This window comes from Rhinoderma darwinii, chromosome 1 (genome assembly GCF_050947455.1).
Source record: "Rhinoderma darwinii isolate aRhiDar2 chromosome 1, aRhiDar2.hap1, whole genome shotgun sequence".
Taxonomy (NCBI): domain Eukaryota; kingdom Metazoa; phylum Chordata; class Amphibia; order Anura; family Rhinodermatidae; genus Rhinoderma; species Rhinoderma darwinii.
Genome location: NC_134687.1, coordinates 636048300 through 636120388, shown reverse-complemented (window position 1 = coordinate 636120388; position 72089 = coordinate 636048300). Strand labels below are relative to the sequence as shown.

The 72089-nt window shown below is 41.0% G+C and overlaps 1 protein-coding gene across 1 annotated transcript; it reads left to right on the top strand.

Annotated features, from left to right (window-relative positions):
- Window positions 1–30858: 30858 nt before the first annotated feature.
- Window positions 30859–67690, top strand: LOC142657697 (uncharacterized). Its single transcript, XM_075833033.1, has 10 exons — window positions 30859–31018; window positions 38174–38359; window positions 38435–38558; window positions 60722–60819; window positions 60907–60985; window positions 61110–61207; window positions 61302–61380; window positions 61491–61588; window positions 64103–64217; window positions 65460–67690. The coding sequence occupies exons 1-10, from the start codon at window positions 30941–30943 to the stop codon at window positions 66944–66946; spliced, it is 2442 nt and encodes an 813-aa protein (XP_075689148.1). The 5' UTR covers window positions 30859–30940; the 3' UTR covers window positions 66947–67690.
- Window positions 67691–72089: the final 4399 nt, after the last annotated feature.

The following is a 72089-nucleotide window of genomic DNA, read 5'->3' as shown; positions in this document are numbered from 1 at the left end:
ATAAATATCCAGTAACTAGAACAGCTCAACATACAAAAATAAAATAAAACACTAATTCTTAGCCAAGTACATGTCTATACAGAGTACAGCATTGTGGTATCATAAAGTGGAGATACAGACTCACTTCACATGCAGAATCAATTTCCTAAGAAGGACTGTACTCGCCACATAATATGTCCAAACATGTACATTAGGCATTTCAATGTGACTGAACTGGGGTGTATGTCCCAAAATAAAGGGAGGTGACACTTATTGATCCTTTTGTCCATCAACAGAAAGTAACAAGAACGTCCAGTGAAGCCAGTTTGCTGTTCTGTAATAATAATAAACCTGCTCACACAATATACATGTGTAATAAAACTCACATATTTCTAATTTGCACCCCAGTTAGCAGGTGCAGCAAAGCCTCAGGAGATAACATGGCACTCTGTAAACAGGCATGCAGAACAAACCACTCCAGGCCCCTCCCATGGCTCTGACGTCGGGGAGTATGGGGGAGACCTGTACACTAGTTTCTAGTGCATCCGTCAGGCCAATCAACCCCATCCACGTCACACTGGGGCAGGGGTCTCCTGACCGCTGTGATTGGTCCCAGACGGACGAGCCCCTAGATAGGGGGAGTGAGTTTGATGGGAGTGCCATGTCTCTTGATAGGCTGGCACATTACTATGGGGGTGGACTCTGCACTTTAAATTGTGCAGCGTCCTTCCGCCAAATGCGGCTAGCAAACACAAGCGACGTCAGACATCACTGAATGTCTCCTTATGCCATTGTATGCTAATTATCAAACAAACAAATAATACTTACCTACTGCAGGCCCCTGAAGAATTGCGGCAGACATCAGTAATAGCAAGGAAACGCGTAGGGCAAACTCAGTGATAGATTGGAAGGAGGAAGTAGCCCTTATAAGGGCTTAGAAGCTGACAGCTGCACTAGCTGAAAAACATTGACTAACAGCTTTAGACAGTGCAGCTACCGAGTCTCAGCACGAGAGTGAGTCCAGTGACAGACTGGAACGAGGAAGCAGCCCCTAAGGGGACTCAGAAGCTAGCAGCTGCACCAGCTGATATACACTGGCTTACAGCCTCAGACAGTGCAGCTACCGAGTCTCAGCACGAGAGTGAGTTCAGTGACAGGAACGAGAAAGCAGCCCTTATAAGGGCTCTGTAGCTGATAAACACTGACTCACATCCCTAGATAGTGCAGCTATCCAGACTCAGCACAACAGCAGCAGCCCCTGTAAGGACTTAGCAGCTGATAGCTGCATCAGCCAACACAGGCTGATATCCATACAAAGTGCAGCTATCCAGTCTCAATATAATAATATAGATGCAACAGACGGAGGACACACTCCAACAGCATCTATCAGGCTGAATATTTATACCAACGGGGAGATATCCCTGGGGGTATTTAAGCTCATATTCGGACTAACTTTGCACAACTTGGAATAAAAAACATAAAATAACAAAAACGAAATATATATACAAAATATAACAAACAAAAATAAAAATAAAAATAAAACCAAGTATAATAAAGCAACGTTATGTTCGGCTGACACAAACTGTGAGCTTATGGGTATCCACCCGAATTTTTCCAATAAATCACTGAAACCATAGTGGCAAAGAAAGCGCATCAACAGTTGAACCTGATAGTTGATATATTTTTTGCAATCTGTGCTGTGCATCTGACACAGGCAGATTGCAATTTGGAAATATTGCAATGATACTGGCACTTTAAAAATATATATATCCCTAAAGATATAAACCAGTGAATTTCAGAATTGTACTAGGGAGAACTACATGACATTTATATACTCAGTGAATTATAGTTAATCTCATAATAAGTGTGCATTGGAAAATTATGGCAGGTTTCCTATCTAAGGATATCAATACACAGCAGTGGCTTACTGACGCAAAAGAGGTTTTCTCGGACAAACTAAACTTAACCACCACCAACACACCAACCTTGAAATCAGCATTCAATACATTGGCAAGCACCTATAAAGAGAACATCAAGTCATGGTGGGAGGTCAAAAGCCTAGAAAACTATATACAGCAGAACATAGTCCCGAAAGGGTTAAGGATTAATATCATTCCAGCCAGAAGAGTTAGGACACCAGAACTTATAGAAAGATGGATCATGGAGGCTACAGCTAGTTCAGTACGATTCATGCGCATATTATTAGAACAGGAAAATAAAAACCTGGAAAAGACATCAGTAGCCCTGAAAGAGCAGATTGACAAAATAAAAACATATAAAAATGATGGCACTTTTGAGCAACAAGAGGCACAATTGCAGCAGACGATTGAAAAGCTTCAAACAGCCATAAAGGAGAGGAAACACTTGCAGTTCACGCGAGACCTACAGGCCTTCAAAGAACATCGAGCATATAGTTTCGAGGGCAATACTCCAGGAATAGATACTCACTCAGAGAGATCCTCATCGGATTTTGACCAGTCTGACACAGAGGGTGTGAACAAGCAAAGTACGGGCACTAGCTATAGTCATTCCAGAAAGGGTCCGGGTTTTGGGACAGTACAGAGAGGAAGAGGCAGACGCTCCAGGAGGGCTCATCAAGGTAATAGGGATTTTTTAGGGGCCGACTACCCAGCCACCAACTACACACTACGAACAAGACCCATACAACAAGAGAGGGATTAGAAGGTGCAAGAGATGATAACCCACAGCACACTAACCCAGAGTTATATGAGGGTAAGACTGACACAATGCAAATCATTAATATCTCAAAAAAAATCTTATCAGTCCAGGACATCAATCTTTTAAAAAAAGGACTATCCTATGTACCTACTACCCGTTTTGACACCTTTGAATGGGTAAAAGATCTGAATCTCTTTGCCCGCAAACTGAAATGGATCAAATTCTTTAAACAGCATGACCAACAGAAATGTAGGGAACTAGATATCGAAGAAAGTGATTATCCCGATTTCTTAAACCTTATGGGTCTAGTTCAAGAAAATGAAAGACCGGAAGGACAGGGACCCTTTACCAATCTTAAAAACAGAAGCACTAAAGCAGCACCAATGAATGAAACAAATAATATTGATATGTTTGTGAACCTGGTGACCAGAGAAATAGAACAATTGGGCACGAACAGGGAACTACAACAACACCGTAGCAACCTGACAGCAGAAGAGATCACTGCACTACGTAACCTTGAGGGGGACAAAACAATAATAATCAAACCTGCAGACAAAGGGGGAAATCTTGTAGTGATGGAGGTGCAGGTATACAAAGATATGTGCCAACGCATACTATCTGTACAAAGTAATTACTGCACTTTAGCTAATAACCCAATAGACAATCATAGTGGGGAACTCCTCAACATGCTGCAAAAGGCCTGGAGAGACAAACTGATCAGCAAAGAGGAATTCGACTTTATGAGCCCCAACCACCCACAGATTCCGACCTTTTATAGTGTACCGAAGATACACAAAGGTATGAACCCCCTCAAAGGCCGACCAATAGTATCCGGTATAAATAGCCTTTTACAGAATGTCAGTACGTACGTAGACAATGTACTACGGGACTTCGTCTATGCCCTACCATCATATCTGAGAGACACTACAGACATCCTTAAGAGACTAGAGGGCTTGGAGATTCCCCCAGGAGCCATGTTGGCAAGTTTAGATGTAGAAGCACTGTACAGCTCCATCCCTCATGCCCAGGGATGTGAGGCTGTACGATGCTTTCTTGAAACTCGGGGCAACCAATTCAAGGCCCATAACGAGCTTATTCTCCACATGCTCGATTTCATCTTGACAAAAAATATATTCTTGTTTGGAGGCAAAATGTTTCATCAATTGAGAGGGACGGCTATGGGCAGCCCTTGTGCCCCTAGTTATGCCAACCTATATTTGGGTTGGTGGGAGGACCAGGTTGTGTTTGCTGAAAATCTTGCTTCAGCCACCTCGCCCATTTTATTATGGGCGAGATTCATAGATGATATATTCATCATCTGGAATGACACAGTTGAAAATTTCAATAAACTGGTTAACACTCTTAATATCAATGGTTTAGGGTTATTCTTCACGTCTGAGATACATGAGGCATCGATCAATTTCCTTGACATTACCATCTTTAAAAGCGAATCAGGTCAAATAACCACCACACTCTATCGCAAAAGTACAGCCACCAACAGCCTTCTAGCATGGGATAGCCATCATCCCATCCCCCTAAAACAAGGGATCCCTAAGGGGCAATATCTGAGGTTAAGGAGAAACTGCTCCGATCTTGGTGACTTCATGAGCAAATCCAAACAGCTCCGGAAAAGATTCCAAACAAGAGGATACCCGGAGAAAACCTTGAGACAGGCTTACCAACATGCGCTGTCGAATAACAGAACAAACCTATTGATCCCACAGGCTATCACCAAGGTAGAAAAGAATGAGAATAAAGTCAGGATGGTGGGCACTTACGATGTCAGACATGAGGAAATCAGAGGCATTTTCAGGAAATACTGGGAAATCTTGAGAGCGGATGGTGACCTCAGTAAAGCAGTGGCACCTTATCCACTAATTACATTCCGAAGAGGAAGAAACCTCCAAGACCGCCTCGTGCATAGCCACTTCACCGAGGAATTTCCTCGAAAGGACTGGCTACCTGACCGACCAGTAGGAACCTTCCGGTGTGGATCATGCAGGGCTTGCCAGCACGTAACAATAAGCAAAAACTTCTGTAGTATATCCACTGGGCAAGTGTTTTCCAATAGAGCATTTGGAAACTGCAAGACCAAAGGAGTAGTGTATATGGCCACATGCTCTTGTCCACTCAACTATGTGGGAAAAACCATCAGAGAGTTCAGAAGAAGAGTCCTGGACCACATAGGAAATATGAGACGGAAAGAGGACACATGTTTGGCGAGACATATGAGAGAAGCACATGACAACAGGCAGGCGGAGATCTCTTTTCAAATAATAGAGGTCATCAGACCATCTAGTCGTGGAGGAAATTTGGACAGACTTCTTCTCCAAAAAGAATGCCGTTGGATATATAGGCTGCAGACCTTGAGTCCTCAGGGCATAAACGACTATATGTCATTCACCAGCTTTATATAAGATACGAAGTCAGTATTGTGGACTCATAAGGTGGAGATCTAGACTAACAGCAAATACAGTACGAAAGGACTGATAGTCTAATTACTGTAATCGGCACACAAGAACGTCCGAGCATTTACACTAGATAGAATTACGTGACTATACTGGGATGCACGCCCCAAAGATAAGAGAGGCGAAACCCATTAATCTGCCTGGCTATAAATATCCAGTAACTAGAACAGCTCAACATACAAAAATAAAATAAAACACTAATTCTTAGCCAAGTACATGTCTATACAGAGTACAGCATTGTGGTATCATAAAGTGGAGATACAGACTCACTTCACATGCAGAATCAATTTCCTAAGAAGGACTGTACTCGCCACATAATATGTCCAAACATGTACATTAGGCATTTCAATGTGACTGAACTGGGGTGTATGTCCCAAAATAAAGGGAGGTGACACTTATTGATCCTTTTGTCCATCAACAGAAAGTAACAAGAACGTCCAGTGAAGCCAGTTTGCTGTTCTGTAATAATAATAAACCTGCTCACACAATATACATGTGTAATAAAACTCACATATTTCTAATTTGCACCCCAGTTAGCAGGTGCAGCAAAGCCTCAGGAGATAACATGGCACTCTGTAAACAGGCATGCAGAACAAACCACTCCAGGCCCCTCCCATGGCTCTGACGTCGGGGAGTATGGGGGAGACCTGTACACTAGTTTCTAGTGCATCCGTCAGGCCAATCAACCCCATCCACGTCACACTGGGGCAGGGGTCTCCTGACCGCTGTGATTGGTCCCAGACGGACGAGCCCCTAGATAGGGGGAGTGAGTTTGATGGGAGTGCCATGTCTCTTGATAGGCTGGCACATTACTATGGGGGTGGACTCTGCACTTTAAATTGTGCAGCGTCCTTCCGCCAAATGCGGCTAGCAAACACAAGCGACGTCAGACATCACTGAATGTCTCCTTATGCCATTGTATGCTAATTATCAAACAAACAAATAATACTTACCTACTGCAGGCCCCTGAAGAATTGCGGCAGACATCAGTAATAGCAAGGAAACGCGTAGGGCAAACTCAGTGATAGATTGGAAGGAGGAAGTAGCCCTTATAAGGGCTTAGAAGCTGACAGCTGCACTAGCTGAAAAACATTGACTAACAGCTTTAGACAGTGCAGCTACCGAGTCTCAGCACGAGAGTGAGTCCAGTGACAGACTGGAACGAGGAAGCAGCCCCTAAGGGGACTCAGAAGCTAGCAGCTGCACCAGCTGATATACACTGGCTTACAGCCTCAGACAGTGCAGCTACCGAGTCTCAGCACGAGAGTGAGTTCAGTGACAGGAACGAGAAAGCAGCCCTTATAAGGGCTCTGTAGCTGATAAACACTGACTCACATCCCTAGATAGTGCAGCTATCCAGACTCAGCACAACAGCAGCAGCCCCTGTAAGGACTTAGCAGCTGATAGCTGCATCAGCCAACACAGGCTGATATCCATACAAAGTGCAGCTATCCAGTCTCAATATAATAATATAGATGCAACAGACGGAGGACACACTCCAACAGCATCTATCAGGCTGAATATTTATACCAACGGGGAGATATCCCTGGGGGTATTTAAGCTCATATTCGGACTAACTTTGCACAACTTGGAATAAAAAACATAAAATAACAAAAACGAAATATATATACAAAATATAACAAACAAAAATAAAAATAAAAATAAAACCAAGTATAATAAAGCAACGTTATGTTCGGCTGACACAAACTGTGAGCTTATGGGTATCCACCCGAATTTTTCCAATAAATCACTGAAACCATAGTGGCAAAGAAAGCGCATCAACAGTTGAACCTGATAGTTGATATATTTTTTGCAATCTGTGCTGTGCATCTGACACAGGCAGATTGCAATTTGGAAATATTGCAATGATACTGGCACTTTAAAAATATATATATCCCTAAAGATATAAACCAGTGAATTTCAGAATTGTACTAGGGAGAACTACATGACATTTATATACTCAGTGAATCATAGTTAATCTCATAATAAGTGTGCATTGGAAAATTATGGCAGGTTTCCTATCTAAGGATATCAATACACAGCAGTGGCTTACTGACGCAAAAGAGGTTTTCTCGGACAAACTAAACTTAACCACCACCAACACACCAACCTTGAAATCAGCATTCAATACATTGGCAAGCACCTATAAAGAGAACATCAAGTCATGGTGGGAGGTCAAAAGCCTAGAAAACTATATACAGCAGAACATAGTCCCGAAAGGGTTAAGGATTAATATCATTCCAGCCAGAAGAGTTAGGACACCAGAACTTATAGAAAGATGGATCATGGAGGCTACAGCTAGTTCAGTACGATTCATGCGCATATTATTAGAACAGGAAAATAAAAACCTGGAAAAGACATCAGTAGCCCTGAAAGAGCAGATTGACAAAATAAAAACATATAAAAATGATGGCACTTTTGAGCAACAAGAGGCACAATTGCAGCAGACGATTGAAAAGCTTCAAACAGCCATAAAGGAGAGGAAACACTTGCAGTTCACGCGAGACCTACAGGCCTTCAAAGAACATCGAGCATATAGTTTCGAGGGCAATACTCCAGGAATAGATACTCACTCAGAGAGATCCTCATCGGATTTTGACCAGTCTGACACAGAGGGTGTGAACAAGCAAAGTACGGGCACTAGCTATAGTCATTCCAGAAAGGGTCCGGGTTTTGGGACAGTACAGAGAGGAAGAGGCAGACGCTCCAGGAGGGCTCATCAAGGTAATAGGGATTTTTTAGGGGCCGACTACCCAGCCACCAACTACACACTACGAACAAGACCCATACAACAAGAGAGGGATTAGAAGGTGCAAGAGATGATAACCCACAGCACACTAACCCAGAGTTATATGAGGGTAAGACTGACACAATGCAAATCATTAATATCTCAAAAAAAATCTTATCAGTCCAGGACATCAATCTTTTAAAAAAAGGACTATCCTATGTACCTACTACCCGTTTTGACACCTTTGAATGGGTAAAAGATCTGAATCTCTTTGCCCGCAAACTGAAATGGATCAAATTCTTTAAACAGCATGACCAACAGAAATGTAGGGAACTAGATATCGAAGAAAGTGATTATCCCGATTTCTTAAACCTTATGGGTCTAGTTCAAGAAAATGAAAGACCGGAAGGACAGGGACCCTTTACCAATCTTAAAAACAGAAGCACTAAAGCAGCACCAATGAATGAAACAAATAATATTGATATGTTTGTGAACCTGGTGACCAGAGAAATAGAACAATTGGGCACGAACAGGGAACTACAACAACACCGTAGCAACCTGACAGCAGAAGAGATCACTGCACTACGTAACCTTGAGGGGGACAAAACAATAATAATCAAACCTGCAGACAAAGGGGGAAATCTTGTAGTGATGGAGGTGCAGGTATACAAAGATATGTGCCAACGCATACTATCTGTACAAAGTAATTACTGCACTTTAGCTAATAACCCAATAGACAATCATAGTGGGGAACTCCTCAACATGCTGCAAAAGGCCTGGAGAGACAAACTGATCAGCAAAGAGGAATTCGACTTTATGAGCCCCAACCACCCACAGATTCCGACCTTTTATAGTGTACCGAAGATACACAAAGGTATGAACCCCCTCAAAGGCCGACCAATAGTATCCGGTATAAATAGCCTTTTACAGAATGTCAGTACGTACGTAGACAATGTACTACGGGACTTCGTCTATGCCCTACCATCATATCTGAGAGACACTACAGACATCCTTAAGAGACTAGAGGGCTTGGAGATTCCCCCAGGAGCCATGTTGGCAAGTTTAGATGTAGAAGCACTGTACAGCTCCATCCCTCATGCCCAGGGATGTGAGGCTGTACGATGCTTTCTTGAAACTCGGGGCAACCAATTCAAGGCCCATAACGAGCTTATTCTCCACATGCTCGATTTCATCTTGACAAAAAATATATTCTTGTTTGGAGGCAAAATGTTTCATCAATTGAGAGGGACGGCTATGGGCAGCCCTTGTGCCCCTAGTTATGCCAACCTATATTTGGGTTGGTGGGAGGACCAGGTTGTGTTTGCTGAAAATCTTGCTTCAGCCACCTCGCCCATTTTATTATGGGCGAGATTCATAGATGATATATTCATCATCTGGAATGACACAGTTGAAAATTTCAATAAACTGGTTAACACTCTTAATATCAATGGTTTAGGGTTATTCTTCACGTCTGAGATACATGAGGCATCGATCAATTTCCTTGACATTACCATCTTTAAAAGCGAATCAGGTCAAATAACCACCACACTCTATCGCAAAAGTACAGCCACCAACAGCCTTCTAGCATGGGATAGCCATCATCCCATCCCCCTAAAACAAGGGATCCCTAAGGGGCAATATCTGAGGTTAAGGAGAAACTGCTCCGATCTTGGTGACTTCATGAGCAAATCCAAACAGCTCCGGAAAAGATTCCAAACAAGAGGATACCCGGAGAAAACCTTGAGACAGGCTTACCAACATGCGCTGTCGAATAACAGAACAAACCTATTGATCCCACAGGCTATCACCAAGGTAGAAAAGAATGAGAATAAAGTCAGGATGGTGGGCACTTACGATGTCAGACATGAGGAAATCAGAGGCATTTTCAGGAAATACTGGGAAATCTTGAGAGCGGATGGTGACCTCAGTAAAGCAGTGGCACCTTATCCACTAATTACATTCCGAAGAGGAAGAAACCTCCAAGACCGCCTCGTGCATAGCCACTTCACCGAGGAATTTCCTCGAAAGGACTGGCTACCTGACCGACCAGTAGGAACCTTCCGGTGTGGATCATGCAGGGCTTGCCAGCACGTAACAATAAGCAAAAACTTCTGTAGTATATCCACTGGGCAAGTGTTTTCCAATAGAGCATTTGGAAACTGCAAGACCAAAGGAGTAGTGTATATGGCCACATGCTCTTGTCCACTCAACTATGTGGGAAAAACCATCAGAGAGTTCAGAAGAAGAGTCCTGGACCACATAGGAAATATGAGACGGAAAGAGGACACATGTTTGGCGAGACATATGAGAGAAGCACATGACAACAGGCAGGCGGAGATCTCTTTTCAAATAATAGAGGTCATCAGACCATCTAGTCGTGGAGGAAATTTGGACAGACTTCTTCTCCAAAAAGAATGCCGTTGGATATATAGGCTGCAGACCTTGAGTCCTCAGGGCATAAACGACTATATGTCATTCACCAGCTTTATATAAGATACGAAGTCAGTATTGTGGACTCATAAGGTGGAGATCTAGACTAACAGCAAATACAGTACGAAAGGACTGATAGTCTAATTACTGTAATCGGCACACAAGAACGTCCGAGCATTTACACTAGATAGAATTACGTGACTATACTGGGATGCACGCCCCAAAGATAAGAGAGGCGAAACCCATTAATCTGCCTGGCTATAAATATCCAGTAACTAGAACAGCTCAACATACAAAAATAAAATAAAACACTAATTCTTAGCCAAGTACATGTCTATACAGAGTACAGCATTGTGGTATCATAAAGTGGAGATACAGACTCACTTCACATGCAGAATCAATTTCCTAAGAAGGACTGTACTCGCCACATAATATGTCCAAACATGTACATTAGGCATTTCAATGTGACTGAACTGGGGTGTATGTCCCAAAATAAAGGGAGGTGACACTTATTGATCCTTTTGTCCATCAACAGAAAGTAACAAGAACGTCCAGTGAAGCCAGTTTGCTGTTCTGTAATAATAATAAACCTGCTCACACAATATACATGTGTAATAAAACTCACATATTTCTAATTTGCACCCCAGTTAGCAGGTGCAGCAAAGCCTCAGGAGATAACATGGCACTCTGTAAACAGGCATGCAGAACAAACCACTCCAGGCCCCTCCCATGGCTCTGACGTCGGGGAGTATGGGGGAGACCTGTACACTAGTTTCTAGTGCATCCGTCAGGCCAATCAACCCCATCCACGTCACACTGGGGCAGGGGTCTCCTGACCGCTGTGATTGGTCCCAGACGGACGAGCCCCTAGATAGGGGGAGTGAGTTTGATGGGAGTGCCATGTCTCTTGATAGGCTGGCACATTACTATGGGGGTGGACTCTGCACTTTAAATTGTGCAGCGTCCTTCCGCCAAATGCGGCTAGCAAACACAAGCGACGTCAGACATCACTGAATGTCTCCTTATGCCATTGTATGCTAATTATCAAACAAACAAATAATACTTACCTACTGCAGGCCCCTGAAGAATTGCGGCAGACATCAGTAATAGCAAGGAAACGCGTAGGGCAAACTCAGTGATAGATTGGAAGGAGGAAGTAGCCCTTATAAGGGCTTAGAAGCTGACAGCTGCACTAGCTGAAAAACATTGACTAACAGCTTTAGACAGTGCAGCTACCGAGTCTCAGCACGAGAGTGAGTCCAGTGACAGACTGGAACGAGGAAGCAGCCCCTAAGGGGACTCAGAAGCTAGCAGCTGCACCAGCTGATATACACTGGCTTACAGCCTCAGACAGTGCAGCTACCGAGTCTCAGCACGAGAGTGAGTTCAGTGACAGGAACGAGAAAGCAGCCCTTATAAGGGCTCTGTAGCTGATAAACACTGACTCACATCCCTAGATAGTGCAGCTATCCAGACTCAGCACAACAGCAGCAGCCCCTGTAAGGACTTAGCAGCTGATAGCTGCATCAGCCAACACAGGCTGATATCCATACAAAGTGCAGCTATCCAGTCTCAATATAATAATATAGATGCAACAGACGGAGGACACACTCCAACAGCATCTATCAGGCTGAATATTTATACCAACGGGGAGATATCCCTGGGGGTATTTAAGCTCATATTCGGACTAACTTTGCACAACTTGGAATAAAAAACATAAAATAACAAAAACGAAATATATATACAAAATATAACAAACAAAAATAAAAATAAAAATAAAACCAAGTATAATAAAGCAACGTTATGTTCGGCTGACACAAACTGTGAGCTTATGGGTATCCACCCGAATTTTTCCAATAAATCACTGAAACCATAGTGGCAAAGAAAGCGCATCAACAGTTGAACCTGATAGTTGATATATTTTTTGCAATCTGTGCTGTGCATCTGACACAGGCAGATCGCAATTTGGAAATATTGCAATGATACTGGCACTTTAAAAATATATATATCCCTAAAGATATAAACCAGTGAATTTCAGAATTGTACTAGGGAAAACTACATGACATTTATATACTCAGTGAATTATAATATATGATGTATAGAATATAATATAATAGTTACAGGCGCAGTAGTCACATGATGGCGGTGGTGAGATGACCTGTTACATGTGGAGTTACTGTAATATATGATGTATAGAATATAATATAATAGTTACAGGCGCAGTAGTCACATGATGGCGGTGGTGAGATGACGTGTTACATGTGGAGTTACTGTAATATATGATGTATAGAATATAATATAATAGTTACAGGTGCAGTAGTCACATGATGGCGGTGGTGAGATGACGTGTTACATGTGGAGTTACTGTAATACATGATGTATAGAATATAATATAATAGTTACAGGCGCAGTAGTCACATGATGGTGGTGGTGAGATGATGTTACATGTGGAGTTACTGTAATATATGATGTATAGAATATAATATAATAGTTACAGGTGCAGTAGTCACATGATGGTGGTGGTGAGATGACATGTTACATGTGGAGTTACTGTAATATATGATGTATATAATATAATAGTTACAGGTGCAGTAGTCACATGATGGTGGTGGTGAGATGACGTGTTACATGTGGAGTTACTGTAATATATGATGTATAGAATATAATATAATAGTTACAGGCGCAGTAGTCACATGATGGCAGTGGTGAGATGACGTGTTACATGTGGAGTTACTGTAATATATGATGTATAGAGTATAATATAATAGTTACAGGCGCAGTAGTCACATGATGGTGGTGGTGAGATGATGTGTTACATGTGGAGTTACTGTAATATATGATGTATAGAATATAATATAATAGTTACAGGCGCAGTAGTCACATGATGGCGGTGGTGAGATGATGTGTTACATGTGGAGTTACTGTAATATATGATGTATAGAATATAATATAATAGTTACAGGCGCAGTAGTCACATGATGGTGGTGGTGAGATGACGTGTTACATGTGGAGTTACTGTAATATATGATGTATAGAATATAATATAATAGTTACAGGCGCAGTAGTCACATGATGGCGGTGGTGAGATGATGTGTTACATGTGGAGTTACTGTAATATATGATGTATAGAATATAATAGTTACAGGTGCAGTAGTCACATGATGGTGGTGGTGAGATGACGTGTTACATGTGGAGTTACTGTAATATATGATGTATAGGATATAATAGTTACAGGAGCAGTAGTCACATGATGGTGGTGGTGAGATGACGTGTTACATGTGGAGTTACTGTAATATATGATGTATATAATATAATAGTTACAGGCGCAGTAGTCACATGATGGCGGTGGTGAGATGATGTGTTACATGTGGAGTTACTGTAATATATGATGTATATAATATAATAGTTACAGGTGCAGTAGTCACATGATGGCGGTGGTGAGATGACGTGTTACATGTGGAGTTACTGTAATATATGATGTATAGAATATAATATAATAGTTACAGGCGCAGTAGTCACATGATGGTGGTGGTGAGATGACGTGTTACATGTGGAGTTACTGTAATATATGATGTATAGAATATAATATAATAGTTACAGGCGCAGTAGTCACATGATGGCGGTGGTGAGATGACGTGTTACATGTGGAGTTACTGTAATATATGATGTATATAATATAATAGTTACAGGCGCAGTAGTCACATGATGGCGGTGGTGAGATGATGTGTTACATGTGGAGTTACTGTAATATATGATGTATATAATATAATAGTTACAGGTGCAGTAGTCACATGATGGTGGTGGTGAGATGACATGTTACATGTGGAGTTACTGTAATATATGATGTATATAATATAATAGTTACAGGTGCAGTAGTCACATGATGGTGGTGGTGAGATGATGTGTTACATGTGGAGTTACTGTAATATATGATGTATATAATATAATAGTTACAGGTGCAGTAGTCACATGATGGTGGTGGTGAGATGACGTGTTACATGTGGAGTTACTGTAATATATGATGTATAGGATATAATATAATAGTTACAGGTGCAGTAGTCACATGATGGTGGTGGTGAGATGACATGTTACATGTGGAGTTACTGTAATATATGATGTATAGAATATAATATAATAGTTACAGGTGCAGTAGTCACATGATGGTGGTGGTGAGATGACGTGTTACATGTGGAGTTACTGTAATATATGATGTATAGAATATAATAGTTACAGGTGCAGTAGTCACATGATGGTGGTGGTGAGATGACATGTTACATGTGGAGTTACTGTAATATATGATGTATATAATATATTAGTTACAGGCGCAGTAGTCACATGATGGTGGTGGTGAGATGACGTGTTACATGTGGAGTTACTGTAATATATGATGTATAGAATATAATATAATAGTTACAGGTGCAGTAGTCACATGATGGCGGTGGTGAGATGATGTGTTACATGTGGAGTTACTGTAATATATGATGTATAGAATATAATATAATAGTTACAGGCGCAGTAGTCACATGATGGTGGTGGTGAGATGACGTGTTACATGTGGAGTTACTGTAATATATGATGTATAGAATATAATATAATAGTTACAGGCGCAGTAGTCACATGATGGTGGTGGTGAGATGACGTGTTACATGTGGAGTTACTGTAATATATGATGTATATAATATAATAGTTACAGGCGCAGTAGTCACATGATGGTGGTGGTGAGATGACATGTTACATGTGGAGTTACTGTAATATATGATGTATAGAATATAATATAATAGTTACAGGCGCAGTAGTCACATGATGGCGGTGGTGAGATGACGTGTTACATGTGGAGTTACTGTAATATATGATATATAGAATATAATATAATCGTTACAGGCGCAGTAGTCACATGATGGTGGTGGTGAGATGACGTGTTACATGTGGAGTTACTGTAATATAAGATGTATAGAATATAATATAATCGTTACAGGTGCAGTAGTCACATGATGGTGGTGGTGAGATGACGTGTTACATGTGGAGTTACTGTAATATAAGATGTATAGAATATAATATAATAGTTACAGGTGCAGTAGTCACATGATGGCGGTGGTGAGATGACGTGTTACATGTGGAGTTACTGTAATATATGATGTATAGAATATAATCGTTACAGGCGCAGTAGTCACATGATGGCGGTGGTGAGATGACGTGTTACATGTGGAGTTACTGTAATATATGATGTATATAATATAATAGTTACAGGCGCAGTAGTCACATGATGGCGGTGGTGAGATGACGTGTTACATGTGGAGTTACTGTAATATATGATGTATAGAATATAATATAATAGTTACAGGCGCAGTAGTCACATGATGGCGGTGGTGAGATGACGTGTTACATGTGGAGTTACTGTAATATATGATGTATAGAATATAATATAATCGTTACAGGTGCAGTAGTCACATGATGGTGGTGGTGAGATGATGTGTTACATGTGGAGTTACTGTAATATATGATGTATATAATATAATAGTTACAGGCGCAGTAGTCACATGATGGAGGTGGTGAGATGACATGTTACATGTGGAGTTACTGTAATATATGATGTATATAATATAATAGTTACAGGCGCAGTAGTCACATGATGGCGGTGGTGAGATGACGTGTTACATGTGGAGTTACTGTAATATATGATGTATAGAATATAATAGTTACAGGTGCAGTAGTCACATGATGGTGGTGGTGAGATGACGTGTTACATGTGGAGTTACTGTAATATATGATGTATATAATATAATAGTTACAGGCGCAGTAGTCACATGATGGCGGTGGTGAGATGACGTGTTACATGTGGAGTTACTGTAATATATGATGTATAGAATATAATAGTTACAGGTGCAGTAGTCACATGATGGTGGTGGTGAGATGACGTGTTACATGTGGAGTTACTGTAATATATGATGTATAGAATATAATATAATAGTTACAGGTGCAGTAGTCACATGATGGCGGTGGTGAGATGACGTGTTACATGTGGAGTTACTGTAATATATGATGTATAGAATATAATATAATCGTTACAGGTGCAGTAGTCACATGATGGTGGTGGTGAGATGACGTGTTACATGTGGAGTTACTGTAATATATGATGTATAGAATATAATATAATAGTTACAGCCGCAGTAGTCACATGATGGTGGTGGTGAGATGACGTGTTACATGTGGAGTTACTGTAATATATGATGTATAGAATATAATCGTTACAGGCGCAGTAGTCACATGATGGCGGTGCTGAGATGACGTGTTAGATGTGGAGTTACTGTAATATATGATGTATAGAATATAATATAATAGTTACAGGCGCAGTAGTCACATGATGGTGGTGGTGAGATGACGTGTTACATGTGGAGTTACTGTAATATATGATGTATATAATATAATAGTTACAGGTGCAGTAGTCACATGATGGTGGTGGTGAGATGACGTGTTACATGTGGAGTTACTGTAATATATGAAGTATATAATATAATAGTTACAGGCGCAGTAGTCACATGATGGAGGTGGTGAGATGACGTGTTACATGTGGAGTTACTGTAATATATGATGTATAGAATATAATGTTACAGGCGCAGTAGTCACATGATGGAGGTGGTGAGATGACGTGTTACATGTGGAGTTACTGTAATATATGATGTATAGAATATAATATAATAGTTACAGGCGCAGTAGTCACATGATGGTGGTGGTGAGATGACGTGTTACATGTGGAGTTACTGTAATATATGATGTATAGAATATAATATAATAGTTACAGGTGCAGTAGTCACATGATGGTGGTGGTGAGATGACGTGTTACATGTGGAGTTACTGTAATATATGATGTATATAATATAATCGTTACAGGCGCAGTAGTCACATGATGGTGGTGGTGAGATGACATGTTACATGTGGAGTTACTGTAATATATGATGTATAGAATATAATATAATAGTTACAGGTGCAGTAGTCACATGATGGTGGTGGTGAGATGACGTGTTACATGTGGAGTTACTGTAATATATGATGTATAGAATATAATCGTTACAGGCGCAGTAGTCACATGATGGCGGTGGTGAGATGATGTGTTACATGTGGAGTTACTGTAATATATGATGTATAGAATATAATAGTTACAGGTGCAGTAGTCACATGATGGTGGTGGTGAGATGACGTGTTACATGTGGAGTTACTGTAATATATGATGTATATAATATAATATAATAGTTACAGGCGCAGTAGTCACATGATGGCGGTGGTGAGATGACGTGTTACATGTGGAGTTACTGTAATATATGATGTATAGAATATAATATAATAGTTACAGGTGCAGTAGTCACATGATGGTGGTGGTGAGATGACATGTTACATGTGGAGTTACTGTAATATATGATGTATATAATATAATAGTTACAGGCGCAGTAGTCACATGATGGTGGTGGTGAGATGACGTGTTACATGTGGAGTTACTGTAATATATGATGTATATAATATAATAGTTACAGGCGCAGTAGTCACATGATGGTGGTGGTGAGATGACGTGTTACATGTGGAGTTACTGTAATATATGATGTATAGAATATAATATAATAGTTACAGGCGCAGTAGTCACATGATGGTGGTGGTGAGATGACGTGTTACATGTGGAGTTACTGTAATATAAGATGTATAGAATATAATATAATAGTTACAGGTGCAGTAGTCACATGATGGTGGTGGTGAGATGACGTGTTACATGTGGAGTTACTGTAATATATGATGTATAGAATATAATATAATAGTTACAGGCGCAGTAGTCACATGATGGCGGTGGTGAGATGACGTGTTACATGTGGAGTTACTGTAATATATGATGTATAGAATATAATCGTTACAGGCGCAGTAGTCACATGATGGCGGTGGTGAGATGACGTGTTACATGTGGAGTTACTGTAATATATGATGTATATAATATAATAGTTACAGGTGCAGTAGTCACATGATGGCGGTGGTGAGATGACGTGTTACATGTGGAGTTACTGTAATATATGATGTATAGAATATAATATAATAGTTACAGGTGCAGTAGTCACATGATGGCGGTGGTGAGATGACGTGTTACATGTGGAGTTACTGTAATATATGATGTATATAATATAATAGTTACAGGCGCAGTAGTCACATGATGGCGGTGGTGAGATGACGTGTTACATGTGGAGTTACTGTAATATATGATGTATAGAATATAATATAATAGTTACAGGCGCAGTAGTCACATGATGGCGGTGGTGAGATGACGTGTTACATGTGGAGTTACTGTAATATATGATGTATAGAATATAATATAATAGTTACAGGCGCAGTAGTCACATGATGGCGGTGGTGAGATGGCGTGTTACATGTGGAGTTACTGTAATATATGATGTATAGAATATAATATAATAGTTACAGGCGCAGTAGTCACATGATGGAGGTGGTGAGATGACATGTTACATGTGGAGTTACTGTAATATATGATGTATATAATATAATAGTTACAGGCGCAGTAGTCACATGATGGCGGTGGTGAGATGACGTGTTACATGTGGAGTTACTGTAATATATGATGTATAGAATATAATATAATAGTTACAGGCGCAGTAGTCACATGATGGTGGTGGTGAGATGACGTGTTACATGTGGAGTTACTGTAATATATGATGTATAGAATATAATATAATAGTTACAGGTGCAGTAGTCACATGATGGCGGTGGTGAGATGACGTGTTACATGTGGAGTTACTGTAATATATGATGTATAGAATATAATATAATCGTTACAGGTGCAGTAGTCACATGATGGTGGTGGTGAGATGACGTGTTACATGTGGAGTTACTGTAATATATGATGTATAGAATATAATATAATAGTTACAGACGCAGTAGTCACATGATGGTGGTGGTGAGATGACGTGTTACATGTGGAGTTACTGTAATATATGATGTATAGAATATAATCGTTACAGGCGCAGTAGTCACATGATGGAGGTGGTGAGATGACGTGTTACATGTGGAGTTACTGTAATATATGATGTATAGAATATAATGTTACAGGCGCAGTAGTCACATGATGGAGGTGGTGAGATGACGTGTTACATGTGGAGTTACTGTAATATATGATGTATAGAATATAATATAATAGTTACAGGCGCAGTAGTCACATGATGGTGGTGGTGAGATGACGTGTTACATGTGGAGTTACTGTAATATATGATGTATAGAATATAATATAATCGTTACAGGCGCAGTAGTCACATGATGGTGGTGGTGAGATGACATGTTACATGTGGAGTTACTGTAATATATGATGTATAGAATATAATATAATAGTTACAGGCGCAGTAGTCACATGATGGTGGTGGTGAGATGACGTGTTACATGTGGAGTTACTGTAATATATGATGTATAGAATATAATATAATAGTTACAGGCGCAGTAGTCACATGATGGCGGTGGTGAGATGACGTGTTACATGTGGAGTTACTGTAATATATGATGTATAGAATATAATATAATAGTTACAGGCGCAGTAGTCACATGATGGCGGTGGTGAGATGACGTGTTACATGTGGAGTTACTGTAATATATGATGTATAGAATATAATAGTTACAGGCGCAGTAGTCACATGATGGCGGTGGTGAGATGACGTGTTACATGTGGAGTTACTGTAATATATGATGTATAGAATATAATATAATAGTTACAGGCGCAGTAGTCACATGATGGTGGTGGTGAGATGACGTGTTACATGTGGAGTTACTGTAATATATGATGTATAGAATATAATATAATAGTTACAGACGCAGTAGTCACATGATGGTGGTGGTGAGATGACGTGTTACATGTGGAGTTACTGTAATATATGATGTATAGAATATAATCGTTACAGGCGCAGTAGTCACATGATGGTGGTGGTGAGATGACGTGTTACATGTGGAGTTACTGTAATATATGATGTATATAATATAATATAATAGTTACAGGCACAGTAGTCACATGATGGAGGTGGTGAGATGACGTGTTACATGTGGAGTTACTGTAATATATGATGTATATAATATAATATAATAGTTACAGGCACAGTAGTCACATGATGGAGGTGGTGAGATGACGTGTTACATGTGGAGTTACTGTAATATATGATGTATAGAATATAATCGTTACAGGTGCAGTAGTCACATGATGGTGGTGGTGAGATGACATGTTACATGTGGAGTTACTGTAATATATGATGTATAGAATATAATATAATAGTTACAGGCGCAGTAGTCACATGATGGAGGTGGTGAGATGACGTGTTACATGTGGAGTTACTGTAATATATGATGTATAGAATATAATATAATAGTTACAGGCACAGTAGTCACATGATGGCGGTGCTGAGATGACGTGTTACATGTGGAGTTACTGTAATATATGATGTATAGAATATAATGTTACAGGCGCAGTAGTCACATGATGGAGGTGGTGAGATGACGTGTTACATGTGGAGTTACTGTAATATATGATGTATATAATATAATAGTTACAGGCGCAGTAGTCACATGATGGTGGTGGTGAGATGACGTGTTACATGTGGAGTTACTGTAATATATGATGTATAGAATATAATATAATCGTTACAGGCGCAGTAGTCACATGATGGTGGTGGTGAGATGACATGTTACATGTGGAGTTACTGTAATATATGATGTATAGAATATAATATAATAGTTACAGGCGCAGTAGTCACATGATGGCGGTGGTGAGATGACGTGTTACATGTGGAGTTACTGTAATATATGATGTATAGAATATAATATAATAGTTACAGGCGCAGTAGTCACATGATGGCGGTGGTGAGATGACGTGTTACATGTGGAGTTACTGTAATATATGATGTATAGAATATAATATAATAGTTACAGGCGCAGTAGTCACATGATGGTGGTGGTGAGATGACGTGTTACATGTGGAGTTACTGTAATATATGATGTATAGAATATAATAGTTACAGGCGCAGTAGTCACATGATGGCGGTGGTGAGATGACATGTTACATGTGGAGTTACTGTAATATATGATGTATATAATATAATAGTTACAGGCGCAGTAGTCACATGATGGCGGTGGTGAGATGACGTGTTACATGTGGAGTTACTGTAATATATGATGTATATAATATAATAGTTACAGGCGCAGTAGTCACATGATGGTGGTGGTGAGATGACGTGTTACATGTGGAGTTACTGTAATATATGATGTATATAATATAATATAATAGTTACAGGCGCAGTAGTCACATGATGGCGGTGGTGAGATGACGTGTTACATGTGGAGTTACTGTAATATATGATGTATAGAATATAATAGTTACAGGCACAGTAGTCACATGATGGCGGTGGTGAGATGACGTGTTACATGTGGAGTTACTGTAATATATGATGTATAGAATATAATATAATAGTTACAGGCGCAGTAGTCACATGATGGCGGTGGTGAGATGACGTGTTACATGTGGAGTCACTGTAATATATGATGTATAGAATATAATATAATGGTTACAGGTGCAGTAGTCACATGGTGGTGGTGAGATGACGTGTTACATGTGGAGTTACTGTAATATATGATGTATAGAATATAATCGTTACAGGCGCAGTAGTCACATGATGGTGGTGGTGAGAAGACGTGTTACATGTGGAGTTACTGTAATATATGATGTATATAATATAATATAATAGTTACAGGCGCAGTAGTCACACGATGGCGGTGGTGAGATGACGTGTTACATGTGGAGTTACTGTAATATATGATATATAGAATATAATATAATAGTTACAGGCGCAGTAGTCACATGATGGCGGTGGTGAGATGACGTGTTACATGTGGAGTCACTGTAATATATGATGTATAGAATATAATATAATGGTTACAGGTGCAGTAGTCACATGATGGTGGTGGTGAGATGATGTGTTACATGTGGAGTTACTGTAATATATGATGTATAGAATATAATAGTTACAGGCACAGTAGTCACATGATGGTGGTGGTGAGATGACGTGTTACATGTGGAGTTACTGTAATATATGATGTATAGTATATAATATAATAGTTACAGGTGCAGTAGTCACATGATGGTGGCGGTGAGATGACGTGTTACATGTGGAGTTACTGTAATATATGATGTATAGAATATAATATAATAGTTACAGGCGCAGTAGTCACATGATGGCGGTGGTGAGATGACGTGTTACATGTGGAGTTACTGTAATATATGATGTATAGAATATAATATAATAGTTACTGGCGCAGTAGTCACATGATGGTGGTGGTGAGATGACGTGTTACATGTGGAGTTACTGTAATATATGATGTATATAATATAATAGTTACAGGTGCAGTAGTCACATGATGGTGGTGGTGAGATGACGTGTTACATGTGGAGTTACTGTAATATATGATGTATAGAATATAATAGTTACAGGCGCAGTAGTCACATGATGGCGGTGGTGAGATGACGTGTTACATGTGGAGTTACTGTAATATATGATGTATAGAGTATAATATAATAGTTACAGGTGCAGTAGTCACATGATGGTGGTGGCGAGATGACGTGTTACATGTGGAGTTACTGTAATATATGATGTATAGAATATAATCGTTACAGGCGCAGTAGTCACATGATGGTGGTGGTGAGATGACGTGTTACATGTGGAGTTACTGTAATATATGATGTATAGAATATAATATAATAGTTACAGGCGCAGTAGTCACATGATGGCGGTGGTGAGATGACGTGTTACATGTGGAGTTACTGTAATATATGATGTATAGAATATAATATAATAGTTACAGGTGCAGTAGTCACATGATGGTGGTGGTGAGATGACGTGTTACATGTGGAGTTACTGTAATATATGATGTATAGAATATAATATAATAGTTACAGGTGCAGTAGTCACATGATGGCGGTGGTGAGATGACGTGTTACATGTGGAGTTACTGTAATATATGATGTATAGAATATAATAGTTACAGGCGCAGTAGTCACATGATGGCGGTGGTGAGATGACGTGTTACATGTGGAGTTACTGTAATATATGATGTATAGAATATAATATAATAGTTACAGGCACAGTAGTCACATGATGGCGGTGGTGAGATGACATGTTACATGTGGAGTTACTGTAATATATGATGTATAGAATATAATATAATCGTTACAGGCGCAGTAGTCACATGATGGCGGTGGTGAGATGACGTGTTACATGTGGAGTTACTGTAATATATGATGTATAGAATATAATATAATCGTTACAGGCGCAGTAGTCACATGATGGTGGTGGTGAGATGACGTGTTACATGTGGAGTTACTGTAATATATGATGTATAGAATATAATAGTTACAGGCGCAGTAGTCACATGATGGTGGTGGTGAGATGACATGTTACATGTGGAGTTACTGTAATATATGATGTATAGAATATAATAGTTACAGGTGCAGTAGTCACATGATGGTGGTGGTGAGATGACGTGTTACATGTGGAGTTACTGTAATATATGATGTATATAATATAATAGTTACAGGCGCAGTAGTCACATGATGGTGGTGGTGAGATGACATGTTACATGTGGAGTTACTGCGATATATGATGTATAGAATATAATATAATAGTTACAGGTGCAGTAGTCACATGATGGTGGTGGTGAGATGACGTGTTACATGTGGAGTTACTGTAATATATGATGTATAGAATATAATAGTTACAGGTGCAGTAGTCACATGATGGCGGTGGTGAGATGACGTGTTACATGTGGAGTTACTGTAATATATGATGTATAGAATATAATATAATAGTTACAGGCGCAGTAGTCACATGATGGTGGTGGTGAGATGACGTGTTACATGTGGAGTTACTGTAATATATGATGTATAGAATATAATATAATAGTTACAGGCACAGTAGTCACATGATGGCGGTGGTGAGATGACATGTTACATGTGGAGTTACTGTAATATATAATGTATATAATATAATAGTTACAGGCGCAGTAGTCACATGATGGCGGTGGTGAGATGACGTGTTACATGTGGAGTTACTGTAATATATGATGTATAGAATATAATATAATAGTTACAGGTGCAGTAGTCACATGATGGCGGTGATGAGATGACGTGTTACATGTGGAGTTACTGTAATATATGATGTATAGAATATAATATAATAGTTACAGGCGCAGTAGTCACATGATGGCGGTGGTGAGATGACGTGTTACATGTGGAGTTACTGTAATATATGATGTATAGAATATAATAGTTACAGGCGCTGTAGTCACATGATGGCGGTGGTGAGATGACGTGTTACATGTGGAGTTACTGTAATATATGATGTATAGAATATAATATAGTTACAGGCGCAGTAGTCACATGATGGCGGTGGTGAGATGACGTGTTACATGTGGAGTTACTGTAATATATGATATATAGAATATAATATAATAGTTACAGGCGCAGTAGTCACATGATGGTGGTGGTGAGATGATGTGTTACATGTGGAGTTACTGTCATATATGATGTATAGAATATAATAGTTACAGGCGCAGTAGTCACATGATGGTGGTGGTGAGATGATGTTACATGTGGAGTTACTGTAATATATGATGTATAGAATATAATATAATAGTTACAGGTGCAGTAGTCACATGATGGCGGTGGTGAGATGACGTGTTACATGTGGAGTTACTGTAATATATGATGTATAGAATATAATATAATAGTTACAGGTGCAGTAGTCACATGATGGCGGTGGTGAGATGACGTGTTACATGTGGAGTTACTGTAATATATGATGTATAGAATATAATATAATAGTTACAGGCGCAGTAGTCACATGATGGCGGTGGTGAGATGACGTGTTACATGTGGTGTTACTGTAATATATGATGTATAGAATATAATATAATAGTTACAGGTGCAGTAGTCACATGATGGCGGTGGTGAGATGACGTGTTACATGTGGAGTTACTGTAATATATGATGTATAGAATATAATATAATAGTTACAGGCGCAGTAGTCACATGATGGCGGTGGTGAGATGACGTGTTACATGTGGAGTTACTGTAATATATGATGTATATAATAGTTACAGGCGCAGTAGTCACATGATGGTGGTGGTGAGATGACGTGTTACATGTGGAGTTACTGTAATATATGATGTATAGAATATAATAGTTACAGGTGCAGTAGTCACATGATGGTGGTGGTGAGATGACGTGTTACATGTGGAGTTACTGTAATATATGATGTATATAATATAATAGTTACAGGCGCAGTAGTCACATGATGGCGGTGGTGAGATGACGTGTTACATGTGGAGTTACTGTAATATATGATGTATATAATATAATAGTTACAGGCGCAGTAGTCACATGATGGCGGTGGTGAGATGACGTGTTACATGTGGAGTTACTGTAATATATGATGTATAGAATATAATAGTTACAGGCGCAGTAGTCACATGATGGCGGTGGTGAGATGACGTGTTACATGTGGAGTTACTGTAATATATGATGTATAGAATATAATATAATCGTTACAGGTGCAGTAGTCACATGATGGCGGTGGTGAGATGATGTGTTACATGTGGAGTTACTGTAATATATGATGTATAGAATATAATATAATAGTTACAGGCGCAGTAGTCACATGATGGCGGTGGTGAGATGACATGTTACATGTGGAGTTACTGTAATATATGATGTATAGAATATAATATAATAGTTACAGGTGCAGTAGTCACATGATGGTGGTGGTGAGATGACGTGTTACATGTGGAGTTACTGTAATATATGATGTATAGAATATAATAGTTACAGGTGCAGTAGTCACATGATGGCGGTGGTGAGATGACGTGTTACATGTGGAGTTACTGTAATATATGATGTATAGAATATAATATAATAGTTACAGGCGCAGTAGTCACATGATGGAGGTGGTGAGATGACGTGTTACATGTGGAGTTACTGTAATATATGATGTATATAATATAATATAGTTACAGGCGCAGTAGTCACATGATGGTGGTGGTGAGATGACATGTTACATGTGGAGTTACTGTAATATATGATGTATAGAATATAATATAATAGTTACAGGTGCAGTAGTCACATGATGGTGGTGGTGAGATGACATGTTACATGTGGAGTTACTGTAATATATGATGTATATAATATAATAGTTACAGGCGCAGTAGTCACATGATGGTGGTGGTGAGATGACATGTTACATGTGGAGTTACTGTAATATATGATGTATATAATATAATAGTTACAGGTGCAGTAGTCACATGATGGTGGTGGTGAGATGACGTGTTACATGTGGAGTTACTGTAATATATGATGTATATAATATAATAGTTACAGGTGCAGTAGTCACATGATGGCGGTGGTGAGATGACATGTTACATGTGGAGTTACTGTAATATATGATGTATAGAATATAATATAATAGTTACAGGCACAGTAGTCACATGATGGTGGTGGTGAGATGATGTGTTACATGTGGAGTTACTGTAATATATGATGTATAGAATATAATATAATAGTTACAGGTGCAGCAGTCACATGATGGTGGTGGTGAGATGACGTGTTACATGTGGAGTTACTGTAATATATGATGTATAGAATATAATATAATAGTTACAGGTGCAGTAGTCACATGATGGTGGTGGTGAGATGACGTGTTACATGTGGAGTTACTGTAATATATGATGTATAGAATATAATATAATAGTTACAGGTGCAGTAGTCACATGATGGTGGTGGTGAGATGACGTGTTACATGTGGAGTTACTGTAATATATGATGTATAGAATATAATATAATAGTTACAGGTGCAGTAGTCACATGATGGTGGTGGTGAGATGACGTGTTACATGTGGAGTTACTGTAATATATGATGTATATAATATAATAGTTACAGGCGCAGTAGTCACATGATGGCGGTGGTGAGATGATGTGTTACATGTGGAGTTACTGTAATATATGATGTATAGAATATAATATAATAGTTACAGGCGCAGTAGTCACATGATGGCGGTGGTGAGATGACGTGTTACATGTGGAGTTACTGTAATATATGATGTATAGAATATAATATAATAGTTACAGGTGCAGTAGTCACATGATGGCGGTGGTGAGATGACGTGTTACATGTGGAGTTACTGTAATATATGATGTATAGAATATAATATAATAGTTACAGGCGCAGTAGTCACATGATGGCGGTGGTGAGATGACGTGTTACATGTGGAGTTACTGTAATATATGATGTATAGAATATAATATAATAGTTACAGGTGCAGTAGTCACATGATGGTGGTGGTGAGATGACGTGTTACATGTGGAGTTACTGTAATATATGATGTATAGAATATAATATAATAGTTACAGGTGCAGTAGTCACATGATGGTGGTGGTGAGATGACGTGTTACATGTGGAGTTACTGTAATATATGATGTATAGAATATAATAGTTACAGGCGCAGTAGTCACATGATGGCGGTGGTGAGATGTTACATGTGGAGTTACTGTAATATATGATGTATAGAATATAATATAATAGTTACAGGCGCAGTAGTCACATGATGGTGGTGGTGAGATGACGTGTTACATGTGGAGTTACTGTAATATATGATGTATATAATATAATAGTTACAGGTGCAGTAGTCACATGATGGCGGTGGTGAGATGACGTGTTACATGTGGAGTTACTGTAATATATGATGTATATAATATAATAGTTACAGGCGCAGTAGTCACATGATGGCGGTGGTGAGATGACGTGTTACATGTGGAGTTACTGTAATATATGATGTATATAATATAATAGTTACAGGCGCAGTAGTCACATGATGGCGGTGGTGAGATGACATGTTACATGTGGAGTTACTGTAATATATGATGTATAGAATATAATATAATAGTTACAGGCGCAGTAGTCACATGATGGCGGTGGTGAGATGACGTGTTACATGTGAAGTTACTGTAATATATGATGTATAGAATATAATATAATAGTTACAGGCGCAGTAGTCACATGATGGTGGTGGTGAGATGACGTGTTACATGTGGAGTTACTGTAATATATGATGTATAGAATATAATATAATAGTTACAGGCGCAGTAGTCACATGATGGCGGTGGTGAGATGACGTATTACATGTGGAGTTACTGTAATATATGATGTATAGAATATAATATAATAGTTACAGGCGCAGTAGTCACATGATGGCGGTGGTGAGATGACATGTTACATGTGGAGTTACTGTAATATATGATGTATAGAATATAATATAATAGTTACAGGTGCAGTAGTCACATGATGGCGGTGGTGAGATGACGTGTTACATGTGGAGTTACTGTAATATATGATGTATAGAATATAATAGTCACAGGCGCAGTAGTCACATGATGGCGGTGGTGAATTGCTGTTTTCTGTTCATCGTGCCTTAAAAAAAAGTGATAAAAAGTGATCAAAAAGTCGCATGTACACCAAAATGGTACCGATAGAAACTACAAGTCGTCCAAGTAAAAAAAAAAAGCCCTCATACTGCTGCATCAGCGTTAAAATAAAAATAGTTATGGCTCTTCAAATATGGAGACACAATAACACATAATTTTGAAAAAAAAGTGGGTTTACTGTGTAAACGTAGTAAAACATAAGAAAACCATATAAATTTGGTATCGTTGCAATTGTAACGACCCGCTGAATAAAGTTATGTTATTTATACGACACGGTAAACGGCGTAAATAAAAGACGCCAAAAAAGTGGCTAAATTGCTGTTTTTTGTTTTCTTTTACGCCCCAAAGTTAATAAAAGTTAGTCAATAAATTATATGTACCTCATGTACCAAATGGTTATATTAAAAATTACAACTTGTACCCCAAAAAACAAGACCTTATACAGCTATGTCGACGCTAAAATAACAAAGTTATAGCTCTTGGAATTCGATGATGGAAAAACCTAAAAAATAGCTTGGTCATTAAGGTTCAACATGGGCTGGTCACTAAGGGGTTAAAATGCTCAAAATATTATTGTCGTCGTCGGCAGCACATCTCCCTGTGTAATGTATGGGGATGGGCAATCAGAGTAACGAGCTCTCGTAAAAAGGAGCAAACTGGTGCCGATTAATGAGCTGTGTCATTGATCGTCGCTCGTTGCATCGGCCAAAATTGGCCTGTGTAAAAGTACCTTTATTCCTATTTCATGGGGTGGAATAGGAAAAAAACTGATTCCTCCATTGTTTTTTGAGTAAAAACATTGGTTAACACAACATGATAAACGTAATCTACGTCAACCTAATGTTGATTTATTTTTTACATTTCTTTTAGCGGAAAATGTGATTTTTTTTTTTTTTTACCTTTACGATTTTTTTTTGTATAAATAACACAACAAAACGTAAACTTTAAAAAAAAAAAGAAAAGTGTATTCGTCCCCCTTTGGATCGCTTGCACAATATTCTGCAACACTTACTTCATGTTTTTTTACCGGTTCCTACTAAGCCCTGCCCCTGGCAGAGCTCAATAGGAGTACAAAGATGGTAGCCACTATGCCTTCAATAGGCTCCCAGACTGCCATCACCACATTTGGTAGCCTGCAATCCCATCACCCGGGGGGTTGAGTGATGGGCTGTCGGAGGAGGCAGCCCTCCTCTGTCTAATGGCATAAATGGCGCAGTCGCTATTGACCGCGGCAGCTAATGTGTTAAACGAGCAGGATCGTAGTAATTTACAGTCCCGCACATTGTAGTGAAGTGTTGGCTGTAACATACAGCCAACACGAACATCTTATGGAGCGGACTAAGCCCGCGAGACCGCTCCATACTTTATTTTCTGACTTTGGCTCTGTAAATATATGGAGCAGGAAGGGGTTATTAAATGAGTAAAATACAAGTTTATACTAAATATATAAAAATCACACTGCATGTTCTCTTTATATATATTGTACCTCAGCTGCTGCAGAACCTCACAGTTCATATAAAAAAACTTACTGCATAGTGTGCACCACGTCTTGTGTGATGTCAGCAATGTCTCCCCTGTATCCGCCATGTGTCAGGTTGTCAGGAGTCAGGTCTTCATTGTCTGGGGGGGGGAAATGTCTTCATTTTACTCTTCTCGTCTGAGAGATGTGACATAAATGTCTGATATATGGGGGTCCCACCTCTATGTGGAGAACGGGGGTCCCCCAACCTGCCTGGTGAGGTGATCCAGGTGGAGATGAATGTAGAGGTGACCACACATGTGCACGACTCTCTCCATTCACTTGTATAGGAGTTCCAGAAACAGCCGAGCACGGCCAGAGGTGGAGCCGCATCTATCAGACATTTCTGGCATATCCTGGGGAGAAATGTCCGTGTTGGGAATACCCCTTTATTCCATGTGGTGACGGCTCTGAGAAGATGTTTCTCTCAATGATCAATAAGTGAGGTTCTGTATGTCACACATGATGTTGTCCCCTGTATGATCTCCATCTTCTCCTTTCTTCATAAAGACGTCTGCAGTACTAGATCCTCCAGTTCCTCCAGTTTTCTCATCTTCTCCTCCACAACGTTCCTTCTCCTGAATGACCCACCAAGGATGGACAAGGACATGAATGAGATGAGCAGAAGAATATTAGACTTCACCTTGGAGATCATCTACCTGTTGAGCGGAGAGGTAAACTTTTCTACATTATAGAACAAGTCACACATAGGGAAGGGACAATACGTAATAGAAAGTAATAGGAAGAATCCAGTGTCCTGTATAACAGCGTCCAGACCTTCCAAGTGTTCGTCAAGAAGCTGAACATCAGCCACCAATATGGTTAGTTATGTGTCATGTCACCAATGCAGCAATAGTGATGTTGTAGAGCAATGAGAATGACCAGGAGCCAGGAGGATCAGGGTGACCTCTATATAGCAACATAGAAGATGACGGCAGGAGGAGAGCACATGGTCCACAACTGTCAGGTTGTGCCCTTTGTTCTTGTGTTTAGTTTCTTCCCTCCTGTAATATATGTAAAGGTTTCTATCATGTCCCCCTTTCCCTTCTTTACTCCAGGATATACTAATGACGGTCCTTAAGTCTCCCCTGAGAAGTTTTATTCTTCAGATCTTCCACCATTTTTGGAGCTGGAGTCCACCACCAGATCTCTAGCTCCGTAGTTTTAACTGCTCACTCGTCCAGCAGTCAAACAGCAGTTTTTACTGCTTGAATTTCCTGATGATCCCTCTCGAAGTATGGGAAGGGGAAACGCATAGAGAAAAGAAAGATTGCTCACCTAGTATATAACATTGTGCATATAGGAATATAGCAATTTAATGTGTACCAGTCTAGAGCAGGGGCGGTAGCTCTTCTGTATGGTGTAACTTGCTCTCTGCCTTATCCTACTTAATTGTCTACCTTCATCTACCTCATGTATGAGGACGTTCGGTTAGATAATATAATACAGCTGTTTGTTACCTCTACATCTAGCACAACATCTAGGTGTGAGAAAGTATATTTGAGAACATTGCAACATTGTGTAAACTACTTAGACTGGCTGAGACTAAGGATACAGTGTATCGCTACAGTGTTCTAGTCCATCTAAATTAAAGGGTTCAGTTCATCGTGTGTGCCACTACTTTTTTATTGAATATCTATTAAAAGTTACATTTTAATTTTTCCACAAATTTTTCGGTGATCATATACTTTCTAAACGGACCCTTTCAAGACCGAGCTCATTTTGGCCTTCAGGACCAGACCCATTTTTTCAAATCTGACGTGTTACTTTATGTGGTAATAACTCAAATGCTTTTGCCTATCCAAGCGATTCTGAGATTGTTTTCTCGTGACATATTGTACTTTATATTAGTGGTAAAATTTGGTCGATAAATTCATTGCTTATTTGTGAAAAACACCAAAATGTAGAGAAAATTTGCAAAAATTATAATTTTTCTAATTTTAAATGTATCTGCTTGTAAAACAGATAGTAATACCACACAAAATAGTTACTATTTCACATACTCCATATGTCTACTTTATATTTGCATCGTTTTTTGAACATTATTTTATTTTTCTAGGACGTTACAAGGCTTAGGACTTTACCAGCAATTTCTCACATTTTCAACAAAATTTCAAAAGGCGATTTTTACAGGGGCCAGTTAAGTTCTGAAGCGGTTTTGAGGTCCTTATGTACTAGATAGACCCCATAAATCACCCCATATTAAAAACTGCACCCCTCAAAGTATTCAAAACGGCATTCAGAAAGTTTCTTAATCCTTTAGGCGTTTCACAGGAATTAAAGCAATGTAGAGGGGAAATTAAATTTTTATTTTTATTTTTTTTGCTGCAATTCATTTGTAATACATTTTTTTTTTTGTAACACATAAGGTGTTACCAGAGAAACGCAACACAATATTTATTGCCCAGATTCTGCAGTTTTTAGAAATATCCCACATGTGGCCCTAGTGTGAAAATTGACTGAAATACCGGCCTCAGAAGCAAAGGAGCACCTAGTGGATTTTGTGGCCTGCTTTTTTTAGAATATATTTTAGGCACCATGTCGGGTTTGAAGAGGTCTTGTGGGGCCAAGACAGTCGAAATCCATCAAAAGTGACACGGTTTTGGAAACTGCACCCCTCAAGGAATTTTTCTAGGGGTATAGTTAGCATCTTGACCCCACAGGTCTTCTGCTATATTTATTGGAGTTTGCCTGTGAAAGTGAAAGTCTACTTTTTTTTTCCTGAAAAAATATTTAAAAAAAAAAGATATTTTCAAGGAATAAAGAATAAAAAGCACCCCAAAACTTGTAAAGCTACTTCTTCCGATTACAGCAATATCCCATATGTGGTACTAAACTGCTGTTTGGACCCACGGCAGAGCTCAGAATGGAAGGAGCGCCATTTGGATTTTGAAGCGCAGATTTTGCTGGATTGGTTTTCGGTTCCATGTCGCGTTTGCAACGCCCTGGAGGGATTAAAACGGTGGAAACCCCCCAAAAGTGACCCCATTTTGTGGACTACACCCCTCAAGGAATGTTTCTAGGGGTATAGTTAGCATTTTGACTCCACAGTTTTTTTTTGCTGAATTTAGTGGAATTAGGCCGTGAAAATGAAAATCTACTTTTTTCTGAAAAAACATAGAAATGTTTAATTTTTACAATGAATAAAGGAGAAAAATCACCCCAAAATTTGTAAAGCAATTTGTCCTGATTACAGCAATACGCCATATGTGGAAATAAACTGCTGTTTGGACCCACAGCAAGACTCAGAAGGGAAGGAACAATATTTGGCTTTTTTTAGCTCAAATTTAGCTGGAATGGTTTTCGGGTGTCATGTCGCATTTGCAAAGCCCCTGAGGTACCAAAACAGTGGAAACCTCCCAAAAGTCCCTTTAGGGGACTGGAGCGAGCGATCATTAGGTCGCTGGTACAATACATTGCAGTACTAATGTATTGCAGTATAATATAATTTTTACAGGCTCCTGTAACAGCGCGATCGCTGTTCTTGTCCATTAGTCCCGGGTGTCAGCTGTAATACTCAGCGGACACCTGCAGAATATGGAGCGGGCGCAGCGCATGAGCCCGCTCCATATATAACCCCCCGCACCACGACGTGCTATTAAGTCGTGGTGCGCGAATGCGTTAATGCGCAGCGGATGGTGCAAAGTGAAAATTAAAATTTTCCACTGATAATGCCATTTTAACGCACAATATGTTGTGCCCAGTTTGTGCCACTGAAGACAAATACCTCATACAATGATGAGCGGGTTCTCCCGGATATAAAATATCATATATGTGGACGTAAGCTGGTGTTTGGGCACGCTGTGGGGCTCAGAAGGGAGGGAGCGCCATTTGAGTTTCGGAGCGCAGAGTTTGCTTGGTAACTGTTCTGTTTGGGGTTTTTCTGGTATTTCAGTTTATGATGTGGGGGTATGTGTAATTTGGGCAGAGTACATCAGAACATAATAAGAGGGTATAATAATTCGGTAAATAAATAATAATCCGCAGATATGTGGCCGATGTCGCACTGATAAATGGCGCCCGATCTTATCAGCATTTGGACACTGCACAATTTCTGTCGTTATATTCTGAGAGCCAGAACTTTTTGTTATTTTTTCTTCACCGGAGCCGTGCAAGGACTTATTTGTTGCGGGACAATCTGTAGTTTTCATTGGTACCATTTTAGGGTACATGTGATTTTTTTTTTATTAGATTTTTTTGGCAAGCTAAGTGACAAAAAAACAAATTCTGACTGTTTTTTGTCTTTTTTTTTATTTTTTTATTTTTTTACACTTTTCACTGTGCGCTATAAATGACATTTTACTTTATTCTGCGGGTCGATACGATTACGGCGATACCAGATGTATATAGTTGTTTTTATGTTTTGTGCGCAATAAAATCACTTTTTGATAATATTATTTATTTTTTGTGTCACCATATTCTGAGAGCCATAACTTTTTTATTTTTCAGTCAAAAAAGCTGTGTAGGCTTGTTTTTTGCGGGACGGGTTGTCGTTTTTATTGGTACTGTTTTAGGGTACAGGCGACTTTTTGAGGGTTGATGACCAAAAAAATAGTGATTCTGACATTGTATTTTAATTATTTTTTTTGCGCTGTTCACTGTGTGGGAAAAATAATATTATAGTTTTATAGTTTGGGTCGTTACGAACGCGGTGATACCAAATATGTGTACTTTTTTTTTTTTTTACATTTTCATTTTTTCCTATAATAAAAGACTTATTATAGGAAAAAAAGCATTTTTTGTTTTTTGTAACTTTTATAACTTGTTTTTTACACTTTTATAAAACATTTTTATTACTTTATTTTTTACTTTTTACTTGAAGAGTGGCAGCACTGATGGCTGCTTTAATACATTACACTACCTAGGTAGTGTAACGTATTATAAACTGTCAGTGTGAGGCTGAGAGTCACACTGACAGGAAGCTTATGAGGACCGGCCTCCGGCTGGTTCTCATAGGCTGCTGTGCATGGCAGACCCAGGGGCCGTTGTATGGCCTCCGGTTCTGCCTTATAACCGACTGCAGCACCCGCAATCGGTCCCCGGGAAAGTTTGTTGTAGCAACAAACTTTCCAGTTTGTTGTTGTAACAAACTTTCCAGTTCGTTGCTACAACAAACTTTCCCTGCGATCACATGACCGGGACCTGAATCAATTAAGTCCCGGTCATGTCTCCGGGACCAGAGGCAAGGGTTAACAGCGCGATCCGGGTGTCAGCGCTACTCTGAGACACCCGGATCGCTTTTAACACCCACCGTGAATTCACGTCGGTGCTGCACAGAGCCCAGCAAATGCCGACGTGAATATACAGTGGGCGGTCGGGAAGCGGTTAATCCCTAATCCTCAGTGATATTGATCTTTCACCATACTTGTAGTAATCTTTGACCTCATTCTATTTTCTCGATGTCTTTTTGTAGGTGAGGTTTCCAGTATTACAGATGTGGGGTCACTAGATCTCTATACAGCAGGGTCACAACCTTTCACTTTCTACTGACGGGGGATACTGTGTTCAGTTCTGGAGACTTCACTTACAAAAAGACATTGAGAAAATAGAAAGAGGCCAAAGACGACTACAAGAATGGTGGAAGGTTTCAAGCATAAAACCTAAAGTGTACCTCCAATTATAAAACTTTCAATAAATCAATAATACATGTGAAGATAAACTGTTATGTATCTTAAAAATGCCTCGTTCTCTACTTCTCATCCTTCCACCGCCTCCTTCAACGTTCACTCACTCACAATGCACTCGTAGAATCATTTGAGAAGAGAGGAACTTCTCAGCTTTGCTGAGGGATCAGGTAACCGCTACCCATAAAAGTCTATAGAGAGGGGAGATGGGAGCAGCTGAAGAGACACACCTTAGTGCTGGATTCACAGCTTCATTACTCTTTACCTCTGTATAATTTCCTCCATGCTGCTGCTTCTAGTAAGTGTTATATCTCACCCCAGTGCTGGATTCACATCTACACTGCTCCTTACTGCTGTGTAATCTCCATGCGGCTGCTGATTCTGAGTATATGTAAGACCTAGCAGATCAGGATCTCCTCTGTGTGCGGTTTATAGGAAATTGTTAGCAGCTAGTCTCTTCCTCCCTTTACGCTCTGCTATGGGAAGCTGTTACCGGATCACTCAGTAAAGCTGAGAAGTTAGAATCTGTAGGGCAAAGAGTATAAGTGAAGTTTAAGTGAACATTTAAGTAGGTGGGTGATTATAAATGGAGAATGGTGTTTTTCTGTATTAAAGATAGCGTACAGTTCCTTATCTTTGTTTGTACAGGGTGGGCCATTTATATGGATACACCTAAATAAAATGGGAATGGTTGGTGATATTAACTTCCTGTTTGTGGCACATTAGTATATGGGAGGGGGGAAAAGTTTGTATCCAACTTTAGTTTTTTCAATGGGAAGAGGGTCATGTGACACATCAAACTTATCGAGAATTTCACAAGAAAAACAATGGCGTGCTTGGTTTTAACGTTACTTTATTCTTTCATGAGTTATTTACAAGTTTCTGACCACTTATAAAATGTGTTCAAAGTGCTGCCCATTGTGTTGGATTGTCAATGCAACCCTCTTCTCCCACTCTTCACACACTGATAGCAACAACGCAGAAGAAATGCTAGCACAGGCTTCCAGTATCCGTAGTTTCAGTTGCTGCACATCTCGTATCTTCACAGAATAGGCAATTGCCTTCAGATGACCCCAAAGATTAAAAGTCTAAGGGGGTCAGATCGGGAGGCATTTCTTCTGCGGTGTTGCTATCAGTGTGTGAAGAGTTGGAGAAGAGGGTTGCACTAGCATAGGCTCTGCTCCGGAACTGTGGTGAAGCAACTGACATCAGTGTCCATATATGGACAGAGATGTCAGGGGCAACCCCAGAGCTGCAGTCCCGGGCAGAGCGCTACTAGAGCTCCTACTGGGACTCCAGCCGTGCTCCTGACATCACTGTCCAGTTCTGGGGAAGCCCTAGACATCGCTGCCCTCATATGGTGCCCATATATGGACAGCGATGTCAGGGAATTCCACAGAGTCCCGGAGCCGAGTCTATGCTAGCGCTCTGCTTGCGACTCCGCTCTGGGGAGACCCTGACATCGAGTTTCCATTCATGGACAGCGATGTCAGGGATTCCACAGAGTACCGGAGTAGAGCCGATACTAGCGACTCTGTGTCCCGCGGGCAGCAGATGACAGCCTCAGGGGCCGCATGCGGGCCGCGTGCTTGAGACCCCTGATCTAGAGGAAAGAAGATTTCTACACCAACTTAGAATAGGAATTTTTACAGTAAGGCCTCATGCACACGACCGTAGCCCGACCGTAGCCGTGTGCACGCCCGTGATTTTCGTGTCGGCCGGCTGCGGACTGTCAGCGGACTGTCAGCCGCAAGCCGCCCGCACATGCACATGGCCGGGCCATTGTTTTCAATGAGCCCGGACCGCAACTCCGGACCATAATAGGACATGTCCGTACTTTCTGCGGTCCGGGTTCCCGGGCCGTGCACGGACCGCAAAAACTACGGTCGTGTGCACGGCCCCATAGAAAAGAATGGGTCCGCAATTCTCCCGTGGATTTGCGGGGGAATTGCGGACGCAAAAACACGGTCGTGTGCATGAGGCCTTAGAGCAGACACACTATGGAACTCTGTCTAAGGAAGTCGTCACGGTGAATTCACTAATAGAGTTCAGAAGGTCCCTGGATGTCTTTCTTTAGTGTAATATTATTAAAGATATTTGTACTAGATTTCTGGAGATGGGTTGTTGATCCAGGGATTTATTCTGATCGCCATATTTGGAGTCAAGAAGGAATTCTTTCCCCTAAATGTCTCTTTCCATACACAGGAGTACACAATAGTGAAGAAGACATTGGGTGACTGTACGACTCCCATTATCCATGAGTCAGGAGGATGGAACAGTAGTCAGAGCCCCATCACAGAGCCTCCCCCTCACTCCCGGATACACGAGAAGAACAATAAGAAGAAGATCTTAGAACTGATCTACAAGATGACTGAGCTGCTGACTGGAGAGGTGACACTGCTGGGAAATTGTACAGTAACAGCACTGGAGGTGTCTGGGTGATGATTGTATCATTGTGTGTGTCAGGTTCCTATAAGATGTCAGGATGTCACTGTCTATTTCTCCATGGAGGAGTGGGAGTATCTAGAAGGACACAAGGATCTGTACGAGGAGGTCATGATGGAGAACTACCGGCCGCGCAAATCACAAGGTAAGAAGATATAGATTTATTTTTCAAGCCCTAATGCAGTCATGTGGAGTATATACACACACGTGTGATTCCTGATCTCCGATCACACGTTACACGCTTTGCTGCAGTGCTGCACTAGGGAATGTTCACATGCGGCAGATTTGTTGTACAAATTTCCATATATCTGAATGTGGTTGTTTGTGTTCTTGCTTTTGATATGAGTGGGACAGTCGCTTTTGTGTGTGTGTGTGTACATTCTCTTATATAACCAGTAACTGATCTGAGCTGCTCTTATAATCTCTCCAACACGAGGAGTGTAAAGTTCTACCATGTGGGAACAGCGGACATGACAATCGTGTAGAAAGATGTTCTGCAGGTTGGGTGAGATCTACGATTACTGGAGTCTTCTCTTTTGCCAGTAGACTCTTCTTAAATTTAAGGTTAAAAGAGAAATAAGTACTGTCCATATGTCCTATAATTATATATTCATGGCAGACAGCGGGGCTCGGTACCTCACTTTTTTTTTTTAGTCCGTCTTAATCAGTAAAATTATTTTCTTCCCAATCCCCCTTGCATTTGGTTGGACATAACTTTTATTCTTCACGCTTGAAGCCGTCTTCTCTTGTTTTCTGTTTTCTCTTGTTTTTTTGGGGTTTTTTTTGGAAACATTTACAAGGACTGTGTGTGTAGCATCAATTTTATTTAATTTTTGTTTTTTTGACGTAAATATAGGAAAAGCGATTTTTGCCTTTTTGTTTTAATTTTTTTTTTTATACTGTTCACGTTTTACACTAAATCTAGTATATCATTTTTTTAATGTAATTTTCGGTCGTGCGGATACCTAGTATGTGGAGGTTTGTTGGTATTCGCTCTGAAATGAATCTTATACTAAATTATAAATGTTTGCATTTTTTTAACTTTTTTTTTATTAATGTTTTTATTACTTTTTTGATCACATAAAGGGATTACTATTTTACAACTTTTTTGTAGATTTGTATTGTATTCGCATACTCTTGTATGCTAATGCATTATCTTCTGTGTCAATTTGACGTCACATCTTGGGTCCTACAGCAGGCTTACAGAACAGACAGCCCTGGGGTCTTTCCTAGGTCATCAGGGCTGACTGCAGTGGGTTCCCTCAGTCCCCGATCGCATCACCAGAACACTTGGAGACTAGATCGAAGAGAGGAGACCCTTTTGATCAAGCTGTAGTCAGACCGCAACAATCAAAGTATTAAACAGCCGGGATCGGAGGTACCTCTGATCCCGGCCATACTCGAGAGGCTTCTCTAAGAACAGAAGCTTATGAGTTTTACAGCGCACATTAGGCTTTTCTACAGCAAAACCACAAGACAACTCCGTAGACTTGGGACCTGTACTTCCCACCGTCAAGACAGTGGGCGGTCATTAACCCCTTGATGACCAGGCCTATTTTGGCCTTAATTACCAATCATTATTTTTATTTTTTTCATCTTTGCAGTCCAAGAGCCATAACTTGTTTTTTATCTTAACGTCAATATAGCCATATGTGGGCTTGTGTTTTGCAGGTCGCAGTGTCTTTTTTTTTTTTTATTGGTACCATTTTGGGATATATGAAACGTATTGCTTAAATTCTGTATTATTTTATGGGGGGGAATGGGAAAAAATAATTTTGTGGTTTTTGCGGTTTATTTGTACACCGTTCACCATGCGGTTTAATTAACGTATTAATTTTATTGTTCGGGTCATTAATTGTGGCGATACTATACATCTGGGTTTTCCCTTTTAGTAAATAAAACCATTTTTTATGGAAAAAAATGGTTTCATTTTATTTTTACTGTACACTTTTTTTCTTTTTAATAAACTTTATGTAAATGTGGTGTTTGTTTGTTTTTTAGACCCTCTACGGGATTTCATTACTACGTATCTGTGTAAAACTGACAGGCAATCTATTAGGCCACACCTCTGCCACTGCCTATTAGGGATATAGTCATGGCAGGCCTTTGTTAGGCCCCCGGCTGCCATGGCATCCCATCGGCGATCACAGCATTTAAGAGGTTAAAGAAGCGGAATTGGAGGTTTCTCCAATATCTGCTGTCGCAGCAGGAGACTGGCTGTCAGTCACAGCCAGGCTTCTGCGGTGATCACCATCATGTACATGCAGGTCAAAATGCAGGAAAGAAACCTTTCACATGACATGCATGTACGTGATAATGCGGGGAGGGCTTAAAGGGTTAAACTCTACTGTTACTGTGCTGGGAGAAGCTGCTGCTCATTATAAGCCGTTCTCCCTGCAGCAACACCACTGTCCGAGCTGTGCTCAGTATGAACAGTATTGTACTTTTCTTCATGCCGAGCACAGCTCAGGATAAGCAGTGAGGGTCAACCTCTTAAGAACTGAGCCATTTTTTATTTTTTTCCAGTTTTTTCACTGCCCGCAAGCTAAGTGACAAAAAAACAAATTCTGACTGTATTTTGTCTTTTTTTTTTTTTTTACACTTTTCACCGTGCGCTATAAATGACATTTTACTTTATTCCGCGGGTCGATACGATTACGGCGATACCAGATGTATATAGTTGTTTTTATGTTTTGTGGCATTTGCGCAATAAAATCACTTTTTGATAAAATTATTTATCAGGATTTTTCCTGTTCTTGATAGACCTGGAGTCAGTGGCGTAACTACCGCCGTATGGCTGCTACAGCGGGACGCCACTGAACACTACGGTAGAGCAGGGAGGTATCTCCCCGCTCTGCCATTAACTGGTTCCCGACCGCTGGCTATATTTTTACGGCCAGCGGTCAGGGTCCTTAAAACCCGAGCCATGGACTTTCTACGGCTCGGGTTTTAACTTGTCTGGTCTCCGGCTGTCAGTGACTGCCGGGGACCCTGAGGAGAGGATAGAAGCAGCTTTCCCTGCTTCGGTCTTCTCTGATCACTTGTACACAGCGCTGAATGCGCGCTGTGCACAGGAATAGACACAGCAGCAGCGGCGCTGTCTCTATTCCTCCCGGTGATCATGTGACTGGTCACGTGATCACCGGGTGCCGTTAGTGGCAGGCTGCTGCTGGGTCTTACTAGACCCAGCACAGCCCTATTAGTGACAATCGTCACTATGAGAGGGCTGATTTCCCCTGTAACTGGGGCTGCTGTGCAGCTCCAGTTACAGGGGAAAAGCCTGGTGTAAAAATATATATAAAGTTCCCCAAAGGTCTTTTTTCACCTTTGGGGGACAGATCATAGTAATAAAAAAATAATAAAGTAAAGTGCAAAAAAAATGTAAATAATAAATACACATAAAATACCCACCCCAAAAAAAACGTTTCCCCCCCCCACCGCCAATCATTGTTGTAACGCTAGCCCGTACCCAATTACCCTAATATAGACATGTAATACATAAAAATTTACGGTAGACAATGACGATCACAAATAAAAGGTCTATTTTAGGGTAAGACTATGTTATTATCAAAAAAAAATAGCTGAAATGTAAAAAAGCTTATTTTTTTACTATTATTTTCAAACTTTATGAATAAAAATTCTAAAATAGCAAAAAAGGTGTGTATAAAAATGATAAAAAATGAAACCTGCATTGTATACGGAAAAAAACGTCGCAAAAATCACGCCGTTAGCCCAACAAATAAAAAAGTTATAGCCATTTAACTAACACGTGCTAAAAAGGGCTAAACGGTGTCTGGACCTGAAGGCGCAAAATAGAGCAAAAGACATGTATCCCCCCCCTCTCCACAGGACACGTATCCCCTCTCCACAGGACACGTATCCCCTCTCCACAGGACACGTATCCCCTCTCCACAGGACACGTATCCCCTCTCCACAGGACACGTATCCCCTCTCCACAGGACACGTATCCCCTCTCCACAGGACACGTATCCCCTCTCCACAGGACACGTATCCCCTCTCCACAGGACACGTATCCCCTCTCCTCAGGACACGTATCCCCTCTCCACAGGACACGTATCCCCTCTCCACAGGACACGTATCCCCTCTCCACAGGACACGTATCCCCTCTCCACAGGACACGTATCCCCTCTCCACAGGACACGTATCCCCTCTCCACAGGACATGTATCCCCTCTCCACAGGACATGTATCCCCTCTCCACAGGACATGTATCCCCTCTCCACAGGACATGTATCCCCTCTCCACAGGATCTCCACAGGACATGTATCCCCTCTCCACAGGATCTCCACAGGACAGGGGATACATGTGTGATCGCTGGCATTGATAGGGAGAACGGGGGACTGAAAGTCCCCTGAAGTTCTCCATCACAAACCTCGGACTTCCGGGGTCTGTGTCGGCAGGTCCGTAGAAATGAATGGAGCGCCGGTCCTGCTTGTGCGCATGCGTGACCAGCGCGCCTTTCATTTTTATTGAGCTGCGCAGACGCCGGAAGTCAGAGGTTTGTCATGGAGAAGTTCAGGGGACTTTCAGTCCCCCGTTCTCCCTATCGCTGCCAGCGATCACACATGTATCCCTTATCCTGTGGAGAGGGGATACATGTATTTTGTAGGACACTCTGTAGGTCGCATTTTTATGGGAGGGGGGACGCTGTATGGCGTTCCCTACAGGGGGGGGGAACGCTGTATGGCGTTCCCTACAGGGGGGGGGAGCTGTATGGCGTTCCCTACAGGGGGGGGCTGTATGGCGTTCTCTGCAGGGGGGCTGTATGGCGTTATCTACAGGGGGATGTATGGCGCTATCTACAGAGGGGGGCTGTATGGCGTTATCTACAGGGGGGTCTGTAAAAAAGGCACTATCTACAAGGGGGGGGGGGTTGTGTGACACCCAGGGGAGGGGGGCCCCAGTCAAAAGTTTGCTATGGGGCCCAGTCTTTCCTAGTTACGCCCCTGCCTGGAGTTAACAGGATATAATTGTAGTTTATAAGGGAATGAACACATAATCTATAGAAACAGATGTGTAATTATTTTCCTGTGCGTGATAGACCTGGAATGAACACATTCCCTTATAAACTACACATATATCCTGTTCATTCCAGGTCTATCAAGCACAGGAATTTCCTAAGGCGTCTGTTTATATGGAATTTGTGTTTATTTCCTCTAACTACAAAGAAAATCTGTTCATGCCATGTCTACCAAACACACAAAATTCATTATGCCCTTTTTTATATTTTCTTCCCATTAGTAATAATGTTAATTATTTTTCTTCATTCTTTTTAGTATGTCCCCCTATATAGTCACCTGTAGTTGGTTCCCTAAAATCTTCTGTTCCCTGTATAGTCCCCTATGTAGTGCCCACAGTAGAAGGAAAAAAACACATTTTCGTACCTGTCCCGTTGCCACACCATCCTCCAGCGACGTCTGTCCTCCTCCATCGAAACGATGCAGCGGCGCGATGGCGTCATCGCCACCGCGCCGACTGCATCATCACTAAAGCGCCGAATGGCGAGTCATCATGTACCTTGCCAGGGCAGCGCTAGTCAACTCTTAGGACGCGGATACAATTGAGTGCAGGGGACCGGTTCCAGCTTCCCTCTTCACCCGGTTCTGCGAACCGGCTGTCATTTTAACAACCAGTTTGGGAGAAGCGGGGCAAACCGGCCAGATCCCACCCCTGATATAATGTACTGGGAAACTGAAACAAAAAATCTTTGAGGGCTGAAATTGGAAAAAAAACTGATTCCTACATTATTTATTTATTTATTTATTTTCGTTTTTAAGGCTTTCACCGTGCGGTAAAAACGACAACTTAACTTTATTCTGTGGCTCAATACAATTACGGTGATACCAAATTTATATTGTTTTTTGTTTTTTTTATATTATTTCCGTGGATTCTGCTGTTTGAAGACCTATTTTTTGAAGGATAACCGGTAGTTTTTATTGGTGCTATTTTTTGTTGAATTTAATTTTGGGACCAAAATACAGCAATTTTGGCGGTTTAAATTTTTCATTTTTTTACGGCGTTCACTGTGTGAGTTAAATAATGGTATATTGTAATAGTTCAAACTTTTACAGACGCAGCGATAGAAATTTTGTTTATTTTTAAAAAATGTTATTACCTTAGAGGAATAATGGGAAAAGGGTGTTTTGTTTTTTGTTTTTTTGTTTTTGAAACCTGTAATATCTCTTTTCTTTTTTTTTTTTTTTTTTTTTTTCCACTACTAATAACTTTATTAAACTTTTTTTTTTACACTATTTATTAGTACCCCTAGGGGACTTGAGCCAGCGATCGTTAGATCGCTGGTACAATATACTGCAACCTAATGTTATGACATTTTAAACCAAAAAGAGCACCGAAATGACTTTCAAACACTACTCATATTGAAAAGTACAAAATGTATTGAATATAAATGCAGTAATACATACATATAATAATACATATGAACGGAGACAAACACCCTATGTGTGGCCAGATAAAAAAAAAGCCTAAAGATCCAGAGAGCAGGCAGAGAACTCCATCTAGGTAATAGGCGTATCAGAGAAAAAATCAATAAGACAATACGAGTTATAACATATCTACATTGATATATCCAGTAAAGTACTAATCTCAGAATATAACGCTCAAGATCATATGTCCAAAGGGTAGTGCAACCCCAAATATCTAGAATGGTCATAATTCCACCTATACCATGCTAGAACACCCTATCAAAAAATGTACTAGATATAGGAAATATGGTATTTTAAATTCCCTTATATAAATAAAAAATTCTCAATGAATAACAATGATATATGTCGTATCTGCTCCAATAGCTCATATAATCATGACGCTAAACAAGACAGAAATGACAAACGTAAAGAGGAAAATAGGTATACACCTAGAGGGTCTCTGAGAAAAGCCCATACGTGCACAGAACGGGTGTTGCCCTGATGGTAACCACTGATCTAACTAGAAGAAGGAGAAAGCCCAATATTACCTTTAGACATGATGATGGAGACTGTCAAAAGAAGCACCTCGACACGCGTTTCACTGTCCTGCAGCTTCGTCAGGAAGTAACAAACTTTAAAATGTGTGTGGGAGGACGCCTAACACACCGGAGTCCCAGGCAAATCGGCAGAAGTCCGCCATGACAGACTGGTCACATGCACAGAGCGCTTATGCGCCGTGACAGGATGCCAGTCGCAGGTCACCATGACGACGCGCATACACGGCGCCCGAGCAAGCAGACAGTCTGGTGCAGGATCGCAACTGTGCCTAGCCATAAAATGGAGTGTTTAAGCCTGAACAGGACAAATAGTACGGGACAACTAAACCAACAATGGTATAGAATAAGTTGAATAATGTCAGTGTAAAGAAAGTGACAAAACTACAGCTACGAATAAATAAATCGTAGCAAAAAGATTAAAGTAAAAAAAATGTGAAAAAATAAATATGAAAAAAATACATGTAAAAAAGCTAATGTGAAGTGTAAAAAAAAAATAAAATCACAGAAGAGTTGCCGATGGCAATTGCAATAAATGTGCAGGAAAATAAAAAATAAAAACCAATCAACATCAGAAATCGGTTACCCGTATGAAACATATAAATGCAGTTGTATAAACCCCTTCGACATATGATCTTGAGTGTTTTATATTCTGAGATTAGCACTTTATTTGATATATCAATGTAGAGATGGCTTAACAGAGGCGGACAAAAGGCAGACCTGCGGGCCTTCGTTAGGCCCCCAGGCTGCCATGACAACCACCGGCGCCCCCTGATCGCGATGTGGGGGTGCCAACGAGCTGTTAGAGGGGGCTGCCCCATCTTTTCAACGCTTCAGATGCTGCGGTCACGATTGGCCGCAGCATTTGAGGGGTTAAACGGCCAGGAACAGTGCGATCATTGTTCCCGGCCGTTAGTCTGGGCTGTCGGCTGTAATACACAGCTGACACCCGCAGGGTGTGGAGGGCGCTCAGTCCGTGAGCGTCCTTCATACTTCCTTATGACATTTATCGCGTACATGTACGCGATAATGCGTCAAGGGGTTAAAGAGCGGCTTCCATTGTATTATGTTATTGGGGTTCATGTAAATGGGAGTTGTGTAACATGGCATACATATTAAATATGTGGCCCCCGCAGTTCAAGAGGCTCTGTCACCAGATTATAACTTGACTATCTCCTACATAATCTGATCGGCGCTGTAATGTAGATAACAGCAGTGGTTTTTATTTTGAAAAACGATCATTTTTTAGCAAGTTATGAGCAATTTTAGATTTAGTTTCTTAATTCCCAACTGGGCGTGTTTTTACTTTTGACCAAGTGGGTGTTTTAACCCCTTCCCTCTTTAGCCACTTTTGACCTTCCTGACCGAGCCTCATTTTTCAAATCTGACGTGTCCCTTTATGTGGTAATAACTCCGGAATGCTTTCACCTATCCAAGCGATTCTGAGATTGTTTTCTCGTGACACATTGGACTTTAAGTTACTGGCAAAATTTGCTCGATATGTTCAGTATTTAATTGTGAAAAACACCAAAATTTAGCGAAAAATTGCAAAAATTAGCATTTTTCTCAATTTAAATGTATCTGCTTGTAAGACAGGCAGTTATAACACACAAATTGTTGCTAATTAACATCCCCCATATGTCTACTTTAGATTGGCATTGTTTTTTGAACATCCTTTTATTTTTCTATGACATCACAAGGCTTAGAACTTTAGCAGCAATTTCTCACATTTTCAAGAAAATTTCAAAAGGCCATTTTTACAGGGGCCAGTTCAGTTGTGAAGTGGCTTTGAGGGCCTTATATATTAGAAACCCCCAAAAAGTCACCCCATTTTAAAAACTTCACCCCTCAAAGTATTCAAAACAGCATTTAGAAAATGTCTTAACCCTTTACACATGTCACAGGAATTAAAGCAACGTAGAGGTGAAATTTACAAATGTCATATTTTTTTGCAGAAATTTTTAGTACAATTTTTTTTTTATAACACAGAAGGTTTTACCAGAGAAATGCAACTCAATATTTGTTGCCCAGTTTCTGCAGTTTTAGGAAATATCCCACATGTGGCCGTAGCGTGCTACTGGACTGAAGCATCGGCCTCAGAAGCAAAGGAACACCTAGTGGATTTTGGGGCCTTATTTTTGTTAGAATAAATTTTAGGCACCATGTCAGGTTTGAAGGGCTCTTGCGGTGCCAAAACAGTCAAAATCCCCCAAAAGTGACCCCATCTGGGAAACTACACACCTCAAGGAAATTATCTAGGGGTGTAGTGAGCATTTTGACCGCACAGGTTTTTTACAGAAATTATTGGAAGTAGGACGTGAAAATTAAAATCGACATTTTTTCAAAGAAAATGTAGGTTTAGCGATTTATTTTTTTTCTCATTTCCACAAGGACTAAAGGAGAAAAAGCACTGTAAAATTTGTAAAGAAATTTCTCCCGAGTAAAACAATACCCCACATGTGGTAATAAACGGTTGTTTGGAGACACGGCAGGGCTGAGAAGGGAAAGAGCGCTATTTGGCTTTTGGAGCTCAAGTTTAGCAGGAATGGTTTGCGGAGGCCATGTCGCATTTACAAAGCCCCTGAGGGGACAAAACAGTGGAAACCCCCCACAAGTGACCCCATTTTGGAAACTACACCCATTGAGGAAATTATCTAGGGGTATAGTGAGCGTTTTGACTCAACAGGTTTTTTGCATAAATTATTGGAAGTAGGCCCTGAAAATGACAATCTAAATTTTTTCAAAGAAAATGTAGGTTTAGCTTATTTTTACTCATTTCCACAAGGACTGAAGGAGAAAAAGCACCACAAAATTTGTAAAGCAATTTCTCCCGAGTAAAACAATGCCCCACATGTGGTAATAAACGGCTGTTGAGACACGGCTTGGCTTAGAAGGGAAAGAGCGCTATTTGGCTTTTGGAGATCACATTGAGCAGGAATGGTTTGCGGCGGCCATGTCACATTTGCAAAGCCCCTGAGGGGAAAAAACAATGAAAACGCCCAAAAAGTGACACCATTTAGGAAACTACACCTCTTGAGGAATTCATCTAGGGGCGTAGTGAGCATTTTGACCCCACAGATGTTTCATAGAATTTATTAGAATTGGGCAGTGAAAATAAAAACAATCTTTTTTCTTCAATAAGACGTAGCTTTAGCGCAAATTTTTTCATTTTCGCAACAAATAAAGGAAAAAAAAGAACCCAACATTTGTAAAGCTATTTCTCCTGAGTACGGCAATACCCCATATGTGGTCATAAACTGCTGTTTGGGCACACGGCAGGGCTCAGAAGGGAAGGACCGCCATTTGGAGTGCAGATGTTGCTGGATTCGTTTCTGGGCGCCTGTGGGCCCAAAACAGTGGAAACCCCCCAGAAGTGACCCAATTTTGGAAACTACACCCCTCAATGCATTTACCTAGGGGTGTAGTGAGCATGTTAACCCTGCAGGTGTTTTGTAGAAATTAGTGTGAACTCGATGTTGCAGAGTGAAAATGGGATTTTTTCCACAGATATGTGGACAATATGTGGTGCCTGGCTTGTGCCACCATAACAAGACAGCTCTCTAATTATTATGCTGGGTTTCCTGGTTTTAGAAACGCCCTACATGTGTCCCTAATCTCTTGCCTGGACAGTCGACCAGGCTCAGGAGTGAAAGCGTACCATGTAAAATTGAGGCCTAATTTGGCGATTTACAAAGTATTGGTTCACAACTGCAGAGGCTCAGATGTGAAATAATAAAAATAAACCCCTGGGAAGTGACCCTATTATGGAAACTGCACCCCTCAAGGCATTTATTAAGGGGTGTAGTGAGCATTTTCACCCCACAGGTCTTTTCCATAAATGAATGCGCTGTGGATGGTGCAAATTAAAAATTTATATTTTTCCCTAGATATGCCATTCAGTGGCACATATGTCGTGCCCAGCTTATGCCACTGGAGACACACACCCCAAAAATTGCTAAAAGGGTTCTCCCGGGTATGACGGTGCCATATATGTGGAAGGAAACTGCTGTTTGGGGACGCTGTAGGGTTCAGATGGGAGGAAACGCCATTTGGCTTTTGGAGCGTGGATTTTGCTTGGTAATAGTTTTGTTTGGAGTCTTACTGGTGTTTCCGTTTATAATGTAGGGCATATGTAAGCCGGGCAGAGTATATAAGGGGCATAGTCAGGTGGTATAATAATGGGGTAAAAAAAAACAATAAAATGATCCATAGATGTGTGTTACGCTGTGACACAATCATTTCTGCACAGGCCGGTGTCGCACTGATATATGGCGTCCTTTATTATCCCCCTTTTGATCCACACTCGGCATCTTTGCAGTTTGGGGAATTTTGCTAGGAAGTGTTGTCCTGGTGTAATACGGGCACCGTCTCTTCCAGCGGATATGTTTGGGCCCTCCCTTTCCTGGTTCCCTAATTTTAGGTCCTTGATAAATCGCCTCTTCAAACAGAAGAAATGTTCCCCTCGGTCACAACTGCATATTTTTTTTATTTCCTGACTTATTGGAGCCATAACTAATTTTATTTTTCATAGACGTAGCGGTATGAGGGCTGGTTTGTTGCGGGACGAGCTGTAGTTATTATTGGTACCATTTTGGGGTACATGCAACGTTTTGATCACCTTTTTATCCTATTTTTTGGGATGCCAGGTAAACAAAAAAACGCAATTCTGGCACAGCTTTTTTCGGTTTTTTTTATACAGCGTTCACCATGCGTTATAAATTACATGTTAACTTTATTCTGCGGGTCAGTACGATTCCGGCGATACCTATTTTATAGGACTTTTTTATGTTTTACAACTTTTTGCACAATAAAATTACTTTTGTAAAAAGAATGTATTTTTTCTATCGCCAAGTTGTGAGAACCATAACGTTTTAATTTTTTTGTCGACGGAGCTGTGTGAGGGCTTGTTTTTTGCGGGACGAGCTATAGTTTTAATAGGTACCATTTTTGGATACGTGCGACTTTTTGATCACTTTTTATTCTAACATTTGTAGGGCAAAGTGACTAAAAAACAAACTGGTAACGTTTTTTACGTTTTTTTTTTACGCTGTTCACCGCGTGCAATAAATAATATAATATTTTGATACCTCAGGTCGTTACGGTCGTGGCGATACCAAATACATATGGTTTATTATTATTTTTCAATAATAAAGGACTTGATAAGAGTAAAAGGGGGATTGTGTTTTATTTGATTACTTGAAACTTTTATTGTTTTCAAACTTTTATTATTTGCACTTTTTTTTACACTTTTTTTATACTTTTTTTTTACACTTTTTCTCAAGTCCCACTAGGGGACTTGAAGGTCCAACGGTCAGTTTTTTTTTTTTCTAATACATTGCACTACCTATGTAGTGCAATGTATTAGATCTGTCAGTCATTCACTGACAGCAAGCCGATTAGGCTTCGCCTCCCGGCGGGGCCTAAGTCGGCTTCCGTAATGGCAGAGCAGGAGACCATTGTGTCTCCTGTTGCCATAACAGCAGTCGCCAGTCCTGATTGCCTGTCAGGGCTGGCGATCTGCTAGTAACCGCTACGATGAAGCAATCGCTTTCGATTGCTGCATCGAAGGGGTTAATGGCAGGGATCGGAGCTAGCTCCGGTTCCTGCCGTTACAGGTGGATGTCAGCTGTACAGTACAGCTGACTTCCACCGCTGATGACGCCGGATCAGCTCCTGACCCGGCGCCATCTTGCCGGCAGCTACGGAAACCGATCAGGCTCCGCCGCCGGGCGGATCTTGACCGGCTTCGGTGCTAGGCAGACCGGGAGGCCAGTATTAGGCCTCCGATTGCCATTGCAGCCACCGGAACCCAGGCAATTTCATTACTGGGGTTCCGATAAGCTGCAAACACCTTAAGTGCAGCGATCGCGTTTGAGCGCTGCACTTAAGGGGTTAATGGCGGGGATCGAAGCTAATTTCGGTCCCCGCCGTTACAGCCGGATGTCAGCTGTAAGATACAGCTGAGATCCGGTGATGATGGCACCGGCTCAGCTTCTGAGCCGGTCCCAAACATTCGGCGTATATGTACGGCAAGATGCGGGAAGTCAATGCTTTCCATGACGTACATTTACGGCAAATGTCGGGAAGGGGTTAAAGAAGTGTGAGGCTGACCAATCAGTGACCAATCAGTGACATATACTTCTCATTGTTCCAGCCCAGCTTCTTTCACTGCACAATCTCACTGTGCTATGGATCATGCTGGGCTGGAACAATGAGAAGTGTATGTCACTGATTGGTCAGCCTCATACACTTCTTTACAACTCCCACTTGGTCAAAAGTAAAAACACGCCCAGTTGGGCATTAAGAAACGAAATCTAAAATTGCTCATAACTTGCTCAAAAATTAGTTTTTCAAAATAAAAACCACTGCTGTTATCTACATTCCAGCGCCGATCAGATTATGTAGGAGATAGGGCATTTATAATCTGGTGACAGAGCCTCTTTAAAGTGTAGCTAAACGTTTGACAAACTTCTGACATGTCATAGTGACGTGTCAGAAGTTTGGATTGGTGGGGTTCCGAGCACTGAGACACCCACCAATCGCTAGAACGAAGCAGCTGAAGCGCTCGTGTGAGCGCTGAGCCGCTTCATGTCTGTTTGGCTTTTTCCGGAAAGCCAATGTATCGGAGTACGGGCTCATAGACTTTCTATTGCGTCTGTACACTGATACATTTATTTCCGGAAAAAGCCGAACAGAAACGAAGCAGCAGAGCGCTCACATGAGTGCTTCAGCTGCTTCGATCTAGCAATTGGTGGGGGGGGTCTTAATGCTCGGACCCCCACCGATCCAAACTTCTGACATGTCACTATGACATGTCACAAGTTTATCAAATGATTAGCTACACTTTAAGTCTAGCAATATAATCTGACGTCGGGAGCTTTCAGCGGCGGGATCCATGGCGCACGGCTACTCTCTGGACCAGCTTCCTTTTTGAGAAGATTTGTCCAGTTAGAACAATCCATTTAGTGTGGATGTGTCCGGTCTCTTATGTTCCCCTATTAGAGGGCAGCGTAGGATCGGGGGTAGACTCTGAGATCTGGGATATAACTTTTTCTATGACTTCATTCACTATTTTTATGTAGAGAACTGATTAGGGCTGGATTCACACATGCAACTTTGATGCAAATTGTGATGCAGTTTTGTCAGCCATATACAGGAATGGATCCAAAAAGGACACGTGTGAGACCTCACGCATACGACCGTAGCCATGTGCACGACCGTGATTTTCGTAGTCAGCCGTCAGCGGAGTGTCACCCGGGAGCCGCCCGCAAATCTGGGGCCGTGCACATGGCCATGGCCATTATTTGCTATGAGCCTGGACCGCAGAATACCGTTCTTGTCTCTTAAGTCCACTTTTTTGTTTGGCTCAAAGAACTGCATCCAATTCTTCATGTGTGAATCCTGCTTTTACTGTCAGGACTCTGAGTCCTGCTTCCCCCGCCTGAACAGAATGATTGACTGCTTTTCCTTTGTGATCCTGCTCATAAAATCTGAGGGTGGGATAGACATTCCTGATGGGGAGGGGGCAATGCCGGAACTCCAAACACACGTTCCTTACTTTACCTCTTGTCCGTGAGGCTCGATGCTGGAAGGGGTTAATATCGGCACTCTGTGATGGAATTTGTCCGATTATTGAGATTGTATGAGTTTTTTTACTTGAGCAAGAACACCAGACACCTTTAAGATTCTGCTCTGATTTAACTATATTCAGGGCGTACAGCTCATTGCATACCAGAATTAATAACTGATATCCAATCACAGTAGAGGTTCACACCCCCTTAGAAACCTTGATCAGCCACTAATAATTAAAGGAACCTGTCAGTAGATTTCAAGCCACTAAACCACCGTTATGCATTTAGGATCTAGTGTTCCAAACCCGTCAAAAGCAGATGTTTAGGGAATAGTTGGTGACCTGAATTACATCATCGGGCACTTGCACCTTGCGCACATGAAGCGGAGGACAGTTCACGGCCCCCTCTGACATTGCAACACCCACACTGACGCGATCACGGGGTGCCGATGGTTGTCATGGCAGTCTGGGGGCCTTATGAAGGTCCCAGGTCTGACATGTTTCTACTTCTATACAAGGCAGGGCCTAATCTGAGCAAGTCAGAACCACGATATACTGCAATACATTAGTATTTAGTGCACGCGATCCAACAAATGCTGGTTCAAGTTCCCTAGTGGGACTAATAAAAATGTTTAACATATTATATATATATATATCGTATTTTTCGGACTGTAAGACGCAGTTTTAGCAAAAATATATCTTGCTAAAAAGTCCCTGCGTCTTCTAGTCGGCAGTCAAGGGACCCAGCAGCGCTTCTTCTTACTTAACCCCTTTCCGACCCATGATGTGCCAGCACATCTTGGAGCGGGGAGGGGATGATGTTTGCAGTGGAGTGGGCTCACATGCTGAACCCGCTCGATACACTGCAGGTGTCAGCTGTGTTTTATAGCTGACACACCGCTCTAATGGCCAGGAACAGCGATGGCGCTGTTCCTGGCCGTTTAGTTAAATGCCGCAGTCAATAGCGACAGCGGCATTTATAGGTGTCTTCCCATGAAGGACATTTAGGACATCTACACAGGACATGTCATAAATGTCAGATGCGGGTCCCACCTCCTGGGACCCACACCGATCTTTAGAACGGAGCCCTCTAAACACCGTTCTATCTTATCCGGCTCTACTGTCTCCCGGCCACTTCCTGGTTAGGTGGTCGGGACTTACGGAAGCAGCCGACTGCTTGCTGAGCTACGCTGTTTCCGTAACTCCCATAGAAGTGAATGGGAGTTACAGAAACAGCAAAGCACCCCGAGCTACACGGTTTCCGTAACTCCCATTGAACTGAATAGTAGTTACGGAAACAGCGTAGCATGCTACACTGCTTCTATAACTGCCATTCACTGCTATGGGAGTTACGGAAACAGCGTAGCAAAGCGATTTACAATGTTTCCGTAACTCATCCATGCATTTCCGGGTATTGTACCAACAATCTAATGATCGCTGGTTCAAGTCCCCTAGGGGAACTAATAAAATGTATAAAAAAAAAGAATAATAAGTTTGATACATTTTCAGGTGTGTAAAAAAATATTAAAAGTTAAAAAAAAAAATATTTCCCCATTTTTCCCCAAGCACAATGAGTAAAAATAAAAAAAATTGGTATCACTGCATCCGTAAAAGTCCAAACTATTACAATATACCATTATTTGACACACACACGATGAATGGCGTAAAAAAATAAATAATGAAAACCCCAGGATCATTGTTTTTTGGTGACCTTAGCGCGAAAAAGAATGAAATATAAAAGTGATAAAAAAATTGTATGTACCAAAAAATGGTGCCAATAAAAACTACAGCTCGTCCCGCAAAAAATAAGACCTTACAATTTTTTTCATTATTTTCTTTTGTTTAAAACCTGGTGTCGCGATGCGGGGTGTGGACCCACTGGACCGTACCGCGTAGCGGGACAGCAGCTGACCAACCAGGTATAGTACAGAGTCAATAGTCCAGAGAGGGTACCTGTGGCAACTCGGACAGTAGCAGGGCAGGCTCGGCTGGGACCAGTCAGCATGTAGACGTCGGGCGTGGCGTAGCAGAACAGGCGTGGAATGCAGCACAACATGAATACAGCACGGTATTAGATCTGGGTAGCACGGGATACAGGAACAGTCCAGTAGCATTTATAGTCCAGTAGTATTCTGGGCTTGATTGCAGACTTCCTGCAATTATGCGTGCACTGGCCCTTCAACACCGTGCACTCGCGCCCTCCGGGAGACAGTCTCGAAACCAGGAAGTGAGTGCCGGCGCCTCACTGGAGGACGACGCAGCACTGAACACACAGGTCCATGGCCACGCCCATCGAGGGCTAAAACAGAACGACGGGGCGTGGCCATAGACGTTACACCTGGGTGCGTCCTATAGTCAGGTGAGTCTTATAGTCTGATAATTATGATACATACACTACCGTTCAAAAGTTTAGGGTCACTTAGAAATTTCTTTATTTTTGAAAGGATTGCACAGTTTTTTTCAATGAAGATAACATTAAATTAATCAGAAATACACTCTATACATTGTTAATGTGCTAAATGACTATTCTAGCTGCAAACGTCTGGTTTTTAATGCAATATCTACATAGGTGTATAGAGGCCCATTTCCAGCAACCATGACTCCAGTGTTCTAATGGTACATTGTGTTTGCTAACTGTGTTAGAAGGCTAATGGATGATTAGAAAACACTTGAAAACCCTTGTGCAATTATGTTAGCACCGCTGTAAACCGTTTTGCTGTTTAGAGGAGCTATAAAACTGATCTTCCTTTGAGCTAGTTGAGAATCTGGAGCATTACATTTGTGGGTTCGATTAAACTCGCAAAATGGCTAGATAAAGAGAGCTTTCATGAGAAACTCGACAGTCTATTCTTGTTCTTAGAAATGAAGGCTATTCCATGCGAGAAATTGCCAAGAAACTGAAGGGAGTAGTACACACCGTTGTAGGAAATCCTCAGAGGACAGCACACACAGGCTCTAACCAGAGTAGAAAGAGAAGTGGGAGGGCCCGCTGCACAACTGAGCAACAAGACAAGTACATTAGAGTCTCTAGTTTGAGAAATAGACGCCTCACAGGTCCTCAACTGGTAGCTTCATTAAATAGTACCCGCAAAACGCCAGTGTCAACGTCTACAGTGAAGAGGCGACTCCGGGATGCTGGCCTTCAGGGCAGAGTGGCAAAGAAAAAGCCATATCTGAGATGGCTAATAAAAGGAAAAGATTAATATGTGCAAAAGCGCACAGACATTGGACAGAGGAAGATGGGAAAAAAGTGTTATGGACAGACGAATCGAAGTTTGAGGTGTTTGGATCACACAGAAGAACATAATGAGACGCAGAACAACTGAAAAGATGCTGGAAGAGTGCCTGACGCCATCTGTCAAGCATGGTGGAGGTAATGTGATGGTCTGGGGTTGCTTTGGTGCTGGTAAATTGGGAGATTTGTACAAGGTAAAAGGGATTTTGAATAAGGAAGGCTATCACTCCATTTTGCAACGCCACGCCATACCCTGTGGACAGCGCTTGATTGGAGCCAATTTCATCCTACAACAGGACAATGACCCAAAGCACACCTCCAAATTATGCAAGAACTATTTAGGGAAGAAGCAGGCAGCTGGTATTCTATCTGTAATGGAGTGGCGAGTGCAGTCACCAGATCTCAACCCCATAGAGCTGTTGTGGGAGCAGCTTGACCGTATGGTACGCAAGAAGTGCCCATCAAGCCAATCCAACTTGTGGGAGGGGCTTCTGGAAGCATGGGGTGAAATTTCTCCCGATTTACCTCAGCAAATTAACAGCTAGAATTATTTGCAACTAGTAATTTTGCAACTCAATTGATAAATAGAAGTGTGAGTTTTCATGGAAAACACAAAATTGTCTGGGTGACCCCAAACTTTTGAACGGTAGTGTATATGTGTATATATATATATATATATATATATATATATGTGTGTATATATTACTACCGTTCAAAAGTTTGGGGTCACCCAGACAATTTTGTGTTTTCCATGAAAACTCACACTTATATTTATCAAATGAGTTGCAAAATTACTAGAAAATATAGTCAAGACATTGTCAAAGTTAGAAATAATGATTTTTATTTGAAATAATAATTTTCTCCTTCAAACTTTGCTTTCGTCAAAGAATGCTCCATTTGCAGCAATTACAGCATTGCAGGCCTTTGGCATTCTAGCTGTTTGCTGAGGTAATCGGGAGAAATTTCACCCCATGCTTCCAGAAGGCCCTCCCACAAGTTGGATCGTGACCTGATGCTTCCGCTTGGACAGACCCAATAAAGCATGCAGTGTGAGTAGTAGATGTGACCCCGCCACACCAGCAGAGCAGTATATATAGAGGTGTGCCCCCCCCAGCACATGCTCAATCATGTCCTCCCAGCTCTGCTCCTGCTGAAGTAAAGAACACACCCCACTTCCAGCCCGCACCTCATAGCTGGGCACAATAAATGCTCTCCCTCCCTGACAGGAACTCATTGAACGAAGTGGCTGCAAGAGGGGAACAATCTACGTGCAGCATGACCGGCAACTCTTCTGTGAACTATACATAGTATATGGGGGAGCAAGGAGGAGTATGGTATAGGAGGAGGGCGGTGGGGTCATCACTCTGTACCGCTGTTACACTGACTACTTCCTCCTGTTGGGAATAGTATAAAGTACCGCTCCTTGTTCCTCTATACTGTGTATCGTTTAGTGAAGCACTGCCTGTGAGGGTGAAGGGGCTCTATAGGCAACGTATTCCACTGTTCGTCTATACAGTGGGATATGTTGCAGCTTTCCGTCAGAGGTATAAATCGGGAGTCCTCCCAACGTATATCTCCGACGTAAAGGCTCAAAATGTGTTGCGCACAGAACGTTGGGTCTACACCGATCACCCATAACCTTAAAACTATCTGCCTAATATTGTGTTGGCCCGCTTCATGCCACCTGCCAACATCTCAGACCCATTGAGGCGTGGAACCCCACAAGACCTCTGAAGGTTCCTGTGGTATCAGCCACAAGACGTTAGCAGCAGATCCTTGAAGTCCTGTAAGTTGTGAGGTGCGGCCCCCACGGATCAGATTTGTGTTTCCAGCACATCCCACAGATGATCGATCGGATTAAGATCTGGGAAATTTTAAGTTGAAGGAAACAATGAGCTTTTCGAACTCTTTGTCATGTTCCTAAAATTGTTCCTGAATAATCTTTGCAGTGTGGCAGGGCACATTATCCTGCTGAAAGAGGGCACTGCCGTTTGACAATACTGCTGCCAGGAAGGGGTTTACTTGATCTGTAACAATGTTTAGGTAGGTGGTTTGTGTCATAGTGACATTCACATGATTGTCCACAAGTTTTCCCAGCAGAACATTGCCCAGAGCACATCACTGCCTCGTCCGCGAGCATTACGTTTTTCAGCCACATGTTCTACAGTAGTTCTCCTGTGGGATCAGACCAGACGGGATAGCCTTTACTCCCCACGCACATCCAGGATCCTTGTTGATGGTTTCCTGGTTGGCCTTCCTCGGACATCTTTTGGTAGATACTAACCACTGCATACCAGGAACACCCCACAAGACCTACCGTATGGAGATGCTCTAACCGAGTCGGTTAGACATCACAATTTGGCCTTTGTTAAACTTTTAGATCCTTATGCTTTTCCATTATTCCAACACATGAACTTTAAAAACGGACTGTTCGCTTGCTGCCTAATATCTCGCACCATTATAATCAATATTCTTCACTTCACCTGTCAGTGGTTTTAATGTTATATCTAATTATTGTATAAATTGAGGACAGTGTGGGTCATCTTCATTTAAAAAAGAAAAAAAAAAAATATTTACTAGTCCTTCTCAATGAATTACAATATCATCAAAAAGTTCATTTATTTCAGTAATTCAAAAAGTGTCTCTCATATTCTATAGATTCATTACACACAGAGTAATCCATTTCCAGCTTTTTGTCTTTTAATGTTGATGGTTATGGTAACAGTTAATGAAAACCCAAAATGTAGTCCCTAAGAGAATTGAAATATTAAATAAGCCCAATTACAAAAATGATTTTTAATACCAAAATGTTGGCCTACTGAAAAGTATGTACAGTATATGCCCTCAATACTTGGTTGGGGCTCCCTTTTGCATGAATTACTGCACCAATGCGGCGTGGCATGGGGGTGATCAGCCTGTGGCACTGCTGAGGTGTTATCAATGCGGCGTGGCATGGAGGCGATCAGCCTGTGGCACTGCTGAGGTGTTCTGAATGCGGCGTGGCATGGAGGCGATCAGCCTGTGGCACTGCTGAGGTGTTATGAAAGCCCAGGTTGCTTTGATAGCGGCCTTCAGCTCGTCTCCATTGTTGGGTCTGGCGTCTCACATCTTCCTCTGGACAATACGCAAGTTTGCTGGCCAATCAAGCACAGTGATACTGTGGTTATTAAACCAGGTATTGGTACATTTGGCAGCGTGGGCAGGTGCCAAGTCCTGCTGGAAAATGAAATCAGCATCTCCATAAAGCTTGTCAGCAGAGGGAAGCATGAACTGCTCGAAAATTTCCTGCTAGACGCTGCGCTGACTCTGGACTTGATATAACACAGTGGACCAACACCAGCAGATGACATGGCTCCCCAAACCATCACTGACTGTGGAAACTTCACACTGGACCACAAGCAACTTGGATTGATGCCTCTCCACTCTTCCTCCAGACTCTGGGACCCTGATTTCCAAATGAAATGTAACATTTACTTTCATCTGAAAACTGGACTTTGGACCACTGAGCAGCAGTGTTGGTCCACTGTGTTATATCAAGTCCTGAGTCAGCGCAGCCGTCTACCAGGACATTTTACAGCACTTCATGCTTCCCTCTTCTGACAAGCTTTATGGAGAAGCTGATTTCATTTTCCAGCAGGACTTGGCACCTGCCCACACTGCCAAAAACATCAATACCTGGTGTAATAACCATAGTATCACTGCGCTTGATTGGCCAGCAAACTCGCCTGTCTTAAACCCCATAGAGAATCTACAGGGTATTGTCAAGAGGAAGATGAGACACCAGACCCAACAATGCAGACGAGCTGAAGGCCGCTATCAAAGCAATCTGGGCTTCCATAACACCTCAGCAGTTTTAAAAAAAAAGAAAAATGCTGGAAATATATCACTCTGTGTGTAATGAATCTATATAATATGAGTTTCACTTTTTGAATTGAATTACTGAAATAAATAAACTTTTTGATATTCTAATTCATTAAGGAGGACGTGTGTGTGTGTGTGTGTGTGTGTGTGTGTGTGTGTAAATATATAATGCACAGAATTTGCAGAAAAGTTCCATGAATCTTGCTACAGAGGAGGATGGGGTGTTCCCCCTCTTTAAAGCGATCTCCGAGTTTCCTGTCCAGGAGGGAGGCCGTCTCTCTGTCTCTCTCCTCTTCCTGTTATGAGCTCATAAAAAACAATTACCAGTAAATGGAATCGTATTTTTTCTTTTATTTTCTTCTCCATAACGGCACCAGGGAAAGGAAACCTGGGGTTATATAAACGTAGAGCTTCCTCCAACACCACAAAAGATGGGAAACCACTGAGGAGAGGAAACTTGAAGTAGTTTTTTAACTTAATACAGGTATCGTGTCTGACCATGGGTACCCTACCATGACATTTAGAATTCCCGAATAAGCAGAGGCTTTGATTAAATAAACGTAGAATTGAAGGTGTAGAGAGAAGTGTCTGATATATAGAGAGCTCTACAGTAGTCATGTATTCAGTCACTGTGTGTTTCCTACAGATGGATCCAGTAGGAGAAATACACCAGAGAGATGTCCCAGCACTCTGTATTCCCAGGACTGTCCAGAGGAAAATCACAATGTCCCAGAGAATTATCAGGTAGATGGCGCTAAAGTCTCACCAAAATATGACCATAAAGTAATTGAACCCCAAGATCATTTTGAATTTTTTTTCTTCTCTGTTTAGGGTGAAAATCTGGTTAATATTAAGGTTGAGGTTAAAGATGAAGCAGAAGAGGAGACGGATTTAATGTCTGATCAGCAGTGTAAGGAGGGGGAGACTTTCATTAGTTGTAAGAGAAAAACCTGTCTTGAGGGTCACCCAGATACTACTCCCATCATCTCATCATCACATGTAAACAATCTATTCCGTCACTGTGTTTCCTACAGATGGTTCCAGCAGGAGAAATCCACCAGAGAGATGTCCCAGTCCTCTGTATTCCCAGGACTGTCCAGAGGAAAATCACGATGTCCCAGAGAATCATCAGGTAGATGGTGCTAAAGTCTCACCAAAATATAACCATAAAGTAATTAAACCCAAGTTTAATTTTACCTTTTATTTTTTGTTGTTTTTCTGTTTAGAGTGAAAAGCTGATTAATATTAAGGTTGAGGTTAAAGATGAAGCAGAAGAGGAGACGGATTTAATGGCTGATCAGCAGTGTAAGGAGGGGGAGACTTTCATAGGTTTTAAAAAAAGTCACCTAGATACTACTCTCATCATCTCTTCATCACATGTAAACAATTATTCCTTCACTGTGGGTTTCCAACAGATGGATCCAGTAGGAGAAATCCACCAGAGAGATGTCCCAGTCCTCTGTACTTCCAGGACTGTCCAGAGGAAAATCACAATGTCCCAGAGAATCATCAGGTAGATACAGCTTAATCCTATACCAAATCTACAATGCACAAAAAATTAAGGGAAAACAAATGACATATGAACAAAAGATTCAAGTTAAAAAATCTTTACTGATATACACTTCTCAACATTGAAATTGCAACACCAAGAAGGGCAAGCTATAAGAATATGCAAATTGAATAAGTAGCAGGTGTCTGTAAGATCTGCAAATGGCAAGCACCTCACTCCAATCTGTGGCATGTGAGGTGCATAAAAGCCAGATTGAAGGCAATGTTTTTTAGACACATGAAACCTCAAAAATCGGATCAAGTGGTGTGGGATGATTGTGCGATGCCTCCTGTTCGTCAACGTGGCAGTTATTGCCACTTGTCGCAAACTCAGAGGGACAGAACTCTTGAACTGAGGGTTTATCACTCCGGCAGATCGTTACAAACCTAGGCCAAGATGTCAGCACTGTTCAACAATGTGTGTTCTGGATGTTGGGAGAACAACAACGAATGGGAATGACAGCAGGAGGTGCGCTGAGGCGAACCTTTGCATGGACCGATAATCTGGCAGAATGGCGCCTAATGATGGATCCTGTACTAGACGTCAAATCCCAAGACTAGGGCGGCAACCAGTGGTGACACAAACCATCAGAAGGCGTTTGCACATCCTTGAGCTACGAACTAGACGTCCAGTAGCAGGTGTTCCAACAAACACATGCCACTGCTCTCAAAGGCACAGTAAGACGGCATTTGAGACTAGAATGCAGGTCTATCCTCTTCAGCTATAAGTTCCGCGTTTTCTGGACGCAATGATAGCCAGAGATTGGTCTGGAGATCACATAGGCAATGCCATGAAAAGGCCTTCACAAGGGAATGTTATACCGGTCATAGTCCTGGGATTATGGTGTAGTGTGGCATGTTGTAAGTTAGCCGTGTCCCTATAGTCCTTACTTCAGGTACACTAACAGCTCGGCGTTACATTGATTTGGTCGTGAAACCAGTGTAATAGAAGCAGTTTTTCAACAGGATAATGTTGTGAGCAGCCTGCGTGGCCTAAACGTGCTACCATGGTCTGCAGCGTCCCCGCCTTGTCTCCCATCGAGCACATCTGGGGCGTCATTGGTCGCAAATTGCAAATAGTGCTGCCAGCAGCCAATCTTGATGACTTGCGTTCCCAAGTGCATTCAGCGTGGCATAATATTCGTCAGACAACCATTAATAACCTCATTGATAGCATGCCAAGGCGTGGAAGTACGTGTATTTCTATGCGTGGCGCTTATACTCTATACTGAATAAAGCAAGATGTTTGAAATATTTTGTTTTACCATTTTTTTTATCATTTAACATGTCTTGACCCTGTGATTTCCACAATTCAAAAAATGTCGTCCTTGGTGTTTGCAATTTCAATGTTGAGGCGCGGAATGATCATCAGTCAATGAAAACCATAATCGTCAACCTATTGAGTACTGGGTTCCAAACCGCCACAAAAATCAAAGTTAACAAAAATTAAATCACCGGCGGATCCAATTTGCGTGAATTTTTATGACTGCAACTCCTAATGTGACCTAAGTAGTATGTATAACCCCGACGTGCTATCCCAGTACCTAGTACTGTTTCATGTCTGTTACTTGTTCAATGTGAACCTGCTCTCATCTGTAATGAGAACAGGGTGCCAATGGAGTGTCTGCCAATTCTGGTGTTATCTGGCGAATGCCAATCGAGCTTCATCGTGCTAGGATGCGAGCACAGGTCCCACTAAGGGATGTCCGGCCCTCACGCCACCCTCATGGAGTTAGTTTCTAACAGTTTGTTCAGAAACTTGTACACCAATAGCCCACTGGAGGTCATTTTGTTGGGCTCTGTTAGTGCTCCTCCTGTTCCTTTTTGCACAAAGGATCAGATACTAGTCCTTCTGATGGGTAAATGCCCTTTTACTACATTGTCCAGCTCCCCTTGTGTAACGGCCGGTGTTCTGGTATCTGCTCCATTCTCCTGAGACTGCTCAGAAACGCTGCAAATCTTCTTGCAACAGTTCGTATGGATGTGCCAACCTGGAGGAGCTGAACTACCTGTGCAACTTCAATGGGCTGCACGTACCGCTTCATGCTACCAGTATACCAGTAATGACCAGTTCTGTAGTAGAAAGGAAAACTGGAGAAGAATCAGTCAGGAAGGATTAGGAGAGAGGAATGGTCTGTGGCCACCACCTTCATAACCATTCCTCTTTCGGGGGTTGTCTTGCTGATACCTCCAGTTCACCTGTTGTCGCTTTCATTTGCACCAAAGTAGGTGATATTGATTCACAATAGCTTATGCTTTCTAACTGGACAGATTTGATTATCCAAGAAGTTTCATTGTCTTAGGGTTATACTGTGATGTTCGCCTAATTTTTTTGAGCAGTGTATATAGGGGGGTATGGAAATTTTTGGTCCTGCGGTCATAGATATTGTGGTGGATTTTGCAGGTTTCTTATGTCGATCTGTTAGATTCTTTGCACTCTCTCCTGTATTGTACTGAATTATTACATATGTGACATCAGGGGGAAGATCTGACTAATATTAAAGTGGAGGATGAACCAGAACAAGAGCGGATGAGGGGCGATCAACCGTGTAAGAGTGAAGTGGAGGATGAAATTCCAGGAGGTGTTGCCATAGGTAAGTAATAATGAATTTAGAAAGTGAGTTTGGAGGATTTTAGTAGACGTAGACTCATTTTTTTTGTAGTGAGTGATAAATTGGTGCCCCTAGTAATTTATTGATTAATGTGATAATCTCTTAAACACATTTAAAAATAAAACGCTAGCAAGTCACTTGATGATTTTAACGCTCACTACTCAATAAGTCTATCCCCAGCCTAACGGCCAGGATCTGAGAACTCTGTTTAACCACATAAGCACTGCAGTCAATGCTGATGGGAGCTCCCTTGACACTGCAAGGGTGGCTTCACACACAGCAAGTGTTTTTGTAGCGTTTTATTCAGCGTTTTGTCTCGCCCAAAAACGCTGCGGCCAGATATTACATGGCTGTTTTATATTGAAATATAAAATGCTTCTTTTGTTGCGTTTCTCTGGCCTTTTGGTGTGTGTTTTTTTTTTTTTTGGGGTCCATTGTGTTTTTTCTGTTTTTGTTTTTTTTGTTTATTTTTTCAAAACCCAATGCGGAGTTAAGCTGCTGAGTTTTTTTTTTGGGGGGTGTTTCCATAGTCTGTTTTTTCTTTGACATGAAAAATACCAGAAAAAAAAACATGTAACAAATGTATGAATGAAAAAACTCCATAAGGAAACTCGTGTAAAGAAAACCTAAAATTCATGGCTCAAATCATCCTTTGCTATCATGCACTATCTCCTAAACGATGGCACATTAAGTAATTGATGGACCGCTGAAATCGGCGGGTCTCGCTACTTTAAGCCTCCCTCAGATAGTGTAACCTAAATATCTGACAGATCCACTTTAAGTTTTTGTATTATAGTGTTGTCCAATTGATCGTGATGGACTAAATGTGTGGGCAGGGGACAGGCCTGATTGCCAGATATAGTTGTGCTTTTCAAATGTTTGAGTTACATCAAGTCAAGTAATTTATGTAATAAAAGTAGTAACTGGGTGCAGGCCAGAATCAAGGACTTGATATATTTTAAAATGTTTTTTTAAAACTGAAGGCTGGAATGACACATGTAATTTTTGTCGCAGTACTTGGTGCGGTTTCTTTTTTAGCCAAAGCCCGGGTTGGATTCATAAGGAATGGCTTATACTTTTCCTTCTTGCTGGATTCACTACTGGCTTTAGCTCATTCCAACAAAAACTGCATAGTTGTTAACAGCCTAATATAAGTGTTGTGATTTTTTTTTTTCTTCAAACCACAAAGTAAACAAATTTATAATAGATTTTTAATCCTAATAGAAACTTCCAGTAAGAACTCTGAGAGAAACTTCATGTTATCACTACATTATAAAGTAGAAGATGAAGATGATATGCCGCAGTCTACAGGACAAAACCTCATTACACTTAATGTACATCCAGGACTTCACAGTACCGATCTATCCTATAATTCCCCTAATCATGAGGAACCTTCTCCTGACCAATCACGGATTGTTACCACAAGTGCAGGTCAGAAAGTGGGTAAAAGGTTTCAATGTGGTAAACAGTTCACAAAAAGCTCAGGTTTTAAACATAGAAAAAGTTACAAAGGAAAGAAACTATACTCCTGTTCAGAATGTGGGAAATGTTTTACAAATAAAGCACATCTTGTTATACATGAGAGAATTCACACAGGGGAGAGGCCGTATTCATGTGCAGAATGTGGAAAATGTTTTACACGAAAATCAAACTTAGTTACACATGAGAAAATTCACACGGGAGAGAAACCATATTCATGTCCTGAATGTGGGAAATGTTTCACAAATAAATCACATCTTATTATACACGAGAGAATTCACAGAGGAGAGAGGCCATATGCATGTTCAGAATGTGGTAAATGTTTTACAGATAAATCAAGTCTTGTTAAACATCAGGCAATTCACACAGGAGAGAAACCATATTCATGTTCAGAATGTGGGAAATCATTCAAAGAGAAATCGAGTCTTTTTAGACATCAGAGAATTCACACAGGGGAGAAGCCATATTCATGTACAGTATGTGGGAGATGTTTTACAGATAAATCACATCTTGTTAAACATCAGAGAAGTCACACAGGGGAGAAGCCATATTCATGTTCAGAATGTGGAAAATATTTTACACAAAAATCAAATCTTGTTAAACATCAGAGAAGTCATTCAGGGGAGAAGCCATATTCATGTTCATATTGTGGGAACATTTTTACAGATAAATTACATCTTGTTGAACATCAGAAAAGTCACACAGGAGAAAAGCCATATTCATGTTTAGATTGTGGGAAATGTTTTACAGATAAATCACATCTTGTTATGCATGAGAGAAGTCACACAGGAGAGAAACCCTATTCATGTTCAGAATGTGGAAAATGTTTTACACAAAAATCACATCTTGTTACACATGAGAGAAGTCACACAGGAGAGAAACCATATTCATGTTCAGAATGTGGAAAAGGTTTTACACAAAAATCAAATCTTGTTAAACATCAGAGAAGGCACTCAGTGGAGAAGACATATTCATGTTCAATATGTGGTACATGCTTTACAGATAAATCACATCTTGTTAAGCATCAGAAAAGTCACACAGGAGAGAAGCCATATTCATGTTTAGATTGTGGGAAATGTTTTACACAAAAATCGCATCTTGTTACACATAAGAGAAGTCACACGGGAGAAAGACCATACTCGTGTTCAGAATGTGGGAAATGTTTTACACAAAAATCGCATGTTGTTAAACATCAGAAAAGTCACACGAGGAAAAGCCTTTTGAATGTTTAGAATGTGTGAAATGTTTTATTACTAAATCAAACTTTGGGATTATCAGAGAGGTCACAATGGGAGAAAGGCGTTTTTTATGTTCTATATGTAAAAAATGTCATAAGTGTATTCAATTTTGAAAGTCATTAGAGAATTCATATAGAGAAGAAACCATGTTGTCATTAAAAATGCTGTAAGAGAAAAAAAAATATTTTTTAATACATCCGGTTGTTCACAGACATTAAACAGCCAATAAGTGTGTTCATTTTTTTTGGTGGAATTGGCCTGGATCTGCTAAATAGCCAAATAATTGTTACGATAATAATTTGATCCTGGTCCACTGTGACCAGGATCCACAGAGGAAAAGTATTGATATACGGAAAAAAAAAGAAGCCATTTTCAATTTCAAAGCAGGGAGCTGAATTTTCACCATGAACCTTGCTTCTTATTACTTTATTCATAAATTTACCCACACTGCAGGAGAATCTAGAGTGACAGTAAGGAGGCACCATGTAAATATTGTTTTTTACATATATGGACATCAATATTCGATCTTCATTGGAATACAACAAAACCTAACAAGTTCATTTTGCAAACATTTATTAAAAGAAAAATTCACAGATGTTTTTTCCACAGTAGGAAATGTCATAAGTATATTTATCACTACCCTAACCCCTTCCGGACATTTGTCATCACCGTACATCAAGAGCGGCAAGGTGTTCCCTCAACATGTCGTACAGTTACGACAAGATGATGGCACAGAATCTGAGCCTGCGCCCTCAGCCGCAGTGTCTGCTGTATTGGCAGGGACCGGAGCTAGCGCTGATCCTCGCTATTCAAAACTTAGATCCTGCCGTCAATCGTGGCTGTGACATCTATGCGGTTTGAAGCCAATCGGCACCCGTGCGAAACGATCACGCTAATGGCTACTGTGGCAATCTGAGGCCTATGTAGGTAGTGCAATGGATTAGTCCCTTGGTGGGACTAAAAAAAATAAGTTTAAATTAATAAGGAAAAAAGGGCGATGTTTTTTTTTTTTAATTCTATTTTATCAAGTCCTTTTATTTTTGGAAAAAATTAAAAGAATAAACTATAGATAATTGGTGTTGCCATGTCCGTAATGGTCACCTTGTCTTCCAAAATTTGGACTAAAAAGTCATCTAAAAGTCGCTGGAATTGTACTGACCCGCAGAATAAAGTTAACCTCATTTATAACGCACCGTGAATACTGTAAAAAAATAAAAATTTAACTATACTAGAATTGCTGTTTTTCTGGTCACTGTGACTCCTCAAAAATAAGATAGAAAGTTACAAGTACCTCTTAAGGGTACCAATAAAAAACAGCTCGTCCCACCAAAAACTGCCCTTGAACCACTGGCTATGAAAAGTTAAATAAAGTTATGGCTCCCATAAGTCAGGAAAGAAAATATGTGCAGGCCCAAGGGGAACATTTCTTCTGATTCAAGATGCGATTTCAAAAGGATTATCAAAAAAATTTTGGGAACCAGGAATGGGAGGGCCCAAACATATCTGCTGGAAGCAAGGGTGCTCATATTATACCAAGATAACACTTTCTTAGCAAAATTTCCCAAACTGCAAAGGTGCAGAGAATGTTCCAAGAGGGGGATAAGAGAGGACATTCTATATCCATGTGACACTGGCCTGTGCATAAAGGCTTGCTTCAAATCGTAACACATCCATGGATAATAATTTTTTTTTAGCCCCTTATGCCCTGATTTACTCTGCCCAACTTACCTTTGCCCCACATCATAAATTGAAACACCGGTTAAACCCCAAACAAAACTAAAGCAAAATCTGAACTTTACAATCTGTGCTGGTTAGGTAAACATCACCCCTTGCATATTACGAGTCAGTTGTTCCTGAAAAACAAAACGAACTAGAACATTCTGCATCACAGAACCCAAGGTCTGAATTGAATCAGTCAAACTGCACGGGATTGGGATCAGACATGATGCGGTGGGGCTGGTTATAATGTTACGAAAACAAAAGGCGCAAGTAAGGCCTCATGCACACGACCGTAATGTTTTTTACTGTCCGCAAATATGGAGCTGTAGTCAACCGCAAGTACGGATGTAGTGCATACGTATTTACGGATCCGCAAAAAAAAGGAGGCTACAAATGATGTCACCAACATGTTCCAACCCCTTAAAAAGGGCACATGATCACTCAGGTGCTATTTTCCTGGGGAATTCCCTGCCAAAGAAACGCTTCCGCAATTACGGATGGCTACTGATGCAGGAATAGGAAATGTTCTATATTTTGCGGATCATTCGTGCGGCCCGGGCACACATCCGTAATATACTAGTCCTTCTCAATGAATTGGAATATCATCAAAAAGTTAATTTATTTGAGTAATTCAATTCAAAAAGTGAAACTTTATATATTCTTCAGATTCATTACACACAGAGTGATCTATTTCCAGCATTTTTTTCTTTCTTTTTAATGTTGATGATTATGGTAACAGTTAATGAAAACCCAAAATTTTGTGTCTCAGAAAATTAGAATATTATATAAGCCCAATATTGAAAAATTATTTTTAATAATGAAATGTTGGCCTAATGACAAGTATGTACAGTATATGCCCTCAATACTTGGTCGGGGCTCCTTTTGCATGAATTACTGCATCAATGCAGCGTGGCATGGAGGCGATCAGCCTGTGGCACTGCTGAGGTGTTATGGAAGCCCAGGTTGCTTTGATAGCGGCCTTCAGCTCATCTGCATTGTTGGGTCTGGTGTCTCTCCTCTTCCTCTTGACAATACCTCATAGATTCTTTGTGGGGTTTACGTCAGGTGAGTTTGATAGCCCATCAAGCGCAGTGATACTGAGGTTATTAAACCAGATATTGGTACTTTTGGCAGTGTGGGCAGGTACCAAGTCCTGCTGGAAAATGAAATCAGCATCTCCATGAAACTTGTCAGTAGAGGGAAGCATGAAGTGCTCCAAAATGTCCTGCTAGATGGCTGCGCTGACTCTGGACTTGATATAACACAGTGGACCAACACTGCTGCTCATTGGTCCAAAGTCCTGTTTTCAGATGAAAGCTAATTTTGAAATTCATTTGGAAATATCGGTCCCAGAGTCTGGAGGAAGAGTAGAGAGGCGTCAATCCAAGTTGCTTGCGGTCCAGAGTCTGTTTGTACTGAAGGTCTGCATTAACACATAGACGAGAACAAAGTCATTAACAAGAATTTAGAAAGCGTTTAGCACATGCCAGAAACAGTATAACCAGCACCTGAGTAATCCAGGCCTAAAGTATATATAAGCCCAAGAAAAGTATTCCAGGCAAAGCAAAATGATGAACAAATCGGACCAAAGGCATTGCCTAGCAACGCCCAAACACAGATACAACAGAAATCATTGATTAGTAGCGGTCCTGCTGCTAACTATAACAGCCAAATGACACTCCTTCCCTTCTGAGCCCTACACTGTGCCAAAACAGCAGTTTACTATACCATATATGGCATTGCCATACCCTGGAGAACCCTTTTAAGAATTTATGGGGTTTGTATTTCTAGTGGCACAAGCTGGGCACAACATACTTGCCACTGAAATGGCATATCTAGGGAAAAAAGTGCAGCGCATTCATTTCTGGAAAATAACGGGGAGGTCAAAATGCTCTCTACACCCCTTAATAAATGCCTTGAGGGTGTAGTTTCCAAAGTGGGGTCACGTCTCACGGGTTTCTTTTATTATTTTACATCAGAGCCTCTGCAATTGTGAACAGTGCTGTGTAATTCACCAATCTAGGCCTCAAATTCGCATGGTACGCTTTCACTCCTGAGCCCTCTCATATGTCCAGGAAAAAAGATGTAGGGTGTTTCTAAAACCAGAAAGCACTGTATAATAATTAGAGAGCTGTATTTTCATGGTGGCACAAGCTGGGCACAACATATTGGGCACTGAAATGACATATCTATAGAAAATTTGACGTTTTCACGCTGCAACATCCCTTTTTCAGTCCATCAAAGAGAAACCACACACTGGGATGACTGAAGTGGAATAGAGAATTAAGAGAATTGTGGAATCCCTCACAACAGTTTGTAGTAATTGGCGACCGTTCCAGGGCTGCATCATGATGATTCCATATTCTTATCGGAAACTGAGAATCCCTACCTACTGCACCTTCAATATATGTAGCAAAGAATTATGTGAGCACCTCATTATAGCAGTCTTCATCTGGACGTGTCAGCAAGTCTATTAAAAAAAACTTCTCGCATCATCGATTGGGACTACGGCTAATGCAGCAAGAGACTTCAGTGTAATTTTTATCTTCATATTCAGTCTTCAAGCCAACATTGCTGATTTTGCTAATGAGACTCCGACACAGATGAAAATAACATCTTTGGCCTCGGCGTGTGGAAATGTAATCCTCACTGCATTCATACAAGCCTTCTCAAAATTGACTAAAACCCTTTGGGGTGCCAGATTTGGAATCAATAGCTACATTATGTCAAATATTCTGTTTATAGGTGTCCATGTTCTTTTTGTAGTAAAATGTAAATACATAGTGGATATGTTTTACCCACCTTAGCATGCCATGTGTAGAGTTGGTAAAACATATTTGGCACTTTATCAAAGGTGCCATCTCCATAGATGGTATCTTTATTTAATTCGAACATTTGGTCTCTATCACTTTGGTTTGCCACAAATTAACAATGGCTAACGCAATCCGACACCAGTGTGCTCCCAGTAATCCGGCACCAGCTTGCTCCCAGTAATCCTGCACCAGCATGCTTCCTGTAATCTGGTTCCTGTCTACTACTATCAGGTACCATCTGCCTGTCTCTGTCTAGCTTCTGTTTGGCCAGGAGCTACTCCGCCGGTGGCACCTCAAGAGGTAGCAAACTGGCAGTCTCCCCGCAGCGAAGACAAGATCCTTGTAAAGGGGTTAAAGGGTGAAGACCAAGAAGGCTGCCTGGACAACGCCCTTAGAGGTGGCCTCACGCTAATCCGGCGGAGTAGCCCAGTGGGTCCACTAACCTGCTGGTCGTTACAGGCTGCAACTATACAGTGAACGGCGGCGGAAGCAGACTGCTCCGTCCACTGTGTAGTGGCTGTGCTGTGTTACTGCAGCTCAGCTCCCATTCACTAGCATTCCCGTGGCTTCCTGTATCAACTAATTGGTGGGGGTGTCGCATAAGA

What these genes read in the sequence shown, in the direction of transcription:
- LOC142657697 (XM_075833033.1), top strand. Translation starts at nt 30,941, where the DNA reads ATGGACAAGGACATGAATGAGATGAGCAGAAGAATATTAGACTTCACC. An exon ending in TCTACCTGTTGAGCGGAGAG is followed by an intron (nt 31,019 to 38,173) that starts GTAAACTTTTCT and finishes TTCCATACACAG; the next exon opens with GAGTACACAATAGTGAAGAA. An exon ending in ATGTCCCAGAGAATCATCAG is followed by an intron (nt 61,208 to 61,301) that starts GTAGATGGTGCT and finishes TTTTCTGTTTAG; the next exon opens with AGTGAAAAGCTGATTAATAT.